General features: G+C 36.1%; 3 protein-coding genes across 10 annotated transcripts in view; all 3 read right to left on the bottom strand.

The window, feature by feature from the left end:
• The window catches only part of LOC132602497 (basic blue protein-like), an 802-nt gene extending 88 nt beyond the window's left edge, over nt 1-714 (bottom strand). Inside the window, exons 1-2 of the mRNA XM_060315334.1 lie at nt 454-714; nt 1-341 (exon numbers count right to left, since the gene is read on the bottom strand). The exon at nt 1-341 is cut by the window's left edge and continues 88 nt beyond it. Of these exons, the coding sequence (XP_060171317.1) occupies nt 139-341; nt 454-619 (369 nt within the window). The 5' untranslated portion in view covers nt 620-714 and the 3' untranslated portion in view covers nt 1-138. The remainder of the gene's footprint in view (nt 342-453) is intronic.
• Nucleotides 715-15,132: 14,418 nt separating this feature from the next.
• LOC132601823 (uncharacterized) lies at nt 15,133-39,208 on the bottom strand. The gene is made up of 8 exons (XM_060314884.1): nt 39,038-39,208; nt 34,326-34,452; nt 27,097-32,507; nt 24,355-24,369; nt 16,776-17,006; nt 16,029-16,342; nt 15,620-15,737; nt 15,133-15,360 (listed from the first exon to the last, which is right to left on the bottom strand). Exons 3-8 carry the CDS (start codon nt 28,603-28,605, stop codon nt 15,133-15,135), a joined length of 2,415 nt encoding a protein of 804 aa, XP_060170867.1. The 5' UTR covers nt 28,606-32,507; nt 34,326-34,452; nt 39,038-39,208.
• A 2,072-nt stretch (nt 39,209-41,280) lies between these two features.
• On the bottom strand, nt 41,281-46,971 carry LOC132603991 (uncharacterized). Of its 8 annotated transcripts, none has more exons than XM_060317298.1 (4): nt 43,392-46,971; nt 42,820-43,268; nt 41,934-42,066; nt 41,281-41,851 (listed from the first exon to the last, which is right to left on the bottom strand). In XM_060317298.1, exons 1-4 carry the CDS (start codon nt 43,441-43,443, stop codon nt 41,472-41,474), a joined length of 1,014 nt encoding a protein of 337 aa, XP_060173281.1. In that variant the 5' UTR covers nt 43,444-46,971; the 3' UTR covers nt 41,281-41,471. The 8 variants fall into 8 exon arrangements, 6 of the variants coding, with proteins under 6 accessions (XP_060173281.1, XP_060173283.1, XP_060173280.1 ...); XM_060317300.1 differs by having other exon boundaries at nt 46,269-46,971; XR_009568607.1 differs by having other exon boundaries at nt 41,934-42,340; nt 42,820-46,971.
• Nucleotides 46,972-72,089: the final 25,118 nt, after the last annotated feature.

Below are 72,089 nucleotides of genomic sequence, written 5' to 3'. Positions count from 1 at the left end.
TAATTATTTTCCAAACGAGACTAGCCTGCATTAAAAGCAGTTTATTCTTAACACATGCATGGTCCGTAACGATGAATGTTACAAACATTATTCATAAATCCTAATGATCATAACACATTCAGCTTCGAAGCTTGTTTCTCAAAGTACATTAATTTTGATCTTGAGACCGCTAAGGCAATCGGTGAAAAGAGAAGAAATGTAGTAGAAAACTCCAGGTTTGTCAAGAGTGATAATGGTATTCCCGCTGGTATCAATGCTCAATATATTGAGTGGAAGGCAAGTAGTAAAACCCACGAGGTCTACTCGAACCAAGTTGTGGAGTTTTGGGTCGTAGTTGAAAACTGTAAAAAAAAAAAAAAAATCATATTAGAAAAGCTGGCTAGTAATACTACTACAAATTGGATGAATCAAAATACTTTAATTCTATCTTATTTATGAGAATAGGAAACTCACCAAGAACGTCGCCAACCTTAAAGGTCTTTCCGTTAAGCCACAAACTAAGATCAACGTTTAGGTCCCAACCAGCTGGGCCGCCAATCACGTATTCAGTGGCCAGGCTAGGGGAAGCAAGGCCAAGAATGAGGAACAAGCACATCAATTTTGTTGCAAAATCTGCCATTTTCTTCTAGGGATGTATGTGAAGAAATTGAGTTGTGGAGTAGGGTTAAGACAAAATTGATGAAATGAGTTGTTTGCTGATGATTATTCTTGAACAGCAAGAGGCTTTATATAGATGTGGAAAATGCTCTGGTTGAACTAAATAATTTAATTAAGTGACTTTATGAGCAATTCATGCACGGGCTAACTCCATGTGCAGCAAGAAAATTGTCTACTATTTGCTAGTTTCAATTTTCAACTTGTAATCAATAGAAATATTTTTTATGAATAACAATTACAAAACCTTTCATTCACCGTATTTCTTGTGTTTGTCTCGCTTAACTCGATTGTAAATCTGCAATCTAGTAATCAGAAAAAAAGAAAGAATCTATTTGTGACCAATAATCTATAGTGGTGTAAAAGGGATCATTGCTTAAATCATTTCTATGGAGATCACATGATAGTTTAAATTACATGATTTGTGTAAATTGGTATATATTTCGTAGTTCTTTTTAATTTAAAAAGGAAAAAATCATATGGTTATTAACAATTGCTTCCATATACTTCTAACTTATTTTCGCCCTTCCACGTTTCTATAAAATTTAATTGAAGTATTTCAATATCATGAACCTAGACGATCCCACCACACTAAAATAATACTCCTATATAGTTCTTTGTCCTTTATATGAAGACATTGTTTGTTGTTTTCTTAGTCTCCTTAATTTTAGTACTCTACCGCAAAAAAGGAAAGTTTAAATTGCCTTTGGTATCGAGCCAAACTTCTCTTAGATTGCATCAACGTCAAAATAAGTCGGTCAAGTGAGCCGGGCCAACCCAAACCCGGCCCGGTAAACTCGGCCCACCATCGGCTCGACCCAGATCCACTAAGAGGTGTAAGGGGCTGGGCTAGGTGGGATTTATTAGGGGGCTGGGCCGGACAAGGTGGACAGCCCACCAGCCCGGCCCACCAGTAGCCCTGGTGACGGCCTACCGTGGCACCGGCCCGGCCTAGCCCACTTCAAAAATAAAAAAATAAAAAAGAGAGATAAGTACTACATTTATTACTAATAATAAGTATTTTAAAAACATTGTATCCCAATAAATTAGGAATCTCTTTTTACGGAGCACTTTAGTTTTCTTTAAAATTGTATTTTAAAGCTAGACAATCTTGCTTTCTCAACAAATATATCTTTGATACATTTTCAGTATATAGTATATATTAGATTGTGATAGTTTTATATAAAAGTAAAATTTCATTAGCATGTCATATATACTGTGAATACGTAGATTACATCAAATATAATACTCCCTCCGTTTCAATTTACGTGAACCTATTTCTTTATTAGTGTGTGATAAAAAGAATGACCATTTTCTATATTTGGAAACAATTTACCTTTATGCAATGATTTATAGCCACACAAAATATATGTGACTCATTGAATACCACAAGTTTGAAAGTCTTCTCTTCTTTCTTAAACTTCGTGTCCAGTCAAATAGACATATAAACATCTACATAAATAATTTAAAATAAAACTTAAAACTTAAAACTTAAATTGATAACATTGCAAATTCAAAACATACAAACTTGAACAGCAAAATATTACAAATCAAAAGTTCAAAACATACAAATTAAACGGCTAACATCGATGGACAAATTTAAAGAAGAGATAAACTTCAAAGTTCAATTTCGTGCCTTTTCACAAGTGTCTACGCAACACACCGATACCCCCCCTCCACCCCCACCCCCCTTAATAGGTTAATACCCGACGCTCCGGACTTGTGCAGATATATGTCACCACAATGTTGACATTTAACATGTTCCTCACTTAGTCGCTCAAAATGCATCCACACCGCACTTGAAGTTGATCTTCGAACTCGAGGAGAAGGTGGAGGTGAAGTAATGTACACTAGCTGAATAGCAAATTTAGATAAAGAGAGAATTGTGGAAGAATTGTGTGAAAATGAAGAAGAATGGAAGGGTATTTATAGTTTGAAAATATGACCAAAGTGCAGTTATTCATAAATTTAGGGGTTCAAATAAAATTAGCAACAACTAGTTTTTTAAATTTACAACGGCTAGCTTTTTGAATTTGACGACGACTAAACTTTTTTTTTTCAATTTAGCAATTTTATCATTATTTGTAAATGTTAATTTTATTATTAGTAGTAAATCTAAATGTCAATTTTTGTATTAGAACTTTAAAAAAAAAAAAAAAAAGGCCCGGCCCGGCCCGGTTAGCCCGAGGTGTAGCCCCTATCCGGGTAGGGCTGGGCCGGACACCCTTTTCCCTCTCCAAGCCCGGCCCCTTAACTTACGGCCCAGCCCGGCCCCGACCCAGCCTCTTGTGGCCCACATTTAAATGGCCCGGCCCGGCCCACTTGACAGCCTTACGTCAAAATGCTTCTAGTTTACTGTATTTAAAAAATAGCAAGAGGCCACATGTTTTGGCCTTTAATACTGAGTGCTAATTTAAAGCATGCACGGATTCTGATTGATGGGATCGAAATAATCATGGTATCATGCGGAAGCTAACAATTGCAAACTTTGAACAACGATAAATCAGACGACAAAGAAAAGATACTAAAAAAATAATAATATAATATGGTTTGACCAAGTGACCTACATATTGAAAAAGCCGTAAAACCTGTTGAGAGAATAATCTCCCCTAAACAAGACTCTTTTTAATGATTACATGCATTGTGGATGTTACTGTGTTATTTATGAGAGAAAGGATCTCCTATTTATAGAGGTTCCAAACTTCTCCTCCAAGAAAAAGGATTATTCAAATTTAGAAGAGATCTTTTCCACCAAGGAAATCTTTTTAATCAAGAAACCCCTTTTGAAATAAAACATAATTATGGTAGAATCCATATAAGGCAGGAAATTAAGAGCAAACCCTAATATTGATTGGATTCAAAATAAGGTTTAAGGATGCATTGACGGTGCAAAAAATATCATATATTACCTATTTAATAATGTTAGTGTGCGAATAAAGTCTCACATTGATAGCTGAAAAGATTGAAAAGTTACATATAACGTATATGATCTCTTAATGGTGTGAGGCCTTTGTAAGAAAACTGTGTGGGCTTGGTCTAAAGAGGACAATATCACATCATATTAGAGTTGATTTATCCTAAGCATTAGTATCAGGATCCAGGTTCAGTCGGACAAGTATGACGAAGGTTGATGATGGCGTGGGGCTCAGTTTACTTCCCCTTATGAGCTTAGAGACACACATATAAAAGAAGCTAGTTGCGGGCTTTGATTGCCTTAAAATACTCAAACCATATGTGTGACATACAGTAAATTGACCAGTGGATTGTGATAAGGAGACATATAGAACTTAGTTCAAGGGGGAAGACCCGTTGATTGTGGTGATGAGCCACGTGAAATTTACTTCGACGAGGAGATTGGTGGGTGTGCGAACAAAGTATGACATTGATAGCTGAAAAGACTGAGAAGCTAAATATAAGATGTAATCTTAATTGTAAGAGACCTTTTGAAAAAAACTGTGCGGGCTTTACTCAAAAACGGATAATATCTCAGCGTTTTTAGGGTGATTTAGCCCAAAAAATAAGTATTAAGTTTTGGTAAAAATGATACTTACCATGTATCTCAGATTAACATCCATTGATAGTATAAATTGGATCTTTACTTTATCATTGTACATATTTAATAGGTCTATAAATTATGTCAAGTCCACTTTGATTTTGATGACAATGAGAAAAGATTATGTCAAGTTGGGATCTGCTATGCCTTTTCGTGTAACCAACTCCAGCTTGAACTCTCTTATATTACTCCCACCATTTGAATCCTACTTCCAATAGGAACATCTTTTACTCGTTAATAATATATAGCCTATTTTGACTAAATAATATATCTTCAGTTTGCAGTACTTAAAGCTCTTAAATCTTCAGTTGACGCATTCTTTGAATCACCTTTATTTATTCTCTCTTCTCTCTCCTGTCACACAACGAACAAATAACGACTCTATAACGGCTATATTAGCGCGTCTGCAGCACGCACCTCCTTCACGGAGCCATCGGGAGGCCTTCTTCCGGCACGTCAAGTCAAGGAGGCTCTTCCCATGGTGGGGACGACTCCACCTATTGGATGAATTCAAGAAAAATCATCTTATGCTAGCTCAATTGCAGCTCCTATGAATACTTCCACAATACCAAATCGCAAAGGAAAAAATCAAGTTTTTGTTCGACCCTCAACTCACAATGGAGTACTAGCCTCCATCTTTGATTTGGATGCAAACTATGGTGTTATGGAAAAGGATTGTCGTTACACTTTAGTGGGCAAATTTCTGAAACCTTGTCCTCAAATTGATAAACTTAGGTCAAAATTCAAGGAGATGATTGCTCTGAAGGGCGAACTCAAAATTGGAGTCTAGGACAACTTAAATGTATTCATAGATACTTAAGAACAATGAAGATTCTGGTTAGAAGAGTGATTGAGTTTGATGGAGTGAAGTTATAGCTCAACAAATGGTCACCGGACTTTAAGCCTGAGGAAGTTTTTCCAATTGCTCTGACATGCGTCCTATTACCAGGTTTGCCATATCATATGCATAGCTGGCATTATTTAAAATAACTTATGTGCTCTGTTGGAACACCTTTAGCTCCTGATAATGCTACTATTGGTCGTACAAGACCAAGCTTGGAAAAAATTAGAGTAGAGGTAAACTTACTAAAACCTTTGCCAGATGAGATATGGGTGGGTCTTGAATCTGAAAGTTTTCCTTTAAGAGGTTTTACTCAAAAATTGGAATATGAAGGTTTGCCTAAATATTGTAAGCATTGCAAAAAAAAATTGGTCATAATACTGAGGACTGTAGAGTATTGGAAAGGAAAAAGAACAAGAAAGTTATGTCTTACTATGGACTAGACACTGAAAAGATTAACAACAATCAGAATACAAAGGGGGCTTCCGGAACTGCCATGACTCAGAAGCAAGTGGAGGTGGAAAATCAGAAGAACCAGTCTGTCACAAGGGTGGATTCAATTGCTGAGAAATAGAATGATGGGAATCAAAAGGATATTGATAAGAATGAAGGATAAAAAGAGCATTTGGAATAGACTGGTGCTGAAAATGAAAATCAAAAAGCTCAAATCGATAATGATGAGAAGGTTCAAAGAATCTCTGGGATAGACAAAAAAAAGAAAAACAGGAAAAACCATAAAAAGATGCCAAAAAGGAAAAATAAGATCCTATTTAAGACTATGGCATTATTTGAAGCTGGTAGGAGGAATAGGAAATCAAAGAACACTATCAATCTTCCTAAGGACATATGTATCTTAAGAGAATGTCCAAGGGAAGGTGCAACTAGAGATTGAGAACCAGGTGACAAGTGAAACCAATGATCAAACTAAGAAGGATCAAATGGAGTCACCACGTCATGGAGATCAGAAGGATAAAGAAAAAGAAGAACAACAAGTTGAATCTCAGGAGGATGAAACTTATGTTAGCAACACCAATGAGGTTCAGATGGTTAATGAATATCTAGTGGATCAGACAATGGATAGGAAAGAGGAAGAGGACATTGAAGAAGGCAAAATCACCTCTCCTATTCAAACTAGTTCCTCCAGTCTACCATCATTTCTCAAAATTCATAAAGATACTAAACTCTTGACAGAATTACATGATGAATCTGATGAAGTGCAAAATCTAGTACATGACCCTGGAGATGAAGAACAATATGTGACTCATGATCCTAATGATAAAGGAAATAACAATTAGCATATCTCTAAGAAACAACCAGTCTACGAGGAAAAAGGAATCTCCAACAAGAAGAGTGTTTGTGAAAGCAAGGTCAAGGAAAACCTATGACAAGGATTATCAAACTCCCCCTCAAAATAAAAGAAAGTTATTTTCTACTGATTCAAGAGGTAGAAGCAGACAAAGGACTTGTCACGACCCAATTTGGCTAAGCCGTGCGGGCACTTACCTTTCCCACCTCGGTAAGTTAACGCTTAACCAAACGATAATAAAGGCATAAATAATAAATCAATTAAGCGGAAGAAAATAAATCACATAAGTCTTACGATAATAATATAGAAGGAAATAGACCCAGGTTCTGGTTTAATCCATACAAGAGCATCTAACTAGAATGTACAAGTCTGGAATATCAGTACTACATCAAGTCTGAGTATGTCTCGAAATAGAAAATAAGACATAAATATGTCTCGGAATAGAAAATAAGAAATAAATAAAGAAGAATCTTCAAGGCAGCTGACGTCTCGGACTGACCTTGTAGATTCTAAGTCAATCTCGGAGTGACTATCAGCCACAAGAAACAGAAGTAGATCGAACCTGAAATTCTGCATTCATAAAAGAATGCAGCAAGTGTAGGTCAGTACAAAACCACAGTACTGGTAGGTATCATACACCGACTGAGTTTAGCTAACATAATCCAGACAATAAAGTAAGATAAGTAGATAAATCGAAAAGTATAAGTCAAACACAAGCCAGAATCAGGTACACGTCATCACCTAGGTTTTAGCATCTAAATCCAAAGGTGCCAAGTCTCAATATATCCAATCTGAATCCAAATAACACAAGTAAATCACCAGATCATCATAATATAAGCCATAATGCAATGCAATGCAATACTGTATGAATGCAAATGCAATGTTGTGTACACACGTACTCCGGACGAAAGTATCAACGTCTCGGTAGCACAACCCATGGTGACTTGCGAAGTCTAAGTGCTACATGTCCCGGATCTCTGCCCAATAGACGGACGAGACTCGGGATCTTTGCCCACAGAGAATTTTCATCAGCACCACCCCGAGGGACCCACAGGATCCATGGACTCACTCAATCTACGATTCCGAGACAAACATCGGATATCGGACTCTCACATCACTCTCATCCAAATCGAGTCCAGCTCATCATAATATTTCATCAAGTATCAACAATGTATCAACAGTATATCATGAAGGATAAGAATGCGTGCAATGTATGTGTCAACATCAATAATTGATCAATATCACAAGTATCAAACACAAGCACGCCAATAATATCATGGAATACTACACAAGCCATATAGAACACTATCCTCGTATCAACATCAACAAGTAAAGTAATACAATATCACAATCAAGATGTAACAACAGTCCCCAATATCTACTATTATCATGTGGCATCAAGCCAATAATAATAGAACAATCAAATCACGACACAACGGGATGGCTAGCCCTAATCACACAACAGGGCCCAACCTAAGACAATGAAGGTTTACATGTTGTCTCTAAAAATATGATCTAAATATATGCTCCGCTAGATGAAGTCTCACCAAGGGTATGCCATAACCTACCTGGATGGCCGAGCAGCAATACACCAACAATCACTCCTTAGCCTTGCCCTTCCGCTAAGCCTTAAGATCAAGAAAGTCTAGGCATATTTGAAATCTAGATTAGAAATCATAAAGATCGACACCTATATTGCTACCATTCAAATTAGGCCAAAACTCAACCCTAGAATTTAGGAAAACGGGACCCACACAGTCAAAACGGGAAATTCGGGGGTAAAATATTCAATTCAACACTAGGTGATCAAAACACATCAACTAATTGCTAAATTAATTCAAGGATTCACCCAATTTGGAAATTCAAGCAAAACCCCCAATTTTGGGTATAAACCCTAACTCTTAGATTCAAGAATTCAATACTAATAATGGAAGATATATGATTAACAAACTTATATACATCATAATCTAGCATAAACCCAATCAATTTCATCATTAAAAGCCTAGATAGAAAATCCATCAAACCCACTTTTAATCTTCCATTACTAATGAACTAAAAAGGAAAAAGGGGTTATAAGATGATTAGGAATAATGAATTAGCAAGAAGGTTAGGAGGACTTACCACCAAGATCCTCCAAGAATCCACTAGAATAGTTCTCAAGAGCTCAATTCTCGGAATGGTATTAAATGATAGACTAAGGGCTTTTAACACTTTATTTAATGAATTAACTGCCCGTCACCCGCTTCTGCAGCACTACTACCACTCCAGCGGTGTCGTTCCAGCGGTCGTATAATCGCTACAGCGGTAATGCCCAATTGGCAAAGATCGCTTCAGCAGCAGGGTGACCGCTTCAAACGTACCGCTACTGCGGTGCTGGGGTGACGCCAAAGCGGGCACCAGACATTAGAAACTTTCTCAAGTTTCTCACTTCAACTAGAATTTTTGACTAATTCCGGAGGCCATCTGCTTACAAACCACATACACAGACACACATAAAAACACGCTACCAACGCGCTCGTGGCCTCGGAATTCCCAACGGAGGTCTCGTTGACTGAGTCAACCCCTGATACCTCAATTTCAACTTCCCAACCCAAGTCCCAAAATGCATCCGAGTGCATTGGGGACCAAACCAGATATACACACAAGTTCTAAACAACCAATCGGACCTCTCGGAATTGATGGATTTCGAAAGAGGTTTGTCTACTGTCACGACCCAACCCCGTGGGCCGCGACCAGTGCCCTATCTGGGCACCTATACGTACCCGATACCCAAATTAGAATATTATCAGAATAATAATATAATAATAACATTAGTGGATGCTACAGAATTTAGCCGAAGAGCAGACTTGGCACACAGAAGCCGATAAGGCTATCATAAAACAAAACATCCCAAACATATGTACAGAACCCACACAGATGTATCCACAGACCTCTACAGAACATATCATAATCATAAGACGGGACAGGGCCCCGTCATACCCTGAACAAAGTACATATCCAGATAGCAGTGACAGACTGTACCAAAAGATGGGCTCTGTAGAAGAGAGCGCCCCAAAATAGCAGAAATGGGATCCTAAACGTGCGGATCAGCAAACCTGTCGTCTGTACCTGCGCGGCATGAAAACGCAGCCCCCGAAGAAAGGGGGTCAGTACGAAATATGTACTGAATATGTAAAGCGGAATCACAGAAGTCAAATCATAATGATTACAGAAAATGGGTACAAAATCCAGAGTGTCAAATGCATATTTCCAAATCAGACAGAATGTGTACAGAAACATATGTCATATCATATCCGATCCCTGCCACGGGACTCGGCAGACAGAACGTGGTCACCCTCCCGACACTGGTGCCACAATACAGAGGAATCAGAAAAGGGGCGTGGCCCCGTATCATATAATATCATATCAAAATGGCCATAACAGATCAGATCAGAATAGGCGGACATGGCACATCATACTCCACAGACCCATGTACGCGTATACCTGCCCCCTCACATCGGGACGCGGCGAACAATGCAGAGAATTACGCTTGACAACATATCCTGGCCCGGGCTCAGTGGGGGAAGCATTGAGGCATCCACGAACGGAGTAGTGAGAAACTAAATGCACTAAAAATACCATATATATATTTCCAGAGACTCAATGAGGCATATCGAATGTCAAATCAAATCAATGAAATCGGATGGAAACATAGTAAGTAAATTTAGATGTCATAACGGGTTACGGAGGCATAATCTATCCGAGATCGTTTTCAAGATTCAAAACAATTTATAAGACTTAATGAAATATTTAAAATAGTTTTTATTTAGTAGATAAAGGAGTAGTTAGAGTATCTCTAACGAAACGCTCGAAGACAAGTCATAGACACATAAAGGGTAAAATTGGAAATAGTGGGCCCACCTCGGGACAAACGAAGCGGTGGGCTCAAATTACGTATTTTAAGCTTATAAAGTCACCTACGGAGGTTCTAGGGACATTCCAAAATTTTCTAGACAATTTGCGGAAGTTTGCACAATTCTTTCAATAAAGCATACTTATAGGGTTCAATTCAATTGAATGAAAAAAGGGTATTTTCAAATGCAGATTCCGATGAGCAGAATACTTTCCGAGGCTCAAATCCGATCCTAGTACACCTAGGACATGCCAAAAGAAGAATCGGGATAGCCTTACATACCTTATATGCTCTTTACGCCTTTCCAAATTCAATTCCCGTTTCGCCCAAAATCTGCAATTGGTCACATTTACCAATTCTCAATTTCCAATCTTTAAGTATTCAATCTTTATTCATAATTGCCTACAGAAATTTGGGCAGCATCTCCCCTATACATATAGCATCCCCGAGAATTTAACTCGGCTAAAACAATCAACAACAACCCAACAACAACATCAACAACAACAACAATCACTATAAACACAATATAACTTAACTAGCTATCTTTCCAACATAATGTCATAACCTTCATTTCAACTTCAATTTCCAAACTAATCTCAATGGTTTCACATTCATCATTAATCTAGATCATCACAATATAATTTGGAAATATTTCATATCATTTCTACGAAATATTCACAAGATATACAAAATATACAAACTTTCCACCAAAACATAATTCACCCAAAACTTCAAATCTTCAACCTACATATTCATAACATATTTCCATCTTCCAATTTCATCAACCATAATCATAATTCACATCTTAACAACTTCATTTCCATAATATCACAAAATCATTCTAAAGTGACATAATCTTCTACATTCCAACTTCAACCAAAATTCATTCAACTTTCATTCCCAATATAATTTTCACCATAACCACAACTAGAATACAACATAAAATTCAACTCATATATGTATACAACATATATACACTCATGGCTACATATATATATACATACCCACTTTGCAAACTTCCTTATTTCCATAATTTCTACTCATTTCCACATACCACAACATAAACAAACCTTCATAACATAAGAAAAAGGAATTGATTCTTACCTTTTTCTACAACTCCTTCACTTGAACAAGTTGTCAACTTGAAGAAATAAGTGCTCCTTCTTCCAAAACAATTACACCAAGTTGTAAAGGACCCTTAAATTAGTAGGAATACCACAAGAAAATAATTTTTGGAGGAAGATTTGGAGGGGTGAATTTTCTATGGCCAAACCCGAAATGGCCCTTTTTTTTGCTCTTGTTTTGTTTGTTCTTTCTCCTTCTAAGTTTCTTGAATCATCTAAGGGATAATGATCCCTTTATAATTAATTTGCCACATGGAAATTAATTAATTTGGTGGGCTTGGACCAGGTATGGCCGGCCACCCTCTCACCTTGGGCCTAAATTTTTCTTTTCATTTTTTTGGGCCAACTCGGTTGGTCCCGAGTTGGGCCTAGCCCACTGACCTTTCGACCTTAAAACGTCCATATCTCCTTGTACCGACGTCACCTGGGAACCCACGACCTATGGTTGGAAAGATAATTCAATTATCTACAACTTCTAATTCTTGGTATTTTTCCAAATTCCAAACATATAATACCGTTTTTGCCCCCCAAAGTCAGGTCACCCGAAAACGTTTTCTTAAAAATATTCGTTTGGAGGACTTCCACTTTGATTTGGCCCAAAGGTCCTTCTTGAGTTGTGTTTAACTTCACATATGTGATTCATATAATTTGTCACATGTCCCAAAAAAAAAAAAAAAATCTTGACGTGTGGGCCCCACCTCAGCTTACAAATAATCCGACGTTCAAAAATACGGGATGTAACATCTACCCAAAAGTCAACTTACTTTAAGTCAACTCTTTTTCACTTTAAGCCTAAATTTCACAAAAGGTCGCCTGAATCAAATCTTGACACCTCAGGAAGCGTGTCTACAGTCCTCTTTGGTTAAAAGTGAGCTAACCAAGCTCGAAACGGCGCGAAAGTGCCCGAAAGACTATAACAACCAAATGGGTCGTTATATCAGATACCAATTAAACCATCCCTCGACCTCGAGCGAAAAAGGGAAAGAAACGGGAAAGTACTCGATTAGTGAACAACTGGGGATATCAGCTACGCATGTCAGAATTAGTCTCCCAAGTAGCCTCCTCAACAGGACAGTGCTTCCATTGCACCTTCACAGAAGCAATATCCTTCGACCTCAACTTTCGAACCTATCGATCCAAGATCGCAATAGGCCTCTCCTCATAGGTCAAATTCTCATCAAGTTATATTGAATCCCAAGGAACAATTTAAGTACCGTCGGTGTGGTGCTTCTTCAGTATAGAAACATGAAAAATCGCATGAACTCCAGCCAAGCCTGGCGGCAAGGCTAACTCATAAGCAACATCGCCCACGCGGTCAGGAATCTCAAACGGTCCAATATACCTGGGGCTCAACTTGACCCTCTTCCCAAACCTCATAACACCCTTCATGGGTGAAACCTTTAATAGAACTAGGTCACAAACCGCAAACTCCAAATCTCGAAACTTTTGGTCCGTATACATCTTTTGTCGACTCTGAACTACCAAAAGCTTGGCCTGAATAATGCTCACTCTATCAAGGAACTCTCTCAACAGATCTGTAACCCAAGGTCAAACCTAGAACCCATCAAACCAGCCAACCATAGATCTACACCTCCTACCATATAAAGCCTCAAAAGGCGTCATGCCAATACTCGAATGATAACTGTTATTGTACGCAAACTCTGACAATGGTAAGTGTTGATCCCGATGACCACCAAAAATCAATAACACACATTCTCAACATGTCCTCGAGCACCTAAATGGTCCGCTCAACTGGACATCGGTCTGGGGATGAAAAGTTGTACTGAGATCCAATCGGGTACCTAACTCCTAATGAAAAGCCCTTCAGAATCGGAAAGTGAAGATAGTACCCCCGATCCGATACGATAGAAATAGAAACCCCATGCAACCTCATAATATCCCGAATGTATAACTTGGCTAACTTGTCCGCGGTATAAGAAAACTGAATCAGAACAAAGTGAGCGGACTTAGTCAACCGATCAACTATCACCCATATAGAGTCAAACTTGCCCAGGGTCTTCGGAAGACCCACAACAAAGTCCATGGAAATCCTCTTCCACTCGTGAATGGGCATCCTATGAAGTACACCTCTCGGTCGCTGGTGCTCATATTTTACCTGCTGACAATTCTCACACTTAGCCACAAAATCAACTATGTCCCTCTTCATCCGACGCCACCAATAGTGATGTCTCTAATCACGGTACATCTTAGTCACCCCCAGATAAATGGAATAGTGAGAGCTATGAGCCTCAGATAAGATCAACTGAATCAAATCTCTAGCACGACGAATGCACACACGTCCCTTAATCCTCAAAATGCACTCAGGATCAATCATAGCCTCCTTGGCCTCACCCCTTAAAACTCTAGCTGGAATCTTGCTCAACTGAGCATCCTCAAACTGATGAGTCCTGATCTGGTCCAATAAAGATGACCTCGCCTCTACACAAGCCACAACCCTGCCTGGGGCTGAAATATCAAGGAGAATAAACCTGTTCGCCAGTGTCTAAACCTCCATGGCCAACGAATGCTCGAAAACAATCAAACGAGTTAAACTCCCCATACTCACTCATTTACGACTCAAGGCATCAACCACAACATTGGCTTTTTCGGGATGTTAAAGAATAGAGATGTTATAGTACTTTAGGAGCTCTATCCATCGGCGCTGCCTAGAATTAAATGTCTCTTGGTAAATACATGCTAAATACCGGTGATCGGTGAAAACCTTACAATGGACACCGTACAAATAATGCCTCCAAATCTTCAAATCGAAGACCACGGTCAACGACTCCAAATCATGAGTAGGGTAATTCTTCTCATGAATCTTCAATTGACGGGAAGCATAAGCTATCACTCTACCCTCCTGCATATACACAGCACCCAAACCCATAGGAGAGGCATCACAATAGACCGCAAAAACCTTACCTTCACGGGTAATACTAAGATCGAGGCTGAGGTCAAAAGAAGCATGAGCTTTTGAAAGCTCTCCTTACAGTCATCTGATCACTGGAAAGGAATAACCTTCTAAGTCAATCTGGTTAAAGATGAAGCAATAGCAGCAAAACCCTTCACAAAGCGATGGCAGTAGCTGGCCAAACACACTAAACTACGAACCTCAGTAACAGTAGTGGGCCTCGCCCAACCCCTCATAACCTCAATCTTCTGTGGGTCAATCTTAATCCCATCCTTAGACATAACATGGCCCAAGAATTCCACAGACTCCAACCAAAATTCACACTTCGAAAACTTAGCAAACAAGCTATGCTTCTTTAACAATCCAAGAATAGTATGAAGATGGCTCTCATATTCCCCTCTACTCTTGGAATACACCAAGATATCATCAATAAACACAATCACGAATGAGTCAAGGAATGGCCTAAAGATGCCATTCATCAAAGTCATAAATGCAGTCGGGGCATTAGTAAGCCCAAAAGACATCACTAAAAACTCATAGTGGTCATATCTCGTTCAGAAGGCTGTTTTTAGAATATCCTCAGCCCTAATTCTCAACTGGTGGTAGCTTGAACGCAAGTCAATCTTCCAAAATACTAAAACACCCTGAAGCTAGTCAAATAGATCATCAATACGAGGTATAGGGCACTTGTTCCGAATAGTAACCTTGTTCAGTTGACGATAATCAATGCACATTCTCATGGTTCTATCTTTCTTCTTCACAGATAATACAGAAGCACCCTAAGGGGAGACACTCGGTCTAATGAACCCCTTGCTCAACAAATCGTACAATTACTCATTAAGCTCTCTCAACTAGACAGGTGCCATCCCATATGGTGGAATAAAAATAGGGTTAGTGCCCGGATCCAAGTCAATACAGAAATCAATGTCGGGATCGGGTGGCATACTCAGCAGATCAGACTGGAATACCTCTGTAAACTCGCTCATGATAGGAATAGACTCAAGGGGTGGAGATGCAACAGTTGTGTCTCGCACATGAGCCAAATAAGCTAAACACACCTTATTGACTAACGTCTTTGCCTGAAGGAAGGAAATGATCTTCTTCGGAGAGGGACTAGGAGTAGCGCTCCACTCAAGCCTAGGAATGCCTGGCATAGCTAAGGTGACTGTCATGACGTGACAGTCCAAGATCGCGTGATAAGGAGAAATCCAGGATATACCCAAGATAATATCAAAGTCCACCATATCAAGAATCATCAAATCTACCCAAATATCATACCCTATAAAAAGTAACCAAACAGGACCAGTAAACTCGATCAATAATTAAAAAATCTCCAACCAGAGTAGACACATGAACAGGTATAGCTATGCTATCACAAAGCAAATCCCAATCAACGGCATGATATGCAAACACATACGAATAAATGTATCCAGGATCAAATAACACAGATGTTGCTCTATGACAGACAAAAATAGTACCTGAGATAATAGCATCTGAGGCCTCTACCTCAGTTCTATCCGAAAATGAGTAACAATAGGCCCCAACATTTCCAGTACGAGATCCCTCTCTCGCACTCTGAGACCTACCCCTAATGCCTAGGATCCACCTCTAGAACCCTGAGAACCGTTGTGGCCTGACTGAGCACCTCCCCTCTGAGAAGCACCACTCGACCACCAGATGATGTCGGAGTCTTCTGTGGCTGATAATCCCGTCTGGGCCAGGAACATCTCCTAGAAATATGCCCAACCTCTCCACACGAAAACAGATCAGGGAGGATGAAGGCTGATAACCTGAAGCTAAGGACCCGGATGAAACAACCCTGTCTACCGGTCGAGAAAACAAACTCTCGGGAGCTCTCTGTTTGGGTGGCTCACTGGGGGAAGCCTGCAAAACTGAATGCACAAGGCGGCAAGAATATGGCTGATACGGCCTAGAAGACTGACCGGCGCCCCTCGAACTAGAACCACCAGAACTCCCAATCTGATGCGGTTTCTTGTCACCACCACCTCTAAATGAACAAGTCTTAGCGCCCCCAACCAAAGAAGTATGCTCGAGGATGGACTAGAAGGAAGCTCCCATAGTCTTCATCTGAAGGCAAGGAATTTGAAGTGCACCGACTAGCCCACCAACAAAACGCATAATCCTAATAGGCTCGGTAGGGATCAAAGGAGTGGAATAACGGGCCAGATACAGATAGCGGGTCACATAGGCCTCCACAGACATACCCCTCTGTTGAATATGTAGAAACTCCTCCTTACACGCTTCTCTCAAAGACCGGGGCACATACTTCTCAAAGAAGGCCCGGTAGAACTGAGTCCAAGTTAGGGGAGGAGAACCCTCAGGTCTACAAGCCATAAAATACCTCCACCAAGTCTTCGCATCGCAGCGAAATTGGTAAGATACGTAGTCAACTCCATGGGTCTCCACGATCCCATCCTATGTAGCAACTCAAGCATATCCAGGATGAATTCATAAGCGTCCTCAGAAGAAGTACCTGAAAACCTCGCAGCTCTAACTTCCTGAACTTCCCAACAAGATCCTGATCAGACACGGTTATAACAGTGCCCTCCATGGGCCTAAGATCATCACCCGAGGCTGGTACAACATCAATACAGGGAGCCATAGCTGCAGCGGGGTATGCTACCCGAGTAAGTCTCTGCTCAGGGGTCTGTGCCCCAACTTTGGTCTGTGAACCTCCACCAGGAGCAGTATCACCAGTGGCAGTCTGCTAGGCATCTAGATTACGTAAGACTCTAGCTATAGTATCCTGCATAGCCTGATCAAAAGTAATCCCGGGCTGTGTCCGTGCTGGGGCCACATCCTCTGCGGTCTGGTCTCGATCCTGCTGACGGAGATCTCTCGCGCCACTATCCTATCGCATGAGCCCTGCCCCTGGCTGGGGCAGCCCCGTGCCCTCTAGCTATGTCGCGTCCTCAGGCTGTCGCTCGCCCTCTGGTGCTAGCCGCAGCTACAGGCTCTGGCACCTACCTCGAGCTATAATAGCTCGAGTCCTCACTATCTATGAGAGAAAAGATAAAAGTCAGATACCAATTTGATTTTTCCAGATACCAATTAGAATAAAGTAGCACAAAAGTATGATAGAAAGTGAGATTTCCTAAATATCCGGTAGCCTCTACCAGATAAGTACAGAACTTATCGTACAGATCCACAAGACTCTACTAGACGCGCTCGTGCGGGCACTTACCTTTCCCACCTCGGCAAGCGAACCCTCAACCCAATGATAATAAAGGCATAAATAATAAATCAATTAAGCGGAAGAAAATAAATCACGTAAGTCTTACGATAATAATATAGAACAAGTGCGGAATTAAGGAAATACACCGAGGGTCTGGTCTAATCTATACAAGAGCATCTAACTAGAATCTACAAGTCTGGAATATCAATAATACATCAAGTCTGAGTATGTCTCGGAATAGAAAATAAGACATAAATAAAGAAGAATCTTCAAGGTAGCAGACGTCTCGTGCTCACCGGGTAGATTCTAAGCAAATCTCGGAGCCACTATCAGCCACAAAAAATAGAAGTAGATCCAACCTGGAATTCTGCATTCATAAAAGAATGCAGAAATTGCAGATCAGTACAAAACCACAGTACTAGTAGGTATCATATACCGACTGATTTTAGCTAGCATAATCCAGACAACAAAGTAAGATAAGCAGATAAATCGACAAGTATAAGTCAAACACAAGCCAGAATGCAATGCATGCAATAAGGTATGACTGCAAATGCAATGCAATGTTGTGTACACATGTACCCTGGACGGAAGTATCGACGTCTCGATAGCACAACCTAAGGTGACTCGGTAAGTCTAAGTGCTACTCGTTCCGGATCCCTGCCCAACAGACAGATGAGACTCCGGATCTCCCATGGAGGATTTTCATCAGCACTACCCCGGGGGACTCATGGAGTCCATGCACACACTCAATCCACGATTCAGGGACAAACATCGGATATCAGACTCTTACATCACTCTCATCCAAACCGAGCCCAGCTCATCACAGTATTTCATTAAGTATCAACAATGTATCAACAGTATATCATGAAGGATAAGAATGTGTGCAATGTATGTGTCAACATCAATAATTGATCAATATCACAAGTATCAAACACGGGCACACCAACAATATCATAGAATACTACACAAGCCATATAGAACACTATCCTCGTATCAACATCAACAAGTAAAGTACTACAATATCACAATCAAGATGTAACAACAGTCCCCAATATCTACTATTATCACTTGGCATCAAGCCAACAACAATAGAATAATCAAGTCACGACACAACGGGGTGGCTAGCCCCAATCACACAACAGGGTCCAACCTAAGACAATATCCAACCCAAATTCATACCCAAAGGTTTACATGTTGTCTCCAACAATATCATCTAAATATATGCTTCGCTACACGAAATCTCACCAAAGGTAAGCCATAACCTACCTGGATCGCCGAATAGCAATACACTAATAATTACTCCTTATCCTTGCCCTTCCGCTGAGCCTCAAGATCAAAAAAGTCTAGGCATATTTGAAATCTAGATTAGTAATCATGAAGATCGACACCTATATTACTATCATTCAAATTAGGTCAAAACCCAACCCTAGAATTTAGGGAAACGGGACCCACACGATCAAAACAGAAAATTCGGGAGTATAATATTCAATTCAACACTAGATGATCAAAACTCATCAACTAATGCTAAATTATCTCAAGGATTCACCCAATTTCGAAATTCAAGCAAAACCCTCAATTTTGGGTATAAACCCTAACTCTTAGATTCAAGAATTCAACACTAATAATGGAAGATATATTATTAACAACCCTACATACATCATAATCTAGCATAAACCCAATCAATTGAATCATTAAAAGCCTAGATAGAAAAATCTATTAAACCCACCTTTAATCTTCCATTACGAATGAACTAACAAGGAAAAAGGGATGGAGGCTTTCGAGATAGGCATAGTGCATCTTTCGAACATTGCGACAATCCATCACTTAAAACACTCTACACCCCAAAAGGGATGTAGCAAGAGTAGTATCAGTACAATTAACATGCACTAAGTAAGCATCATAGGCTGACAATGATTAGAAGCACATATCAGTAAAAGAGTTCACAAATAAGCATGATAAGTAAACTAGATCAACAACGTACATTACCTACCGCTCGTCATAACATCAAGACTCTTAAATTAATTAACTCTTCCTTAGTGATCTGTGATGTGGCGTGAATTTACGCCAAAATCGATGCTTTTTGGCTATAAGTTTTACTTGTTTTAAGCAAGTCTATGTGATTTTACGTGATTTTTAGTGTTTTTCAGGAAACAGAACAGATTCCGAATGAAAACAGTTGAAAGTGCAAAAGTGGTCGTAAACTCAGTTTACGGTCCGTATTCTTAAACACGGGTCGTATTCCATGGGCGTATTAAAGAATAAGAAGAACCAGAAAGGCAGGCTGAGGAATTGGTGATTTACGAACAACTTTTACGGACCGTATTCCACTTTACGGTCCGTATTTCAAAGCGTATTTAACCATTCGAGCATTTGGCAGAAAGTCGGAGTTTTGGAAGTTGAAAGACGACTGGGCAGTTTACGGGCCGTAAACCACTTTACAGTCCGTATTTCAAAAGATTGAAGTTACTCACAACTGGAAGGACGACTTGGTCGTAAACCACTTTACGGTCCGTATTTCACTTTACGGACCGTACTTCGTATCGACGGGACCAAAGTACAAATCTGCAACTTTCACGTTTTCAGAACCTATAAATAGTCATTGTAGGGTTTTAATAGTTATCAGTTATTATATTTTTGTCTCTTGACTTAGAACATTAAATACTCTCTAGTTTTTTAAGGTTCAAACATCAATTCAAGTATTATCAATTCCTCTTTTCTTCCAAAGTAAGCAATTATGAATTCTTCAATTTCTTATTTCTTGTTCTTTGTCATGAGTAGCTAAATTCCCTTACTAGGGTTGTGAACCCAATGATGGGTGTTTTGTGATTGGGTTTGTGATTGATATATACATAATGGATTATTAGGGTTTATTTATTCTTCATTCTTCATTCATAATTAATGGTTGCAAACATTGATTAAAGCCATAAACCTTGATTTATTTGGAAAAATAATTAGGGTTGGTAAGAATAAATAACGAGGACTCAAAGATTTAAACTTTGTTTAATAAATTCACTTAGGAATAAGAATAATTTACTTGGCATGATTAATCGTTCTTCATAGTTACTTTCTGATATTTGAAAAAATCATAGAAAGACATAATCTTTATTTATTGGGAAATAGTAGAGATTCATATAGAGATTAAGTGCATTCATATAATGATCCATTAGAAGTATACCAAGAGCAATACCCATGATCATACACTCTATCTAACGGGGACACAACCTTAGTTTCTTTTACCATAAATTTCCACCAAAGCAAGTAGATAGCAATTAGTTATAGAAAAACCAACTTTTACCAAAATCATCGGATTAAGACATTGGACCTAGAACTTAGCATCCTACGACTGTAGTAACCTTTTCACACCATATTCCCTGTGGGATTCGACCCCAGCCTTGTTGGGTTACTATATTTGACAACGTCCGCGTTATACCATTAATAGGTGTAATTTGAGCGTATCAATATGATTCCCCAACTTACCTTATACATTCTTTTATCTCACCTACTATACACTAGGCAATTTCTCGCAAGTATCACAAGTCACAAGTATCATTACGCTATTCGATCTTAGTATCGAAGTTTACTCATCATTTCGATATTCGGTACTTATCTAATTTAGGGTACCAACACATACAACTAGATGAACAAAAGTCAACAAAGGTAATCTAAGATCACACAGCCTATGTTTATAGCACTAAGCCCACTTATGTCAAGTCTCAATATACTCAATTCGAGTCCATATAACACAAGTACATCACAAGGATATCACAACATAAATCAAATACAATGCAAGGCAATATTGTATGAAATGTATATGCAATGCTGTATACACATGTACTCTGGATGGAAGTATCAACGTCTCAATAGCACAATCCATGGGGACTTGCAAAGTCCATGTACCACTCATTCTGGATCTTTTCCTAACGGATGAATGAGACTCTGAATATTTGCCCACGGAGGATTTTCATCAGCACAACTCATGGGGGACCCGCGGAGTCTATGTACCTCACGGCTCCGGCACAAACCTCGGCAATCGCTACCACACAACCACGATTCCGGGACAACCATCGGATATCGGACCCCACTTCACTCTCATCCAACTGAGCCCGGCTCATCACAGTGTTCCCTCAAGTATCATCAATGTATCAACAGTATATCATGAAGGATAAGAATGCGTGCAATGTATGAGTCAACACCAATAATCAGATCAATATCATAAGTACCACGTATGGGTACGCCAACAATATCATGGAAAGGATACATAAGCCATATAGAATATTATCCTCGTATCAAGCATCAACAAGTAAGTTACCACAATATCATGAACAAAATATATCGATAGTCTCTGATAATCAACACAGACAAGTCACATAACAATATTTCCTCGCTTCTTTTACTACCTATCAACATTAATACATGATAATTTCACCTTATATTGACAAGACATCACTAATACCCAGTCTAGAATCAATTCACGATCTTTGTTACATGTTATCCGTTTCAATATTAATTAAGATTCACTATTAATAGTATAGACCAATTTATGTGCATCATGTGGAAACTCCTCATCAAAGGGACATGGTAAACTAAGTTTGCACAGGTAATCACCTAAGTCACATAAAGTCCACCAATACTCAAGGAAAAACCAACACAATAAACCTGAGAAGTCTACAGGCCACAAGCCCTAACACACAAATCGCACAACAACACCATCCTAAGAATCCATCCTAACTCTAAAATCCTATACATGCGTTATCCGTTCCATCTAATACACGAATAAGTAAATCTAATCAAAGTCTACCGAAAAGGAAGCCGTAACCTACCTCGAGGCCTAGCGGGTGCCACGAACATCCGTAGATCTTCAATTTGTTCATCATGTTGTAATCCGCACGAAAGAACTTGAGACAATCATGAGACCCTAAAAATAGGAACCACCATTAGAGCATTTATAAGAGATTCAGATTGATAACGAAAATTGGTAATAGAATATTACTAGATTCTTTAAGCTTCCATTACTAAAGAACTTTTTTCCCATCATAATAAATCTAGGTGATTCATTAACCTCCATTCATGATTAAACTCAACCACTTAAGCTACTAGCTAGGTAAAGTCACCACTATTAACTCTATTCTTTAGAAAGCCATTTTCAAGATTCATGGAAGATATCCATTTACAATTTAGGAAGAAGATGAGAATTTAAGTTAGTAACCATTCTAGAGTGATGAACATGAGAGATTAAGCCAATATAATCCATATTAAGAACATGCTAACCATTTGACCTTCTAAGTCTAGGAATTGGTGATACCCATTTTCATTTGCTTCTAGGTGAAGACCTTAGGAACAATTAGCTATGTGAAAGAAGAGATTAGAAAGATTGTCGTTCCCAAGAAGATCTGAATTTGAACTCCCAAAAAGGCTTAAGGGGCGGCTAAGCGTTAGGGTTTTGAGAAAATGGGGTCAAATCCCGAAATGAACTCTCAAATAGGAAAAAATACTATGCAACACCGCTATAGCGGTCGACCAATCGCTTCATCGATGCCGATTCGGCGTCCCCAATGTTGCTTCAGCGGTCTAATACAACTACCCCACCAACGCTTTAGCGGAGTTGTGGTCGCTGGGGCGTGACCGCTATGGTGGTCATCCCAGTGCTAGGGCGGCCTAATTGGGTCCCCGATTTGGATTTTGATATTTTAATTTCTACCCATACAACAAGTCCCGCTAGGCTAGATGTCCACCAAAAATACTTAGCAAACTGAAAAGGTCCAGGATGTCAAAGTTGCGAATATTTTAGAATTTACAGTAACGACTAAACGGGTCGTTACATCTGGAATATAAGAGGGGTAAGGTCAAAGACATCAATTCATAGATTGAAACTACTCAACAAAATCGACAAAGTAGCCTTTGTGGCTATTTCTGAACCTTTCATAAACTAGATCAAGATTGATGGTTACAAGAAATTCTTAAGATTTTGGTGAATTGGTTTAAATAATAGCTTATTTTGGTCAAAAATTCTACATTTCTTCTCTCTCCACTGATTGCCTCAAAGGTCTCAAGATGTGTGTCACTGTCACTATACTTGGTTGAGAACAATCAAGGGAACATTAATGATTTCCTATTGTTATATATTAATGGAAGTGATCATATTTCTTCTTTTGATCATTAAGGTTGTATGAATAAAATTTGTAAGAATGCATCGTTACAAACCATGCATGTGTTCAGAATAAAACTGTTGTTCGTGCAGGGTAGTTGGCTATTTTAGAAAATAAATGTCGTCTCTCAATGAGAGGATCGGTATGTTAGTGCCTTTTTTTTTTTGGTAATTAAAATTTTCCATTACCAATTGCAAAGATGCACATTTTCTGGTTTAGCCTATGAAGTTGACATTCCCCACCTTCAGGCCAAGTGCATAATTGTATTCTAGATACTACTCAAACTCAAAACAAACTAGCTACATTAAGGATAGAAATTCAGGGACTGCATCAGTGTATTTAGTCTTGGGTACATAGCTCCACGACAGTGTATATCTTGTATAATCTTCCTTATCAACAATTCTGTGCTCCTCTGTTTTTGCTGGAAAATCCGCATGTTCCTTTCCAACCAAATATGATATAGAGCTCCTGCCATAGTCATTCTATATAGGACTGCTTTGCTACTTCTGCCCTTTGCATACTTTACCACCCAGGGGCGGATGTACCAAGAGCCCAGGGTGTTCACCCGAACACCCTGGACAAAAAATTACAGTGTATATTTAGGGTAAATTTTATGTGTTTATGTACATATATTAACTTTTGAACACCCTGAACATATATTACAGTGTATATTTAGGTTCAATTATTTTTTCGAATACCCTGAGTGAAAATCCTGAATCCGCCACTGTTACCACCCACTCGATTTCCTCATGTCACACCCCAATCCTGATAGGGCATGATGGGCACCGGACCCTTACTTAGGGTCGAGCGAACCCGCTGGTTCTCGTTATACTCATAATCTCACAAGACTCTTAAGTCATGAAATGGAACGCATAATGGAAGCTTTTCGAACACATTCTTTTCGTCTTTCTCGAATCAAATAAAATTTGTAATCATATGAATCTGTAAAGTAATGCATAATGATACATCGGCTTAAATAGCCGCTTACAAGACTGGCATACTGTATACATGACTCTGTCTGCAAAGTCTCTAACATAAATCAATATACCGTAACATAGATACTCTGACTCGGCAACACTCCGGAAAGAAATGGAGCTCGCCAATCCAGCTGGAACATCTTCTAGCAATATCCTCTACTCATTTGTATACACCTGCGCGGCATGAAACGCAGCGCCCACAAAAAGGGGCGTCAGTACGAATAATGTACTGAGTATGTAAGGCATGAGTAACAACATAACATAGATATGAAAAGTAACAAGGAATAAGAGAGATAACCTGTACATCTGAATGCCTCGTAAGGCGGATGTCATGCATGCTTAGCCTTAAGGCTCGGTGTCATATATATAGTATCATGCCCGGTCATTAAGGCTCGGTGTCATATATATAGTATCATGCCCGGCCATTAAGGCTCGGTGTTATCATCATTAGCCTGCGTCCAGGCCTCCCGCGACCGGGGCAATATCATAACATGCCCACTGCAGTGGTGTGCACATCTACGTGTCATGCCCGGCCGACTATAGCACGACGCGGTGTGAGAAAATACATACATATATATAAAGCATGCATGAGAGCCAAGTAAAAGCCATAAGTACATCGGAGTGACGTAAGGTCGGTAACCTCCGATTATATTATGGAATAATCATCGTCGCTTTGTCTCACCTTGAAGGAACAATTATTGTAAGGTGAGACTATCAATGAAGAATAGCATTAAGAGAAAACATAGAATAAGATCATAAATCTCATAGGGCATCAATTCATATACTTTTGGAATCTTAAAAAGAATAGTCGTCATCCATGAATAAAATTGAGACATCAAGAAATAGTTCAACATTCTTATATCGTCATTGAAATCATAAACTTGGAACCTTTAAACACAGAATCATCATCATCATAATCATCGTATGAAAAATATTGTCATCTTTGACATCATCATTATCTTTATGAAAACAGGTTCATCGTTGTTATCACAAGAGCTCACGGAGCCATAAATCTCTTATTTAGAACATACGAACATTTTGGAAAACGTTTATTAGGAAAGGAATTATGCCTTGGAGTCATAAACATCTAACTTTTGAAAATAAGGAAGATATGGAAACATTTATGAAGCCATAACCTCGGAATCATGCCTATGAAAGAAAGGGACGAGCCTTAACATACCTGGAAGATAATTTCTCGGCTTCCAACTTACTTCCTGTCTTGCAATTTACTTAAGATTATTCGTCGCCTCGTAATCTACATATATAACCATTCATACCATTGTTAGGCTCGTCATCATGCTCGTCTCAAAACTTTAATTAAAATCCTTTTAAATTCTGTCGAATTTCGGGCAGCATCTCTCCTGTTTATATGCCTAGCCCGAAATCAGAATATCAACAACAACAATACCAACATCATCAATACCATTATCCATGACAATATATCTCCTAAAACATCCCACACGATGTTTTTCTAAATTTCTCAACTAACCAACTTGTGATACGACTATTTAATAACTTTATTTCCGTAAAGAAGCCGAAATTAATACCAATAATAACAACAATAATACCCTCAGCATTCTACAAGACAATTATATATATTTTCATCCAAAATTCTCTTCAAACCTCAGTCCATAAGCCAACAACACAACACAACAACTACAACTTTTATTTATTGCAAATATTCCTTAATCAAGGTTGATATAGAGAAAGATTCAATGATTCATACCTTATTTTTATGAAGGTAGCAAAATCTTCATCGTTTTCTTGTCCCCAAGCTAACTCCAACACCAAATGAAATTATAATCGCGTCTACGCGTTGCCCGGACTTCGATTGATATTCCGTAGCTTGAAATTTTGCTCAAAATCCTCACTTTTATGTGAGATTTGAGAACCCTTTTGCTGCTGAAGTTTCTGGAAATTTTTGGACATTTTGGATGATGAAAATGGGGGTTTTTAGACCTTTTATAGTGGGTTGGGCCGGCGGTAATGTAACAGTACTGTAGTAGTACTGTAGCGCCCTGTTTCTGCGTTGACAGCTCAGTTTGTAACGTCTATAATTCTCTGCTCCGATGTCCTACCGATGAGCGGTCTGTTGCATTAGAAACTAGACTCGACAAAATTCATTTTAGGCTTTTGTAACACCTTAAAACTCCAAATATACATGGAGATATACCCCTCCAAAGTTGACTAAAAATCTGCCCAACATTTCTCAAATTTTCGTCGAACTTATTTTCTTCAATTTGCTTGACCTCGAAACCTTCTGAAACTCTTCATACATGATATTTATCATTTATTATACATGATAATGGTCATATTCTTGTGTTTCAAAATAGTCTTTCCCGATTACGACTTACGAGATCATAATCATCCTTTATTTAAAAAATATACTTAATAATGTCTCGTTCCTCATACTCCAAAGTTGTTTTACCTAGTCATAACCCGGCATACTTACATTCAAATTTAACTAGTGCTTCTCCGAGGTACGGGGTGTAACACCTCATCCCATCCTCTTGCTATTCTTGGACAACCTTGCCATGCTAACAACTTTTGCCATACCTGAGTTGAATAGTTACACTGGAAGAATAGATGCTGGTGTCTCTCAACTTCCACCTCACATAAAGGGCATAGTAGACAAGTGTGGATCCCCCAATAGTCCAGCCAGTCTCTGGTGTACAGTCTCTTTTTGAGAGCTAAGTATGTGATGAAAACCCATTTTGGACAACTTTGATTATTGCACACAACTCTGCTCCATTCTACCTTGGGGTAATCACCTCTGATCTGCTTATAAATGTCTCTAATGGAGAAACTGTCGGCTGTGAGAATCCCCTCTACACTCACCTGTGTATTTGTGATGCATTTAGAAGCCTGCGGGATTTTTTGTATAATCCATGATGCTTGTTTGGCAGTAGCATTCCATGGATTTTGCCCTCTCAAATAATAAGCATGAACCCATTGCATCCACAAGGTATCTTTTTTCTTGCTTAGATTCCAGAGCTGCTTCAGGATTGCCACTCTATTCCACACATATATATCACTGAGATTCATTTCTCCTGCTATTTTGGGCCAACACAGAGTTTCCCATGATACTAGTGCCTTCTTTTTTGCTTCTACCCCTAATGTCCAGAGGAATATTTTGAACAGTGTTTCAATTTGTTGAATGATCTTCTTTGGGATTGGAAACATTTGGGACCAAAATGATTTTATTGCTATCAATACACTCTTGATTAATTGAAGTCTTCCTACATATGATAGGAACTTGGTGGTCCAAGAAGTCACTCTGCCTGGTATTTTCTCCAGAAGTGGCTGGCATTGTGCTATAGATATTCTCTTGGGGCTTAAAGGTACTCCAAGATACCTAAAAGGCAGCTGGCCCACTGCGAATCCAAGCACATGCAAGATTTCAGTTTGAACTCTTTCCTGTACTCCACCAAAATACACACAGCTTTTGCTTTGATCTGCTATTAACCCAGAGGCATTAGAGAATTGTTGAAAGGCATGGTATAATAATTCAGCTGATCTTACTTCTCCTTTGCAGAATAGTAAAAGATCATCTGCAAAGCTGAGCTGAACAATATTCAGCTTCTTACATCTAGGATGGTACTGAAATTTCGGGTTGCTTTTCAGTTGCTTTAGTATTCTAGTAAGGAATTCCATTACTAAAACAAACACATAAGGAGAGAGTGGGTCTCCTTGTCTTACTCCTCTTTTTTCAGTAAAAGGTATAGTGGGGGATCCATTGACTAGTATAGAATATGAAACTGTCCTTGCACAAGTCATTATCCAGGTGACAAATTTAGCAGGAAAGTTTAGCCCTTGTAGCACTTGCTCCAAAAAAACCCACTCTATGGAGTCGTATGCTTTCTGCATGTCTATTTTTATCATACACCTGGGAGATGTACCCTTCCTATTGTATCCTTTTACCAATTCATGACTCATGATCACATTATCATTCAGCATCTTACCAGGTACAAATGCTATTTGCCCAATGTCTATCAAGGTCTCCATTACAGGTTGAGCCTAAAAGTGAGCATTTTGGATATAATCTTATATAGTATGGTACAGCATGATATAGGTCTAAACTCTTTTATCGTGGCAGGGTGCTTTACTTTAGGGATCAAAGTTACCAGGGTTGTATTAATAGGGGCATACATATTACTATCCTCAAAAAAGTGAAGTATTGCATTACTAACTTGTTCCCTAATATGTGACCATGTCTTCTTGAAAAAATGGGAGTTAAACCCATCATTTCCTGGAGCCTTTTGATCATCTATACTTTTGAGTGCCTGGTAAACATCTTCTTTAGTGAAGGGTTGAATAAGCTAAAGTTGTTGCTGCCTATTTAGTCTGGGCCCATTTCTTATGACTCCTGGGTCAATAGCTGGTGTTGTGCTGTTTGCAGTGCCTAGTAGTTGTTTATAGTACTCCATCACTTCTGTTTTTATGCCTTCATTGGATCTTATGATACCCTCATTGATGGAATTGAGACTTGTAATCTGATTATGGGCTTTCCTTCCTTTCATGCTTGCAAAGAAATACCTGGTATTTGAATCTCCTAGTTTTAGCCAGTGTATCCTTGATTTCTATTTGTAAATGCTCTCTTCTATGTTGCTTCATTTCTCCAGTTTCTCTCTAATATGCTTTTCTGCCTCAAACATATTTCTAGGGGTCGCATGAGTCCTCATGTGGCTCTGTATTTCTTGCAGTTCCTGTCTAAGGGCCTATACCTTCGTTGTAGCTCCCATAAATTCGTCTTTGTTTAGCTCCTTCATGGATTGTTTGACTTGTTTGAGGTTTTTCCATACAGCTCTCATCACCCCTGTATGTGTTGACCAACTCTCTTGTACCCTCCTCTGAAAATATGGATACTCTGCTAAGCAATTATAATACCTGAATATCTTATGTCCACTCTCCATTTGTGCTTCAACTGTGATGGCCAAAAGAGAATGGTCTGACAAAGCATTATCTAAAATTTGCACTTGCATAGGAGGCATATTCAGGATCCATTGTGGATTGACTATTGCCCTGTTTATTCTACTATACACATGGTTGTTAGTCCATGTGCATGTTCTTCCCACAGTTAGCAGTTCTATCATATTACACTCTTCCATGAAATTCCTGAAATCCCTTGTTTTATATTCTTGTACTTCACTTCCATTCATTCTATCTTCCTGCTCAAGTATTGTGTTAAAATCCCCCATGATCAGCCATTCTTCCCTCATGATTCCTTTTATTTCCTTCAGTCTCTCCCATAGTGCACCTCTATCTGGTACTGTGTGCAGTCCATATACAGTTGTAAGCTTGAAGTCTCTATCACTTCTATGACTTTTTATGTTTCCATGGATGAGTTGGGGGTGACTTTCTAGCATGTCAAACTGTACAGCATTAGGGTCCCATTCTACCCATACTCTCCCTCTTGTTGTCTGATTAGCATTAGTACACCAAGACCACCCCGGAGCAGCTTTATTTAGTATCCTTGCAGCATTCCTATCTTTCACTCTATGTTCTACAATAGCTATAAGACTAACTTTATTTCTCCTAATGAACTCTTTCATCTCCTTGTGTTTAACCACATTATTAAACCCCCTTACATTCCAGGTCACTATCATCATATATTTGGATATTTTTGGGCCCCTTCTTGCCTATATTGTTGTCCTTCTTTGGTTCTACCATCTTGGTCCAAAACTACCTAATTGTTTGGTGAATTGTTACCTGCACCTTGAGTAGTTTTTGCACTTATCTGCACTGTTTTTTTATTCTGTGTCCCCTGTTCCCCTATTGCTTGTTCACTTGTTTTGTCTATATTATTTTGGCTCTGCCTCCTCCTCTGAGTTGTTTTCCCCTCTACCCTTTGTCAGCTATTCTCTGGTACTGGCTGAGGTATGCTTGAGGAAGGACCTGCATCTCCCTTGTCCCCTTCCTTCCTATATGGTTCTTTTGGTATGTCATAATTGTCTCCATTTGGCTTCCATTCTTGTCTTTGTTTGTAGTATCTGGTCTTTGGTTTTTCTTTTGGGTCTAGTGGGGGGTCATTTTTTGGTTCAGCTAGTTTTTTATGGGTTTGTTTCATTGCACAGTCATGCCTAACTTGCAGGCATGTTGAGCAATAGCTTGGTCTCCAGTCATACCATACCCTCTGCTCATACACCCTCCCTTTAGGGTCCTGGACTTTAATTTTATCAGGTAAGGGTCCTGTTATGTCCATCTCCACTAGTATTCTCACAAAAGTGATTCGATTGTTCAAAGTAGTACAAGCATCTGCATATAGAGGCCTTCCCAGGGTACTACCAATTTTACTTAGAGCAGTGTATCCCCAGCAGTTTAAAGGTAAATTTGGCAATTTAACCCATAGAGGGATTACTGTGAGAATCTCATGATGAAAGTTAAAATCTTCATTCCATGGTTTCATGATCATTGGTCTGTTATTTAGCATATGAGGCCCAACACACATTACCATATCCTTCTCATCTTCCTTAGCAAACCTGACCACAAGTAACCCTTATTATGGTAGTATACTTTTGGCTTGCTCTCAAATTCTCCCTGAGCCATAATGAATCTCTCCATTGCCCCAGTTGCTGGGGAGCTACCTACCACGTACACTACAGCTGCTGCCTTCCATTTCAATGTCTCACACACTATATCCTCTTGTACTAATTCTACTATCTTTTCCCTTTCAGTGATTTTCGGAGCAATGAAAGTAAGTGACATACCTCTCCCTGCTAACTTATTAGTTTCGAAGAGGTTTGTCCATGGTTTGTCTCCTGCCTTCCCTGTCTCCATCTGTAGTTTTGTCTGGGCACCCATCGCCCCCGCTGTGTTCGTACTGATTGGGCTTGCCATTTGTGTGCTCATCTCAGGTGCTACTTGATGTGCACTACTGATATTCATAGTCCCGCCTGTGTTTCCCTTTCCACTGCTGCTTACTGTGCTTGTTGGTAGTGCAGGCCAATTTTCCGGTGTGTCCATCTTTTCCTTACCCCTATTTGGCACAGCTCCCTCTCCCATTGGTGTTTTAGGGTTTGTAGCGGTGAGTCTGATCTGCAAATCCTTCGGTGTCATCCCTAACACTTAAGCCATTGCTTGTTGTACTTGTTCCTGTATTGTCGTTTTATCCTTATTTCTTTTTTGTATGTCTTTCATTGAAGATTTCTCCTCTCTACATTTTTTTAGTTTTAACTACTTTGGATTAACGCCCCAGGTTATCAATCAGCTTAAACTAGTCCAATTATAACTCATAGGCTTCATGAATTGACTAGTGAATTGGTCGCGCTTCGGCGATTATAAAATTCTTATAGAATTTATGAAATATATTTTTTCATATCATAATATTTAAATCTTTTTTAGTCTTCAAATTCAAATGGATTAGATTATTGTCACTTAGTTTTATTCTTTTTCTTTAATTTTTTAACAACTACGATTTTTATTCTCCCAGAATTACTTGAGTTTTATATAATAATATATAATTTATATAGGTGGAACATCGTTTAAACGTAGTTTTACTTTGTTAATTTTATTTTATGGGTTTTAATCTCTTTATGTCGATATGCTTAAAATGTAGTTTTACTTTGTTCATCTAATATATTAAATAACTATTGATCTAACTTCTCTTCTATATCTTTCAAGAGTTACATTTTAATGCTTTCTTCTTTTTAATAATCTTTAAAAAGGAAAATGCATCAACAACAACGTCTACAACTAAAATAATAAGGAAATGGAAGAAAAGCACGCAAACAAAATCTCTTCGATTGCCTCATCTCTTTCCTTCCATTTACCTTTTCCCCCTTTTTCTTGGTTCTTTTTTTTCTTGCTTCCTCGCCGATTCAATACCTGCCTTTTCTTTTTCTTCCTTCACCCGAAACATGACATTCTTTATAGTCAACAACTCTACTCTAAAGGTGCTCTTTTCCTTCCTGAAAATCATCGAAACTATACTAAAATTTCATAAAAACTAAAAAAAATGTTCATTTCCTTTAAAACATTTTCCTATGAAACACACGACATCGTCGAAAAGGAGAGAGAATTCAAAATAGAACAGAATTTTCAAGCTTCAGTTTCATTGAGAATCCTTTTGACAATAGAGAGATTCATCATATTTACTAATTTCTTTTCATTGAAAAGATGTAAAATTATTTATTAAAGCTAATTGTAAAATAACATCTTCACTTACTATTGTTGATATATTTTCCAATCTTAGCCGTTAAAAGCTAAGCAACAAAAGCATTGTTGCACTATCTATAAAAATAATTGGTATCAAAACTTTAGTACCTGGAATAACTTCCTTTCGGTTCAAGATAGTTCATAGGCTTCAGAGATCAAAAAAGAAAGAAGAAGAGAATAACACAAATAGAAATCATATAATCCGCCAAAAACAATATTATCATAAAATCACCAAACAGACAAAATAGGGGAAAATATCACAATCATGTATAAAATATAACAATATAATGTTCTAAAAATTAAAAAAAAAAAAAACAAAGAGTCTAAAAGAACTCACCTGGCGTAAAAGAGAAGACAAAATCAGTTTGGTTAGAGAAGTAGTGATTAAATTTGTGTTGCTTATCATATTGTTTGTAAGGATTTTTGAAAGAGAAATAATCATGATATCTAATCAAAGCTATATATATATATATAAGTACCCATTTATGGGATTTAATACAGTAATTAATAAATTTTGATCGTGGTCTACTCCAGACAAAAGGTTTGTTTGGGCTGCTTCATACGTGGACTTGAATGCCTCATAAAAGGCTTTTATTAACCTATAGGTTAATAGCAGAAATAACTCAAAAAATGCAACAAAATATTAGAAAAATGCCAAAAAAAAAAAAAAAAAAAAAGATAAATGCAAATGCTGGCTATAGAGAGGTGCCACATCACCTTGTCTATGCCCAACTTTATATTTATATATAGATATAGATTTAAGTTGAATTGCATTAAACAGAAACAAAAGGATGGAAAAACAAAAAAGAATGGCTAAAAAGGAGAAAAAGAAGAACAAACAGAAAACCGACACGCAGAACTGAATTTGTTAGCATATTATTAGTGAAATAATGAAAAGATTGTTAGTTTCTAATATTAAATTTAGATACTATCTTTTTGTTTACCAACATCCCTTGGTGTTAGTTCATTAGCTAATTCATGTATTTATGCTATTCATATACTTTTATGACATATACTATCAAATGTACGTACCCAATAAAACTTATTTAACTTTTTGTATAAGAATGTTGTAAGGATTACTAAAATTAAAAGGTGAAATTAAAAATAAAATTTTGTAGATTTCACCTTTTATATAACTATAAATAACCATACAAAATTTAATTTTTAATTGTATATCGAGAAATAGAATTAAATTTTAGTGACATAATCTGTTAAAACTAAAATCAAAACCTTGTAGCATGCAAAATAATAGCGACGAAATAACTAATCAACTAATTTTTGTAGATAATTTTTTCAACGTTCCTATTTTTTGACAGTTTATCACATCTCCAGTAATCGTCTATCAAAACAAATAAACAAAGAGGAGCTCCATCCAAAGAAAAAAAAAAGAGTAAATAAACAATTAATATAAATAAAATTAAGCCATTTAAATACCCCCGATTACAAGAAAATTAGATACATTGCATGTGGGGAAAAAGATATCATCAAATCATTTTTATTTTTATTTTGCAAAGTCAAATTAAAAAATACTAAATCTAAACTATTTAAATGAAACAAAGAAAAAGCATTACCAAAACGGACATTCATGTCAAGTGGCTAGTGATGTTAATCCCTTTGTCCTTCTTCTCAAATCTCCCCATAGTCATCTTCTAGTCTTCCTTAATTTCATTTGTCCACCATTTGATACTCTACTTATCCCTACAATAAATAATACAATACATCGCACAAATTGATGTACTACAAATAAGAATTGTAAAAACATAAATTACAAGCCTACATGTTACGTTCTTGCTTAGAATCAAATATAGAATACTAAAAACTAATTTACTGAATGAAAATCTTAGAAAGTAAGATCATACACAATATTTTTGTTACTAAATACTTTGACTAAGTAAAAAATGCACAATAGGACACATTACATGATGGATAGCATACCCAAAAAGAAAGAATGAGAAGCTGTATATATATAGGGCACAAAATAGGATATCAATTAGTAGATGAACAAATTGGGTAATTATTGGTGTTTAAATACACGGGAAAATGGTTTTTGGGCAATGTATCATCAAATAAGATTCTGGGTGGGCTGAATTCAAGGGTTTAATTGAGATTCATTGTATAGGTGTAGTGCTGTACGTGGGCAAAGGAATATTTAATGTATAAGGATGAGGCCTTTTAAATTATGTAGAAAAATGCCAAAAAACAAAAGGAGAAAAATGATAAATAGGGATGGAAGTCATAGAGAGATGTCACATCATCTTATTTATGCCTAGCTTTATATTATATATAGATTATAGCAAATAAATAGTATTAAATAGGGTAAAATCACGAGAGAAATTAGGAGGGAATGGGGGTAAAATAAAAGATCTTGGTTAGCATATTTTTAGTGGGTCGGGTCAATAAAATGGTTAAAATTGGTACTTTTTTATTTCTTAAAATTTTAGCTTTAAATAAAAATTCCATGTCAATAAAATTTAATTAAAAAATTACTTAACTAGGTTGGGTGACTTTGTAGGTGAAACACCAATAGCTGAGTGATTTTCTCGTTAGAAAACAAAGTTGAGTGGCTTTTTGAGTGAACAAACCATAGTTGAGCGATTTTCTTGGTTAAAAAATAAAATTGAGTGACTTTCTAATTGAACTAACCATAAGATATTATCTCAATATCAGACCCATTGTGATTTTCATTAAAGAAGAGAGCCAAATGCAGACACTTGCCGATGGACCATATTGGTAAATTCTTGAAAACAATGCCTTTTAGTGAAAATGAGCTGGATAAAAGCACGGAAGGAGTACTAATCAAAGACCACAAATGCTGGACAGACTAGAAACTCTAGCCAAGCAGACATAAGAGAAGTCCATCAAATAGGTGATAACAAGAAGAATTGTCCAAGGCAGTCACTCAAAATATGAAGATGGGAGAAACAACCCAACGCGATGGGATAGGAACCTGCAAAATGTAGAGAGAAGGAAAGGAAGAGGAGTAGTAATCAACAATGAAACACAAGGTACTGTTACAGAGAAAGTTTCAATGTACTAACTGAGGAACAAACATTTGTTGATAACAACCAACAGGAACAATTTGAAGAACGGAATGGAAGGGGTCCACTACATAGATAAGACTCATCAAGAACAACGACAACCTGAAGACCAGCAAACGGAGCAGCAAATAGAACCACAAACTGTTCAACCTAGAAGAAGTACTAGATGGGGAAAAGCCCAAGCCAAAAATCAAGTGATCAAAGCGGTAGAGAAGAGCAAGAAACAACTAGCCAACTTAACTGTCAAGAGGACCATATATTAACCAAAATTCCCTCTCTGGAAAATTTAGAAATCAAACCGAAAGGTGACATAGTTAATATGGTTACTATGAATCAAGAAGCCACAGATAACCTCTCAAAGGAGAAAAAGAAGTATAGGAAGAAAATAACCATCCAGAAAATGTAATTCTGGAAGGTGAAAAACTCCAAGGCAAAAGTGTAGTCAAGACAAGTGATAACATGGGATTCTTTCAACCTTGGCATATTATCAATATCAGAGGAAAATCAACTGTCAGCTCTACAGATATGGTGGATAAAAGAGCTGAAATCCTGGACCCTAGTATAGCAATGAAGGATAAGCATGGAGATGCATTTTCAACAGATAAGGAACCGGATCCACCTGACCCAAATACATCCATCAAAGAAAATCCTGAAGCACAGAAATTGGTTTGATAGTGTATATCCATATGGAAACTACTCAGTTTCACAGAGAACCATCCAGATCAGATATTGCTGAACTCTTGAGAAACGGTTACCACAAGGATATGTATACAGAATTTGATGAAAACTCAAATCAGGACCAACATCCTATCATACTCCACAACAACCTGTCACGAAGAAGCTTGTAGAATATTGGTGGCCCTTTTAACACTCCTATGATCAGGTCAGCGGATAGGACAATTCACTACTAAAAAAACAAGGATTTTCGATCAGAAATTTCCACCACACGAGGTCGAAAAAGCCTTTATTTCGACTAATTTTTCGACCACACGCGTAGGTAGCTAACAAGTTGGTCGATATCACATTCTACCGAAATTAAGGGAAAAATTATTTTCGACCACATGTGGTCGAAAAAAGTATTTTTATATTAAATTATATTTAACTTTTTCGACTATGTGTGGTCGAAAACATTATTTATATTTAAATATAAAAAGAAATTTATTTTCACAATTTCGACCACGTGTGGTCGAAATTGTAAATTGGGTCCAGATTTTTTACTACATGTGGTCGAAATCTGGCAACAATATTGCTAAATTTCGACCACACGTGGTTGAAATTGTATTTTTCTGGGTACAATTTCACCTTATGTGGTCGAAAATCTGGAATATTTTTTCCAGCATTCGCCTGCTTTTGGCAACCCACCTGCCAATTTCCAAATAATCAAATTCATCAACCAAAACGGCCATCCAATTCATCAATAATGCAACACAACAACCATAAACAATGTTCAAACACTTGAACACTTAAACATTGTCCATTCAAACACTTATAAACAATCAAATTCAAACACTTAAACATCATAAACTACATTCACACACTTAAACATCATAAACTACATTCAAACACTTAAACATCTTAAAATTAAAAGTACTTCTAGTTCAAATTAAAACTACATTCAAACCCTTAAACATAATATACACATCCATTTAAACATAGCAGCATGAGAATCCAAAAGCACACTAATAAAAAAGGTCAACGTTCGGTGTTAGAGACATGATCCGTATCCTCCCCACTAGACTCAGAGCATGATTTATGTCAGCTTGTGACCTACGTCGTCTACCTTGAGAAGGTCGGGGTTGGCTAGGGGGCTGTGACCTGCTAGCATCCCAGGACACGGGGGAATCGAAAACAGCCGCGAATTAAGTAAGCTATTAATCTGGGCTTGCATACCCAACATCCTGGCCTCCGAGGAATTAAGTGTTCTTGTTAGCAGGTTAACTTGATGCTTCATAGCTTCATACTCCTTAGGATCAATTGTCCTATCATCAGTAACACCTACGGCTTCAAGGGCCGAAGGGTATCGACAAAAGGCTCGATTAGGCATCCCATAAACTGTCCCATGTCTTGTTGGGGGAGCAACCTTCTCAATCCACTGTTGTTGTATTAACTCGTCGGCCATCGGCATGCTACTTGGCTGAGTGGCTCGAAACTCCCCAAAGCACTTGACTTGTGGTGCCACTAGTGTGCAGCGATCCACCCTTCACTGAGGCTCTAGCGGCCTTTCCATTTTCACTAAATGCGATAGGGAGTAAAGTTTTCATGAAAACGTGACAGTCATGACTTTTCATCCCATGTATCCTGCCTTGCTCCATATCAACACGTGATCCAAAATTTGATGCATGGCCATTGGGCATCCTCAAGTTCTGGAGCCACTCACAAATCTTTCGCTTCTGCTCCATTGTGAAAGAATAGCTAGCCTTAGGCTTGAAGAACCTATTCTGTTTCGGTTGCAACCATAACTCTTTTCGTCTACACTCAATCAAGTCCATTCTAGCCTTAACATTATCTTTCGTCTTGTCCTTCACATCCATCACTGTGTTACTCAAATGTGAATTTACTATTACTCAAACTAAGACTCCATGAAAACTAAGCATAAACATGAATAAAAAACTAGTCCCGAAAAAACTTAAACAAAATCTGAACCAAAACAGTCCAAAAAATGAACCAAAACAATCCCAAAAAAATGAACCAAAACAGTCCCAAAATTGAACCAAAATTGAACCAAAACAGTCCCAAAAATCTTAATCAAAACAGTCCAAAAAAATGAACCAAAACTGTCCCAAACAATGTGAACCAAAACAGTCCCAAAATTGAACCAAAACAGTCCCAAAAAAATGAACTAAAACTGCCCTAAAAAATGCACCAAAACAGCCCCAAAAATACACCAAAACAGTCCAAAAATTAGACCAAAACATAAGAAAGAATTTCGAGTATAATCTGAACTATGGAAGTAGTGTTCGGAATCCTTGCATTTTGGAGGAAATAAATTCTGATTTTTCTCATGCCCAATTCAAACAACTGCTTAGATTTCATTCAATATCAATATTTCAACACAACATTCAATATCAATATTTCATTCAATTTCAATTCAAAATCCAAAAAAAAAAAAAAAACATAATATAAACCCTAAAACAAATATTGAACACTAAATAAAGTTATCAAATCTACTAAATATAGAAGGTAATGCAACTAATAACATGAGATTGAAATGCCTTGTGTTCGTGACATTGGAAAAAAAAATGCACCTGAAAAACGGGGCTGCGCCGCCGACAGTGAACTGGCGGTGGTCGGAAAGGCGGTGGGGTTGAGCGTCTGGGCTGGTGGTGTGGGTAGAGAGGAGAGGGAGAGAGGTCGTGTGGGTAGAGAGAGGAGAGGGAGAGAGGAAAGAGAGAGAAAGAGAAAGGGTGAAATGAAAATTAAAGACCATATTTGGTCTAAATGTGGTCCAATTTTCGACCGTGTGCGGTTCAAATTAGCTTCTTCTTTTTTTAATTAAATGTTTCATATTTATTATTTGTATAAAATTTAATTTCGACCACATATGGTTGAAATTATATTTTCATTTTAAAAAATCGATCCCGTGTAGTCAATTTTTTTTCGATCAAAAATGTGATCGAAATTTCTAGGTCGAAAATGTCCTTTTTTTTCAGTAGTGATTGAATAAAAAAACTCCCCTAATTAATGATTAACACACTTTGATGGAACATTAGAGGAATAGGGTCAAAAGAATTCTTAGAAAGGCTTCAAAGACTTAAACTTCATTTCCATATCCCCTTGATTTGTCTTCAAGAACCTATGGTTGATGACAATAAATCGTACAAGTTCAAATACAAGTTACTTCTGCAACATGGTTTTCACAACTATTCTAATAAAATATGGATACTATGGAATAGTAAAGTAACTGTTGACATCATTAATGACAATGAGAAGTTTGTTTTACTCAAAATTTTCCACTCCTATGAGTCGGCGGTATTCATCACAATTGTGTATGCTAAGTGTACTGAAGATCAAATGAGAACCTTGGAGGAAATCTGTCTGATCAATAACATAACTGAAAATAGAAATGAGCTCTTAAGGTGTAGGGTTGAATTCACAAGATACATGAAAATTCAGGACTCCATCAGGCAAAAAGCTAGAGCTAAATGGTTAGAAAAGGGGCATGTCAATTTTGCTTATTGACATGCCATGATCAAGGACAAGAGAAGGAGACGGACTACAAGAAAAATCCAAGGACTAGGATCAATGGATAGAGGGCAAATGGGCAATGATCTAATTTCTGAAGCAGCTATTAACTACTATTAGTAACTTTTCACTAGAGAAAGTACTTTTGCCAATCAGGATGTGCTTAACTACTTATCTAGATGCATTACTGAGGAGGACAATAACAACCTTACGGAGACTCCAACTCTCAATGAGGTCAAACACTTTGTCTTTTTTATATGAGATAGTGCTCCTGGGCCAGATGGCATCAGTTGGTGTTTTTATCAAAAATCTAGGGATATAATAGCCAGTGGCCTCTACAGAGCTGTAGTCTCTTTCATCGATAAGGCTAACCTCCCTAAGTTCTACACACACACTTATTTCTTATGATCCCTAAAGGGGCTAATCCTCAAAGATTCAGTGACTTGAGGCCTACGAGCCTTTGTAATGTCTCTAGTAAATTGATTTCCAAGATTCTGAATAACAGATTAGCCTCCATTCCCCCAAAGAGTATTTTGCAAAAAACAGAGTAAGTTTGTGAAAGGGAGATTCATCACTGAAAACATCATGCAAGACCAAGAGATTATTAATGACACAAAAAACCTCAACATAGACAGAAATGTGGTGATCAAACTTGACATGACCAAGGCCTATGACACGGTCTCTTGGTCTTTCCTGGGTTTGGTGCTGACGAAGTCGGGTTCTGCTGAAGAATGGGTTAACATTATTAAGAGGTACATTTCTAACAATTGATATTTTGCTCTTGTGAATGGGCAGAGACGTGATTTTTAAGTCAGGTTGAGGATTGAGACAAAAAGATACTTTATGCCCCTCCTTCTTTGTGCTAAGTGCTGAATAACTCTCTCAACTTCTGAATTAGCTTCATAATAAGGCTGGTTATAAGGGCTTCCATATGAATGTTAATGACCCTTAAATAAATCATTTGGATTTGTTGATGATAGCATCTTCCTCTGTAATGGTGGTAAAAGGCCTATCACAATGGTTATGGATACCCTCAAAGCCTATGAATCAGTTCGGGTCAACTCATAAATAGGAGTAAAAAAAATTTTGTTGAGGCTTCTAACACAGTTTCTAGTGCTATTTGCTATCTACAAAACAACACTGGGATGAATCATTAGGAATTTCCTATCAAGTACTTGGGAGCTCTATATTCCTAGGGAGATGGAAGCCTTTTATTAGATTTTTGTTTTCCCAAAATAATAAAAAATAAAAGTAGACTGTAAAATAACGGAAAACCTTCAACTAAATGACACGTCGACACAGGATGAAATTTGAAACACAAACATACCAATATTCTTATTGAGAGATGTAAATTTATTTTTCACAAGAGATAAGCCTGCATAGTTACAGTTTACTCAGGACAATACTTAATTTAGCAGAGATAAACATGCGTCGATGATTTGTAACGATGCACGTGTACAAACATTCTTTATACTCGTTCTCAAAGTACAATAATAGTTATCTTGAGACCGTCGAGGCAATCCTTGAAGAGAGAAGAAATGTAGTAGAAAACTCCTGATTTGGAAATAGTGATAGTGGTCTTCCCCAGTGGCGGGGCCACACTATGTCGAGAGTGTTCATCCAAACCCCCTCGGTGGAAAAAAATACTGTTTTTACAAAGTTAAAATTATTTTTTATGTATATATAGTAGCTGTTGAACCCCCTTAGACTTCTTCGTATGTTTATTTTTTTATATTTTGAACCCTCGATGGAAATTCTAGCTCCGCCACTGGTCTTCCCGCTGTTATCAATGCTCAATATATTTGTTGGAAGGCAAGTGTTGTAGCCTGTGATATCCACTTGAGCCAAATTATGGAGTTTGGGGTCGTAATTGAAAACTGCACAAAAATGTTTCATTACGTACTAAAAAGTTAGTTCCAAAGCAATCAAAACTTTCTTATTATGAAAGAGAGAACATACCGAGGACATCGCCAACCTTGAAAGCCTTTCTGTTGAGCCACACCTGAAGGTTCGCTTCTACACTCCAACCAATTGAGCAGTGGCGTACGCAGGATTTTTCATAAGCAGTGTCACCATGTAAAAGAGTGAACAACTGAATAAATCACTATAATGATATCATATTATAAAAAGACAACTCAAATCGTATTAATAAAACTCATTCCAAGTACATTATTACAATTCTCCTCGACGAGATTTCATCTTTTGAAAGGTATCCATAATATCCTCATTAGAAATAGCACTAAATATTTCTTTTTCTATATAAGGCACCAAACAACCACTCAAAAGCTCATCATCCATTCGATTTCGTAAGTCAGTCTTAATCAACTTCAGCACAGAGAAAGCTCTTTCAACTGTAGCAGTAGCAACTGGCAAAAGTAAAGCAAATTTCACTAGTCGGAACACGAGAGGCTAAGTTTCATGCTTCTTTGTCTCTACTAGTTTCTTGGAAAAATCACAAAGTCCCTTAAAATCGGAAAACCTTTTATCATGATCACGTACATCAACAATATAATTCTCAAAGTTGAAAACGAAGGTCAATCCTAGCATGTTTATCAAAATCATTAGGATACAACTCAGCTAATCTCAATATTTTTTCAATGTTAAAGCTTGAAAAAGAGTCAGTTGGGTTCAAGCAAGCAATTCCAAGAAGCAAATCAATTGTCTCCTCATCAAAGCGATTATTGAGTTCTTGATGTTGCCAATTAATAATTTTATAAAATATTGCAACTTGGTAGTGATGTAAAACAGTATACTCAGCAACTCTCCGACGTGATCTTCCAAGGATAACATAAAACTCATCAAATTTAGGTATCGAAATATCATACTTGATACAAAATTTAGATACCTCATCAATAAGTGAATCCCAACCTTCTTCTCTTAGTTTTTGCAGTCGCTCCTTTGCCACTCCAACAAGTAGCATGGCATTTGCAATGTCTTGCTCTTTCTTTTGAAAAGCTGCATTAAGCTCATTTGTGATTGCTAAAATAGTGCGCATGAAGTGCAACATGAAGACAACCTCAAATGTTAAACATGCTTTAAGATATCCCTTTTCCCTACACTTTTCTTCAAAACGGGCATTAACAGCAATAGCATCAAGTACATCAATGATAGGACCAAACATAAGAATAAAATTTTTAAAAGATTTGTAGTGAGATCCCCATCTAGTATCACCGACTCTAGCAAGACCTAGTTCTTGATTCAAGCCCCTATCAGTTTCAAGTTCGCCTTTACATAATGCTTCTTCAATTTCTTTTGCTTGAGATTCACGAAGTTCATCTCTACACTTGAAAGAAGCTACAACCATATTTAATATATCAGAAACCAACGATAAAAGTTCCTGCACTTCATCACATCTTCTAGAAATCGCAACAAGAGTTAATTGGAGTTGATGAGCAAAACAATGAATAGAATGAGCACCTTTACTTTCTTTTTGTATCAAGATTTTAAGCCCGTTTAAATCTCCTTGCATATTGCTTGCTCCATCATAACATTGTCCACGTATATAAGATGGGCTTAAAGAATGTTGAGCAAGTAAACCAACAATTTCATTTCTTAGAAACAAAGCACTAGTATCACGAACATGAACAATACCAATAAACCGCTGTTATACCCTATTTTAACCGGAATCAAAATAGTTTATAACATCCGGATAATTCCGGGATTAATTAAAGTTGGGAGTCACCACCTAATTATTTATGATGAATTAGGACACCTAAAGTTTATTAAAGTTATCTTCTAAAGTTAACTTCGTTTTAAGATCTACTAACTTAAAATTCTAGGTAATGGTTCAATTAATCTAGAAGGAAGGTATTAGGCATCCTCTAAGATCCATTAATAATGGTTAACTGACCGGACTTAACTGAATTAATTAAGCTAAGTGTAAGTTGTAAAAATTATGTATTAACCTAAGGTAGTTAAACTAAGGAGTGGGAGTTAGTGTTTAAGGTGAAAGGCAGTGACTAAAATGTATTGTGATGTTTTAGTTTCTTATGGACAAACACTTCTTTCTGCATTGGATATGATAACCTTCTAATTTCTCACAAATAATAACCATACGTCCTATCCGAGGTTGAGCCTTTTTATACCCAGCTTCCCTTTTTCTTTTTTTTTTATCTCTTCTTCTTTGCCTTAGAACGTGACAGCCTAAAAGGAACCTTTATCCGATATTATAGTCCACATGGTAGAACAAGTGAATAATTTGTGAATTAAGAGTGATAAACCTATGTGACAAACGACATAACTAACAACTAAATACTTTCCTAATTGCCTAAATCGAAGAACCTGAATTCAAAATGTTCAAACTCTAAGCTGATCACAAACAAGAGCAATTAGCAAACCAGTATCTATAGTAACGGCTAAAAGGCTAGCAGGCATAATATTAAGGACAAATAATTAAAGGAAAGCACAGCCAAATGTCTATCATTTCCCTTCTCAGATCTTCAGTTCTGTTCGGACGAATTTCGAGGAACCGAAAAGGCATGAAGGAGGATGTGAATGCACATTTCAAGCCTTTGCGGGGTGACATCGAGTCTTAAAGTAAGACTCTTCGACTCCGGTGTACATGTCAACAAAGAAAAGAAAATAAGAGGAATTAGCAAATGGAAATTTAATTCTCAGCAGGTAAAATATTTAAGCATCTCTTCAGTTCTAAGTAAAATTTATCATGTGACCAAGGAAAGATGGATTTCATATATTTTTTACGATCATATACTTGCAATGAAACAGAAACCCATCAGACCAAACTAAGTACACGTCTACTTTATTTCATCATATAAGCATCTATTCATTTTGGGCGTAGGAGAAGGTAGGAGTATTAACTTTGCCATCCTATTCTTTCGGGTTTCTTTATTGTCTAAACTTAAGTCTATCACTGCACTTGGCAAAATACACACTTTATCCACTGGTTTACTTCTGTTTACTCTTCATTAATACTTTGCAATCTCAACAGTACAAGAGGTTCACCAGTTTGAAAAGTGCAGATCCAGTTTGAAAAAGTTCGGATGGCAAAGCACAGCACTCAAGTTTGGCATTCCAAGCGCAAATAACCACAACATCGATCAACCAACAATTCTTCAACCCCAAACCAGTCGGGGTTGATCAACATGAGTGATAATAGCAACTAAGTTCAAATATTGAGTAGTAATAAACAGATAGGTTCCTTTAAACAACAGATATATACAGGCACAATGACTGAAACGTTAGTCTCCGTTTTTTTTTTAAAATCTGATCCTTAGCTAAGAATAGGGAGGAACTACTAAAACGATGCTTCAAATAATGTGCTAAATATAGGCTAACTTATTCAAAGATAGTAATTCAGCCAGGCATGATAACAGCAGCATATGGAGATGTAAACCAAATATGATTACCATAAAATACTGGAGGGACATCTTTCCACATAAAGCACACAACCAGATTTTGTATCAAAATGTAAAATCCCGAAAAAACATGCTCTTTTAACGAACTGATATATCAAAAACTGACCCAATAAAAGTAACCTCAACAAACAAAGACCTGCTTAATATCTATTTTTCATGACATCTAAATCCTCAAAACACAAAAAAAAAAAAAAAAAAAAAAAAAACTGGTGATATTTTCCTAATACGCATTAAGACACGAAATATGCTTCAAGTAAAAAAATGAAAAGTGTAACCACGGACTTCTGGTAGGTTGAGAACGATACATCACATTTTACCAAACAAACAAGACACGATTCTTAATATCACATAAATGTCCAGATTCTACAACACATATTGGTATGAATATCTAAGTTGCGATTCTCAAACGTAGAATTCTCTCAAAACAACGGAGAAGAATCAAAATAGAGTCGAATATCAGGCAGTTAGACATATCAACAAGACACATTAAAGTTTAGAGAACAGATTGACAGGAAATTGGAAGCCTTAACTTAATTGATCTAAGCTCTAAAGCAAATATGTAAGAAAAGAACAGAGAAGGGAATGTGAACTAATCTCCTAATGCGCAAAGCAAAAATTCTGGAACACATAGAACACTCAGGAACACTTGTCGAAGACTCATACTTTGGACGATATGCGGCCAGAAAATACGACCTTGAATTCAAGCAAGCGAATAGGATTTTTGCAACATCCGAGAATACAAATCGAATAAAAAGAGCTTCCTCATAACAATTCAACAACATGATTCAAACGTAACAAAAAACAGAATTCCAAATTAACCAAACTAAAAATAGTCATGTTTCACTCATTTATTTCATATATTCCATTTTTTGCCACAATCTCCAACGGAAGGAAGAGCGAATAAAGGGATTGGGTTTACCTCTTGTGGGTGCAGTGAACTTAGGAGCGGGAGTCTCGGATCTTCCCTCGATTTTTTAAAGTAATAGCCAAAAAACGACTTAATCTTGCAAGTGGGTGTGTTCCCAAATACAGTGATTGTGAAAATATAAATATTTAGGAAGGGTTTAGGTGGCTGACCAGAACTGAAACAGAACGGAATTCGAACAACTCCCGGATTTAGAGTAGTAATGAAAAAATGTTGAGTGTCGTCCAAAATCCGTCCCCTTTCAAAACGAACTTAGAGATGTATTTATAGTATGATTTGTAGGGTTTTTTGGGCGGGATGTTGAAACCTAAAATTCGAAATTGAGTCAAAACCCTACTGATCCGAACGTTGAAGCCATTCACGTGATTTGATTCGGGGTTACCGAAAATGGTTCGATCATTTCTGGTCTGTGAGGATTCGTCGTGTTTTGGAACGAAAAAATGGAAAGCTTTCCCTGTCAACGACAGGAGGTTCAGATTCAGCAGAAGGAAGGGACAATTTCTTTGTATGGAAATGGTGTGGACAAGAGCTTTCATGGTTAAAGGCAACTGTGGTTTTGCCTGAAATGGAAGGGAGAGAGAAGAGAAGGGGAAGAGGAGCCGTGCGTATTGCACGAAAATGGGGGTGGCAGGATCTGCCACGGTTGAAAGGGCCTGAGCTTTGGCTAAAAATGGATGAGGGAGAGAGACGATGTGCGGCTGCTGTGATTTTTGTTTAGGGTTCATTTAGAGATGAAAAAGGAATGTTGGGCCGGGTCGTTGGCTTTTGGGCTGGAGCGGGTAGGAGAAGCTAATGGGCTGGATGACGGACTGGTGAGTTGGAAGATATGGGCTGGTCGTGTAGTTGGGCTGGTAGGATCCGAAAAAATATTTGTTTGATTGGGCTTGGATTTGGCTGAATTTCAGGCCCTTTTCTCCTTCAATTTTAATTCCTTTTGGGCTTCTTGGTGATTAACTTACATATATATAATGATGATAGTTAGTGATTAATATGTAGAAAATAAAGGACCTAATAAAGTATTAACTTATAATTAATTTAGCGAGTACGAATCTGAAAATGAGATGATGACGAACTAGAAAAAATTGTGATAAAGTAATGCTAGTAATAGTAAAAAATAAAAATAACGATATTAATAGTGAAAAATATTTAGCTCGCCAATAAATTTAGAAGCCCGCAGAAATAAAAAAAAATAGAATAAAGGAGGGACGAAATTGGGTGTCAACAACCGCTCCATTACACTCCCCCTTCTATCAACATACCTCAAAACAATAGCCATTTGCTCCTTACATGACACATCACGAGATTCATCAACTAATATGGAAAAGTAATCATCATTTAAATCCTTAATGATATACTTAACTGTTTCCATCTTACATGCAGTGATAATATCCCTTTGAATGTATGGAGAAGTCAACTGATTATTCTTTGGAGCTTTTTTAAATGCATCAGCAATATTATCACATCGTTTAGTATACCATCTAAGAAGTTCAATATAGTTACCTTTATTAAAAGATGATTCGTCTTCACGATGCCCCCGAAATGATAATCCTTGGTTCAAAAGATATCTTATCACATCAATTGCAGCTTCTAAACGAGTTCGGTATTCTAACTTTTGTTGATCAGACTGTTTAGCAAGTACACTTTGAATGGATTGGTTTTGTCTCATCAAATCTTCGGTATTTCTTCTTGACTGATTATGAACACTGTTTGGTCCGCCAATATGCTTATTGAAACTTTTCTTCTTGTTCCAACTTGTAAAACCTATACTTGAAAATACCTCTCCTCCCCCTTGATTGATGTTTTCATCTTGAAACAAATAGCAGTAGAAGCAAAAAGCTGCATCTTTTGTTACACTATATTCCAACCAATCATACTCATCAAGCCATTTAGAATTAAAACGACGCCACTTACCATACATATATCTCTTAGGAAACAAGTGCTTTCGAGGTTGGAAGGGACCTTGATGAATATACGATCCCTTATTGCATCATGGTCATTTGGATGATATTTTCAAATAGCTAATCTTTCCCCAGGATCGATTGGTAAGGAACTTAAATCAATTCCTTCATTTTGTCGATGTTGTTCCGACTCATTAATTTTTTCTCCCAAGTCAATTGAATCTGGAGTTTTTGAACTTGGCTTTGGACTCTTGGAAGATACTTTAGGATAAAATCGCTCCATTGAAATTTAGGCTAATGCGATGTAATCTGCACAATTAATAATTAAGGATCAAATATTGATTAGTTCAGTAACTACAATATATAATTGCATTAAATATGTGTTATGGATGCCTTTAGAAGATAAAATCGAACTCTGTTCTCAAATTGAAATTTTAACCATCTCGATATTAGCAAGATGTAAAATAAAAAGTTCATGTCGATAACTCTTACAAAGATTAAAAAATGTCAAGAAACAATAAAAAATAGGTAAATTTAAATATTAATATAATGAACACTAAATAATTTCATTGTAGAAATTAGAAAGAAAATGAATTATTGTCATGAAAAAATTGCAAGCACTTAATAAAATATTATGATGAAGAAAGTGCTAACCTGATGTGGCAATCAAGATAAAGAACGAGAAGAACTTATATTCTAATTTGAAAGGTGGGCAGCCATCAATTATATTCTAATTGAGAAAAGAATTTTTAAGGTTATGACTTATGAGTTCTTTTTAGGATTTTAGCTTTTAAGTTACTTGACCAATTTGGTATAGAATTAGAGTAGGAAAATGCTAAGTTATTTTACTAGTTTTAGGACTATATTTACTGGTTTTAGAACCCACTGTCGTGTTGTTCCATTTATATTTTAGCGGGTTTGAACCCGCGACCTTGCTTTCAAAATGGAGCTCTTTACCATCAGACCAACGTGCGCGTTTCTTTTGAAGTAGTGTCACATTTTGTTTTTACCTTTTACTTTCATTCCATTTATTTTTAATATATGTATATTTAGTAAAAAATTTCGACGAAGCAGTGTCACGTGACACCCCTCGGACCAATATAAATCCGCCCCTGCAGCTGAGGCACCAACCACGTATTCGGTAGCCAAGCAAGGGGCAGCAAGGCCCAGAATGAGGAATAAGCACATCAACTTTGAAGCAATACCTGCCATTTTCTTTGAGGGAAATTGAAGAATTAATTGGATTAACTTTAAGCCAAAACTAAGAAAATGTGGTGAGTGATGATTGTTTCGAAGGAGGAGGAGACCTTTAAATAGATGTGGGAAGAGCTTAGGTTATATTACATTATTTTACCAAAAATTGATTCCACTTGATCAATATTAAAATTCATACACGTGCTCCATTGACCACGGATATCAACTAAAAGAAACTTATATAAGACTCTACGAACTTAAACTTTCTTTGGATGGTTGTTATTTATTGTTTCATAATGTATCGTATTGTATAGTATAACTGTATTATTTTGATGAATATAATATTTGGATAGATTATATCATTTTCTGTCGTTACATAATGTTAGACATTAACAACTTGAAGGGTAAGCCTACAAGAAAAGTAAGATACAGTGTATTGGGATCGAAATAATCAGGGCGTCATGCGGAAGCTTATCATTGCAAACCTTGAACAACGATAAATCAGACGACTAAGAAAAATATACTAAAAGAGACATAATATTCAAGTTATATGGTTTGATCAATTGATCTACATATGAAAACTAATCTAAAAGCATAAAAACTATTTGAGAGAAAAATCCCCCCCCTAAACAAAACTCTTTAAACAACTACTTCGTGGATGTTATGGTGTTCTCTAATTGTGAGAAGGAGGTCTTCAATTTATAGATGTCCAAAATTTTTCCCCCAAAAAAAGGGTTACTCAAATATGGAAGATTTATATTTTCCTTTTGGAAAAAGTAAAACTAATTATGGTAAACTCTTTACCCTTCCTTCAAGAAAAGATAAAATCCAAAAATGATAAGAAAATCAGGACAAAACCCTAACACGGTATAGAGCTATCATAAAAAGGTAGGATAAAGGATAAAATATGATTATTAGATTTAAAGTAAAGACAAAATGAGAAAAAATAAATAAGATAACGGCACAATAACATCAAATTGGTCATTACATAAAATGGGACCTTTTGTCGTTACGATACAATAAAATTAAAGTAACAATCAAAACAAACATTATATTGTATTTAAACTAACAACACAATATAATACAATACAACATAATAGGTAACAACCATCCAAACAAGCTGTTAATAATTTCCTTCTTTTATAAAAAGAAGGGGGGGAAAAAATGTTAAAGGAACAGTCTCAATTCTCAAATGAATAAGGATGTAGTGGTAACAACTAAACACTATACCAAATCATAACCAAATGTCATGAAATTTCATAACCAAATCCTTATATAGCGGGAAGCCGTGAATCACCTTCTTCATAATTTCCGATCGCCTTTTTTGAACATGAGATATTGACTTGATTAATATACTAGCTCATCATGAAGGAAAAATAAAAATAAAAGTGTGTAAACAAGGACTCTAATTAGTATAATAATTAAGTTGATAACTTGAAATCACGTTCTGCTCTGCCCGTTCTTGTGGCTTTGTTTAAAATACAGCAGAATAGGAAATCATTGTGCATAAAGTATATTACCAAAAAAAAAAATGTCTAAAGCACCGGCGGCTAGGGTTCACATATGGAATAGCAAATGGAGAATTATGGTGTGTTCGGTGTGGAGTTTTTTCATGTTCGGTTGGTCAAAATTTTGTAAAATATTTTCTCTAGAAATAAATAAGTTTCTTAAAAATGAGAAAAATGACTTTCCGAGTGGATGTAGGGAAAACAAATTCCACTTGCATTCCACCTTGATTGTGTTTTCCCCGCCCTCCAACAAAATAGACATTTTTCCTGTGGTTCCTACTATCAAAATAAAGGAAATAACAAGTTCATATTTTTAATTAAATATATATTAAAAATGAGCCTACAGGCTCCTAATCACACAACTAAAACAACTCGCGTCTTCCCCTCGATCAAAATGAATTATTTGTGATACTGTAATAAATCTATGCATGCGTATATATGTCTTTAAGTACTAATTATACCCTATGGTTAGAGAATTTTAATTATACAGACAAATGATTATAAACAACGTACACCTAAAATGATTCAATGAGTGTTCACAAATATTAAAAAGATAAATTACAATTACATGTCTTGAATCTTATGACTACTTACCATACAAAGAATATGATTTGTACCAAAACAACTTAATCATGATTCAATATAATTATCGCTATCATATTTCTGAAATCGCAAAATGAGCTCCCTTTCGTTTTTGGTAAAGGTTTTTAGACGCTGAGAAATTAACATCAAGTTCAGGGGGGGGGGGGGGGGGGGGGGAGAAGAAGTTAAAATCAAGAAAATGAAAATAAGAAAACAACAAGCTGCCAAAAAATAATACTCCCTCCATCTCAATTTATGTGATATAATTTGATTAGGCATGGAATTTTGAAAGGAAAACTTTTGAAACTTGTGGTTTAAAACAAGCCATAGATATTTGTGTGACTCTAAATCATTTCATTAAGGGTTAAATGAGAAGTTTAAGTTAAATTATCTCTAAACATGTTATAATGTGTGAATATACACAGAATATACACTGGATATACAGTGTATCAATGATCACAAACTGAGAAAACTAGAAACTGTAAAAATGGAAGTAATCGTGTGAAGGTTAAGAGATGATGAAGAAGAAGTAATTATCATTAGAATGTGATAAAAGAAATCATGAATACAATGGATCATATTTATAACTACTCACAAGCTTAGAGTTAGTTATAACTAACTATGTGAACTCTATCTTCTAGAAGCTTTGAAGTCTTTAACTACCTCTAACTACCTTGATATTCATACAAAGACTAATCTGTCCTTCTATCTTTAATTATCATTCACTAAGTATCATCTACACTCCCCCTCAAGCTAGGTGGTGTAAAAATGTTGAGAACCCCTAGCTTGAGTTTCAAGTACTCATGTTGCACTCTAGTTAGCCCCTTTGTAAAGATGTCAGCTGGTTGTTCCTTAGTGTTGATATACTGAGTTGTGATGAATCCTTTCTGAATTTTCTCCCTAATAAAATGACAGTCTATTTCTATATGTTTTGTTCTCTCATGGAACACTGGATTGTGTGCAATTTGTATAGCTGCCTTGTTGTCTGTGTGTATAGCAATAGGTTGATCAATGCTCAGATTTAATTCCTTTAGTAATCCCAGTAGCCAGATCAACTCAGCTGTTGTAGTGGCCAAACTCCTATATTCTGCTTCTGTAGAACTCCTTGACACTACTGTTTGCTTTTTTGATTTCCATGACACAAGTGAATCTCCAAGCTTAATCATGAATCCTGTCATTGATATTCTAGTTATAGGGCATGAAGCCCAGTCTGCATCACAGTATGCAGTTACTGTATGATTGCAACTGCTTGAGAGCAACAGGCTTTGTCCAGGCTGATGTTTAACATATCCCACTATCCTTAGTGCAGCTTCCATGTGTGACTCCTTAGGATGTTGTAGAAATTGACTTAAACTCTGAACAGCAAATGATATATCAGGTCTTGTTACAGTCAAATAAAGTAACTTTCCTATGAGTCTTTGATAGGCAGCTTGATCAGCTAGAGTATCTTCCTCAGATGCGGCCTTGATCTGTACCTCTTCACCTCTAGCTTTGGCCTGTATTCCTTCATCATATTCTTTTGAAGTGAGCTTGACATTAGTGTCAATGGGTGTGCCGGCAGGTTTGGCACCTGCAAGTCCTACCTCTGATATGAGCTCCAATGCATACTTACTTTGATGCATTGTGATGCCCTTACTTGATCTTGCAAATTCAATCCCAAGAAAATATTTCAACTCTCCAAGGTCTTTCATTTTGAAAGTTTGTTGTAATGCTGTCTTTGTTTCTTCAATTACTGTCAAGCTATCTCCTGTGATCAGCATGTCATCTACATAGACCAGTATGATTACAGTGCCTTGATCATTCTTCCTGATAAATAATGAGTGATCAAACTGGCTTTGCTGAAATTTGAAGTTGAGTAAAGCTTCAGATAGTTTTGCATTCCACTGTCTTGGTGCCTGTTTTAGGCCATACAAAGATTTGACCAATCTACATACTGAATTCTCCCCCTGATTGGCAAATCCCTTAGGCAATTCCATATATATCTCATCATATAAGTCTTCTTGTAGAAAAGCATTATACACATCCATTTGATGAATGTGCCATTTCTATGTTGCTGCTAAGGCCAAAACAGTTCTGACTGTTACCATTTTCACCACAGGTGAGAATGTCTCTTGATAGTCAATCCCCTCCTTTTGGCTATACCCTTTAGCTACTAACCTTGCTTTGAACCTCTCAACTTCACCATTTGTTTTATACTTAATCTTGTATATCCACCTGCAACCAATTGTTGTTTTCCCTGGAGGCAGTTTAACTATGTCCCAAGTGTGATTGCTCTCCAATGCTGATATCTCCTCCTTCATAGCTTGAATCCACTTTGGGTCTTTAACAACTTCATTATATGTAGCTGGTTCTGTCAGAGTTGAGAATGCAGCAATATATGCTTGGTGTTTAGGACTTAACTTGTCATAGTTAATGTATCTATTTAGTCCATATACAGCATCTGCATGTATATTCAAACTGATAAAACCCTTCATCCATACTGGTGGTTTGGCACCCCTTGATGACTTTCTTGTTTCCTGAACTACAGTTGTTGACTCTTGTACTGGTTGTTCAATCTGCAACTCTGTGCTTTGCTGATTATGTAGCTCAGCTATGGACTCTTGTGCATTATCTTCATGTGACATACTTTCTGTGTCTGCATTTAGCATTTGATCCTGTATCTGTCCCTCATCTTGTCTATATTCAGGCTGAGTAAGATTAGTGAGCTGAATATACTTAGGCCATTGTGGCATATCTTCAACTGCAGTGTCTTTGAAAACATAAGTGGATGTTGTATCCTTCTTTTGAAATGGAAAGATTCCCTCTTTGAATATAACATCCCTGTTAACAAAGAAACTATTATTAGCTAAGTCATACAACACATGCCCTTTTTGCACATCAGAATAGCCCATGTGTATAGCTGGTTTTGACCTTGACTGCATTTTATCATGTTGAGTCATATCTTTGGCAAAACATAAGCAACCTAGTACCCTTAAGTGACTTATATTTGATTGTTTAGCATGAAATCTTTCATATGGTGAAACACCATTAAGCACTGCAGTGGGCAACCTATTAATCACATACACTGCTGCCAGAATGCAATGTCCCCAAAACTCAATAGGAATATGAGCCTGAATCCTCATAGCTCTAGTTACTTCTAAAATGTGCCTGTGTTTACGTTCAAGTACACCATTTTGCTGTGGTGTATAGACACAGGTCCTTTGATGAATTATGCCTAATTCTTGAAACATAGTAATGCAAGTATTATTTAGAAATTCTGAGCCATTATCAGTTCTGATGACTTTGATAGTTTTGTCATACTGATATTTAACCAACCTGAAGAACTGTTTTAAGCAAGTGCATACATCAGATTTATTTTTCAGTAGTATTACCCATGTAAATCTTGAGTAATAATCAACAATAGTCAGAAAGAACTTATGGCCATCAAAAGTTGGAATTTTATAGGCACCCCAAAGATCTACATGAACCATTTCAAGTCTGTCACTAGTTTTTATATGGCTAGGCTGAAATGGCAATCTAGTCTATTTGGCACAGGGGCATATAGTACAATTATCTATACTACTCTTCACATCACTAGAATTACAAGAAAACAGTCTATTTAAAACTGAGTAAGAACTGTGGCCAAGTCTTTTATGCCACAAGCTAATATCTTGATTGCACATTGTATCCTCAGGATTCTGCACTGTTAGACTGATATGTTTTCCATTATATGTATGTTGATTCAGCAACAAGTATAGACCAGCTTCTTCTCTACCAATCTCCTTCACCCTTCCAGTGAAGAGATCCTGAAACACACAAAAGTCAGGAAATTTTTTTGCAGAACATTGCAATTCTCTGGTTAGTTTTGAGACTGAAAGTAAGTTGTACTTGAATTTAGGAACCAAAAACACATTAGATATTGTGTTGTTCTTAGATATAGAACTAGTTCCAATATGAGACACTTGAGTAATGTCACCATTAGGCAAATGTACTCTTTTTGGAATTACAGGTTCACTTATTGTGTCTTGGTTCAATAACTTTGCATCAGAGGCCATGTGATTAGTGGCTCCTGTATCAATAATCCATTCAGGACTATTGTTATCAGTAGCTACTAGTGCCATGTCCTCTACCATACCTGCTATATCACCTGCTGCATTTGCTGAAGATACAGTTGAATTGGCATTATGACTTTTGTTTAGCAACTGAACAATCTGATCATACTGCTCTCTAGAAAATGCATTTCCTATCTGTAGTTGTGCATCAGCACCTTGTCCATTTTGAGAACCATATCCTCCCATGTTATTGCCATGTCCAAAACTAGAACTTGCCCCATTCATATTATATGGCACAGATGTTTGTTGGACATTATAGTTTTGAGTGTTGACAGGTCCAAGATCCATATTTGAACTCTCTCCTACCACATTATAAGCAACGCCATACCTTTGACTCTGACCAGTTTTCCTGTCTACCATACCTTTCTTGGACTTGAAATCAGAAGGATATCCTACTAGCTTGAAACATGTGTCTTTGGTGTGACCCTTACACTTACAAAAGTCACAGATCAAGCTGTTATAAGGTTTCTTAAATTTCTGATGCCCATACTGATTTGAACCACCTTGACTCACATTGTTTTGACTTACATTATTCCTTGAATACATTGCCAGATCAATGTTTCCAACTGTGGCACTTGGATTAGTCCCTAGAATTCCAGAGTTAACTGCTACAGCTTTTTGAGACTCATCACCGATCACTAGAGAATAAGCTTAATTTACATTGGGCATAGGATTCATCATAAGTATTTGGCTTCTAGCCTGAGAGTAAGCATCATTTAAACCCATCAAGAATTGAAACAACTTCATTTTCTATAAGTGTTCTACAAATGCTTTTGACTTAGAACAATTACAACCAGGAGCTGGTACCATTGACTCAAATTCTACCCACAGACTTTTTAACTTTGAGAAGTACATAGACCCAGAAGTTGTGCCTTGATTCAGAGTGGCTATTTCTTTATGTAGGTTATAGGTTCTTGATCCATTAATCTTATTAAACCTTTCACACAAATCTTGCCATACCACCTGAGCACTAGTAGCATACATAATTCCTTCTAGTAAATTCTTTGAAACAGCATTCATTACCCAAGAAAGAACTATGGCATTTACTCTTTCCCAATGATCCCACATAGTCTCAGGGTAATTCTCCTTGCTACAAGTACCAGTAACTAACCCCAACTTATTTCTTCCTAATAGAGCAAGTTTCATGGAGTTAAACCAGATAGAGTAATTTTCAATACCTGTAAGTTGGAAAGAAATGATCTGTATTCCACTTACATCTGCAGGAGACAAGAATAGTGGATGATTACAGTCAATTCCATATCCTTGTTGTGCTCCATTTACACCAGATGAATTTCCTAGTAATGCACTACCATTTAAAGATCCAGGTTGTGCACCAGAACCATCTCCAGTTGAGACACCAGAGACACCATTTGCAGGATTCAAGTTTTTCATTTATTCTTGAAAGAAATTGAAACACTAATGATTTGCGAAAGCAAGACTTAGAATCTTGAATTGTTCATAAGAAAAATAGAGATGAAGATGAATATACTGACAAGCTAAACAGTCTGCTCTGATACCATGTTATAATGTGTGAATATACAATGTATCAATGATCACAAACTGAGAAAACTAGAAACTGTAAAAATGGAAGTAATCGTGTGAAGGTTAAGAGATGATGAAGAAGAAGTAATTATCATTAGAATGTGATAAAAGAAATCATGAATACAATGCATCATATTTATAACTACTCACAAGCTTAGAGTTAGTTATAACTAACTATGTGAACTCTATCTTCTAGAAGCTTTGAAGTCTTTAACTACCTCTAACTACCTTGATATTCATACAAAGACTAATCTGTCTTTCTATCTTTAATTATCATTCACTAAGTATCATCTACACTCCCCCTCAAGCTAGGTGGTGTAAAAATGTTGAGAACCCTTAGCTTGAGTTTCAAGTACTCATGTTGCACACATAAAAGTGACTCATTTATTTTGGAACAGACTAAAACAAAAGTGTATCACATGATAAAGAGGGAGTGTCAAATAACAATACATTAGCTTTTGGTATACGTAAAGTTTTCACCTAATTGTTTCTCATGAACGGTACAAAAAGGGAAACTTGACATTAATCAAAAGAGAAAATTTAACAATCCTAAGAAGATCCATGGTTTCTCCTCGTATAATCGAACTTCACATGCTTCATAGCTGTAAAGGCGTCTCCTGTGTACTCAATCCTGTCTAAATGAAATTCTCCTGTTAATTTTTCTATAACATCAGATGTTTAATTCAATTTATCAAAACGATTAAAAGTATATTAGATTCAATAAAGGCGTGAATGTTGCTTAATTTTTTAATGGACGTGATTTTTGCTAAGGTAACACTTTCGTGACGGAGGGAGTAATTGGTAGGTCTCTGATTTCTTGGAACTTTAATTTACTTATCTTCAAACTTCAAAGTAGTAAAGGCTCTCCGATTCAGGGTGCATGTGGCTGTTGTTTTAATTTGTTCAAACTAGAATCACTATATGTAGGAAAAAAAGTTTAATTTGATTAAAAAAAAAACTAATTTTCCCTTTATCTAATCTGAGAGTTCTAAAATAAGGACTTAAGAAAAGCACCACCGAGGTAAAAGGGAAGTGAAATTCCTACAAAAAAAAAAAAATATTCACATCTAGTTAAGTACTTATTATCCAAAATAACTTGAAGTGATGAAACTGTAGAAAAGCAAACCAAAACAAAAAAAAGAGAGAGAGAGAAGTTCCTATGTATTATTAGTACTATTCTTTTTAAAAAAAAAAAAGCATGAATAGCTGACATGTTCAATTAAATGCAAGAAATTGTTGTTAAATTAATATATTTTTCACAAATAATTTGTAATATGCTGCTAAATGACTCCTAAAATACTTTTAAGAGGCACTTAGACTTCGTTTATTTTTACTTAGGGCCTGTTTGGAAAGCTACCTGGTAATTGGATTTGGTATAATTACTAGGGTAGTAATTACATAGCCTAGTAATTACACAGTAGTGTAATTACAATGACTTATTTGTTTGTGATAATGTAATTACAAACATGTTGTTTGGTTGCACAAGTATAATTACACAGTTAGTTTAAATTAAAAATAAAATTTAATTATAAAAAATTTAAAACTAATATCTAAAAAGTGTTTGCCTTTATAAATGATATTAAATTAGTTATTTAATAACACATTGTTTCTTGAAAATATATTAATTAACAATCATACATTTGTAACTAATATTGTAAAAAAATATTTGATATATATTTTTCAAATTAATAATGTTTAATTTGACTTAATTATAAAACTTAAAAGAAAACTTTTTTTGTGAGAACGTCATAGATTGAATGTTTGACAAAAAATAAATTATAACTATAATGATATAACATTATTCAAATGTTTGACACAAAAAATCCATCAAATGTAAGTGAAAAATAAACAACATGCAATATGAAAGCAAATAACTTAAAATTGAAAATATAACCTAAATTCAAAATCCAAAAGAAAAAGTTTAATATAATACTCTTATGTCAAACTCCAACAGTACATAACAAAATTCCAACATAACTTAAGTAAATAATTTAAAAGAAAGGGAAAATATAAGTCTATAACCTCATTCACAACGAAATTCTACTTTAATAACATCGCTCGTTATATGCCAAGTTTGTTAATGACTCATTCTTTCTAATATTAAGAGGTGTAGTTTCAAAAATTAGAATAATAACACGATTATGCACGCTAAATGAAAAAAATAAAAAAAATACGAGCAATTACATGAAACCACAAGAAGTAAAGGTTAAGAATGAGAAGAAAGGAAAGGAAAAATAAATAATATAAAAAGAAAAATACATTTTAAAAAATAAAAATAATTAGAAAGTAAAAATAAAAAATAAATTAAAATAATAGAATTAAAAAATAAATTTTAAATCAAAAGAAATTAAAATAATAGAAATAAAAAATAAATTAAAAATAAAAAGAAATTAAAATAAACTAAAAAGAAATAAACTAAAAAGTAACCCTATAATTACAGGGTGTAATTTAAATTCCAATTTAAAACTGCTAACATAAATATTTACAAGACGATATTATATGGCGTTACCACTTGCTAACCAAGTCTCAAACAGTGTATTCAAAGGCGTTTTTGGGGCTAGTCTTGAGGTGGGGCGTACCAAAAATGCTTCGGGACGCAAATGAGAGCGTATGTTCTAAAGTTTTGGGTGTAAGTTCTGGGCGCAAAAGTGTAAGCTCCGAGTGTAAAAGTATACCCCCTAACATTAAATTTAATGTTTGTTGTTTAAAGTATTTTTGCTATAGATCTTGTTTTTTTATTATTGGTGTAATGATATTTATACCTAGCATTGCTCGAGACCACGGACCGGCCCAACCCAGCGTTGCTCAAACCCACGGGCCAGCGAGCTTTTTTGAGCCGGGCTAAAAAGTGTCGTTCTTAAGTGGATTCCAAAAGGTAAAATTTCTCAAATACCTTATTGTAGCTTCCTACCATTTGTAGCTACCCTTTTTCATATTACCATTCGTAGCTAAAAATCAGCTGATTTGTGTATGTTTTCGGATGTATTTGTTGTCAGCAAATACATGAGCATACGGTAAAAAAAAGGAACAGGTTCCTTTATTTTAGCCTGTAACGGTGGTGGTATTAAATGAGAAATTAATATATTTTTTACCTTCTTTTCCACAAAATCAGCTGTAATATTCCCTTTCCTTACACGTATCTCCTCTTCCATGCATTCTTCAACATTCAAAACGTAAAAATTCAAATTTCAAATTAAATCTTCAACACATCTGAAAATACATTAACAAACACAAACACGTCAATCATCAGGTAATTCGTGCAAAAACACCGTTTTTGATTTCACAAATTTCGTCTATTCAATTTGTATTTATGTGATTTCAATTTTTTTCTTAGATCATAATGTCAAAGTTGTTTTATTCTTCTGATTTTTCTTTTTTATTTCTATCTTCATAACTGATATTCAAAAATAATGATGTAATCTCATTGTAACCGTGTCAATGAATGAATAATGCTCTTGAAAATTTCGGTTGAAAGTATGTTAATGTACATGAATGGTTAGGAATAAAAAAAAAAGATCCAGTTCATATATTTTATTTATCTGAAGCTAAACTATGTAATTCTGAACTATTTTTCATATCAGTTGCAATTTATGCTAAAACTATGTATTTCTGAATTGTAATTCAATATGTGTATGTTATATTTCAATTGTTTTCTCTTTTACATGTTCCAAAAACTTATCGAAAGCTTTCATCAATAACTTTGCGAAGATCCAGTTCATATTTTTTTTTCTGAATCTAAACTATGTATTTCTGAAGTGTAATTCAATATCTAAACGATGTATTTCTGAACAATGTAAACTGAACTGTCTAAACTATGTATTTCTAAAATATCTAAACTATGTATTTCTGAACTATCTAAACTATGTATTTCTAAACTAGCTAAACTGTGTATTTCTAGACTATTTTTCATATCAGTTGCAATTTATACTAAACTATGTATTTCTGAAGTGTAATTCAATATGTGTATGTTGTATTTGAATTATTAGTGAGTAATTCTAATTTGTATAAATTGTTCAAATTTGAACGTGAATCTTATGTAGGGCATACATATTACAGGTTTTATGTTGACACAGTGATTCAAGGATTTTTTTTTTTATATATAAAATGGAAAATATTTCATCGTTGATTAGACACTCTGGTATTTGGAACGACGAGAATAAATACGTCAATTACAAAATCGATGCTGTGACTTTCAAGGAGTATTCGATGTATGAGGAATTGTTACAAACAGTTGCAACCCAATTGAATTTGGACAAGAAAATGAAAAACATAAGCATAAAATACATGGTTGAAGGTGATTATATTCCAATGGAAATTCACAATGACAAGGGTGTTAGGGTGTATGTGGAACTGAAGAAAGAGAACAAAACATTACCAATGTACCCATTATGTATCATTACAACTGATAGAAGCATGGAGATATGTATATCGGATGAGAGTTGTGTTGAAGGTGATTATTTGCAAATCGGATACACGAATCAAACAGTTGGTTCCCGTGATTTTGCATCATCAAGTTGTGGAAAGGCTGATTTGTTATTCGAAAACAACAAAGGTATGGTTATTGATGACAAGAACCAAAAAGTAGCTGCCGTCGACCAAGTCTACAAGGATAAAGATACATTAAAAGCTGTGATGGTGAATTATGCAATTACAAACAGGTTCAACTATCAGACAGAAAGGAGCAATGCAATAAGGTACTAAATGTGCATTTGCTTATGTATTTGCAACTGTGTGTTGTTATGTATTTGAACCGTGACAGTGTATGTTTGTTAATTTGTACGAGTGAAAGTATTTCTCCGCATGTGTATGTTTATTATAAAGTAGAATCAAAACTGATTTGTGTGTATTTGTACTCATAAATAATGTATTTGGTTTGGGTTGCATTTGATTAACTAATTTACATATGGTAGAATTACTCATCTGTCCTTTGTATTAATAATACAAGAATAAATACATTACTGATGTATTTTACATTAATGTGTTTTTTTTTATTTCTTTTATTTTTTTGTTGTAGCTACACTCTTGTGTGCGTATCAGGAGAGTGTGATTGGAAATTCAGGGCGTCAAGTGTCGGTAAGTCAGGAATGTTCAGAGTTAGAGAGTTTCAAGACAAACATACATGTCCATTAAAGAAAAAGGTTTATTCCCAATGCCAAGCTACAAGTCGGTTGATAAGTGGGATTGTCAAACCAAAAATATCAAATCATAAGAGGAAATATACACCTAAAGACATTGCGGAGGACGTCAAAAATGATTTTGGAATGGATGTGTCGTACATGGTTGCTTGGCGGGCCAAAGAAAGGGCGATGAACGATTTAATGGGTGAACCGGCTGAATCTTATAAAATACTACCTAGATATCTATACATATTGGATAAGACTTACCCGGGTTCACATATTAGAATGCGTAAAACCAACAAAAATGGATTTATATATGTTTTTATAGCACTATATGCATTTATCAAAGGCTTAGATTATTGTCGGCCAATTGTGGTGGTTGATGGAAGCCACTTAAGAACACCATACAATGGAACATTTGTCTCGGCAAGCACATTAGACGATGCAGATATGTCAAAAAAATACATATTAATTTATTACCTCATTATATATTTTATATGTTTTGGACAAATACAAAATGTATTTTATTATTTTTTTTTCTTCTTAACTGTATCTCCAGGCAACATACTTCCCTTAGCATATGGTGTGATTGATTCTGAGAATGACAGATCATGGACGTGGTTTTTTGAGCGTTTCAGAGAATCATATGGAATTAGAGAGAATATGTGTATCGTATCAGATAGGCATGAAAGTATAAACAAGGTTGTTTGTCGAATTTATCCAGAAGTTGCACATTATGCATGTATTTGACATCTGTGGGATAATGTATGTAAAAAATACAAGAAGAGCCATGATGTGCTGAGTCCTGTTTTTTATTCCATGGCAAAGGCATACACGCAGGATGATTTCGATGAGTTAATGGGAAAGGTTCAAAAGGTAGATATGCGCGTGGCAGAGTATTTGGAATCGGCTGGTAGAGACAAGTGGGCTAGATTGTATGCATCTGTTAACCGAGGGTGGACAATGACTTCTAACATAGCAGAGTGCATTAACCGACATCTTCTAGCAGCTAGAGAACTGCCTATATATGACTTTCTCGAAGAAGTTAGAAGGATGTTTGGGAGATGGAATTACAATAACCGGAGAAATGGAACATACACGTTCACTACACTCGGTAAAAAGTTTCAGGAGATGTTATCAATCTACGAGTATCTATGTCTACGAATGACGGTATGTTTCAGTTTAATGCGTGTTATAATTTATTTGACAAACTTGTACTTGTACTAATCTGGTGTTTCTACACATTATACAGTTGTGTATTTGGTATCCATGAACAGTTAATGTAAATTATATGAATCTTTGAAAATTGATATGTATTTGTTTAATGGTTTGTTCATTTATTTTAAAATTCTGATTGGTTCAATAACAAATACATGTAATATTTATTTTTTCAGGTAGAACCGTCAACCGAATTCGTGTACACAGTACATGATGGAGGACGGCGATTCATTCTTAATTTGAATAGAAAAACTTGCAGTTGTCGTATGTTTCAACTAGATGAAATCCCCTGCCCGCATGCATGGGCTGTCATTAAAAAGAAAAATCTGGTTGCTGAGGGTTATTGCTCTGATTTGTTCAAACTGGAGACCGTGTTGAAGACATATGATGTAACTGTGGATCCTCTACCTGACGAGCGTGAATGGAACATTCCCAAAAACATTTTGGAGGATGTGGTTTTGCCACCAAGATACAAGAGACCGCCTGGTAGGCCAAAGAAGAGGCGTGATAAGCCTTTAAGTGAATTGTTGTTTGGAAATAGTAGACATGCTTGCAGTACTTGTGGACAACTTGGGCACAACAGACGTTCATGTAGTTTTGAGCCTCTGAGGAAGTGAATTTTTCTTGTGTTCCTATCCATTTAACTTTATTACCGAAGATAGATTGGTTATTTAAGTATTTGAACACTTGTGTCAAAAACTTCTATTGACACATGTTGTAGTATTATAGAATTTTTTGCAATGAAATGAATGTCCCATTCAAAATGATCTTAATTGAATTTTATTTCCCGATACGTATGGTGTTTTTTTCAACTTCAAAGAATAATGCGTACTTGGTAAAATAACATACATATTATATCTGTAAAAATGATAAAGTTGTTTTTATTTTGGAATTTTTTTGGATTGGAGGCTCGTAGTTGTGCGGGTAATGTCAACTAAACATTATGTATTTGTTGGCCTTCTGAAAATTGTATAAACTGTAATAGAACATACATGATTTTTGTGATCCCGGTGTCTGAAATTACACAGCAATGTTCATGTATTTTTAACACAAAAAAAAGCAACCCATGTTCCGGTATGAAAATGGTGTTATCTATTCAACCTCATAACACAACATATGTGGTATAAAAACGTACGTATTGTTTCCGAAACTGATGAAGATGGTTTATTTGAAGTAATTTTTTTTTTTTGAAATCATATAGTTGTGCTGGTCATGTCAAATACGCAAGATGTGTTTATTAAACTAAAACATACATATTTTGTGAACCTGGTGAATTAAACATACATATTTTGTGAACCTGGTGAATAAATGTATTTGTGGATTCATGATGTCACATTTTACTATATTTTTTCCAAACTTCAGATTAATTTGACAATATATGGAACTAAGTACATCAAACATATGGAACATAAAACCACTGAGATTTCTTTGTTTAAATGATAATTATCCAACATAAGTCAAAATACATCTAAAAACATCAGATTGTTTGCTGTAATGAAAAAAAGGACAAAAAACATCGAATGCACGAATAGTATTTATCAAACATCAATTGCATCTACAGTGTCGTAATCGATTGCTGGCCTAATCGGTCTTGGTGGAACTTCATTATCACTCTCTGCTTTGTCAGCAACCTTGCCTTCAGCGTAGTCCCATAAGAGTGCACCGTATCTCATACGCTACATGTGTGCATCAATGACATCTGGAATCCTTTCACCCGATGTCAAATACTCAGCATACGCTGCCACAAAGACACCACAGTCCCTAAAAAAAAAAAAAAAAAAAAAAAAAACAGATAAGAACTTGTATTAGAAAATATATGTTTCAAGTTCTAAATAAGGTATTTCAAGTTCAAACAACTCATGTATTTTAGAAGAATAATAAATTGATATGATATATCATGTATTTGATACACTATGATATTTTTAAAAATATATGTCTACAACTTACGTGCTACCAGCAGTTTGATGCGGCAGATTATCAACATAGACAACTTGAAGGATATCGATCTGTCCCTTATCCGCATATGCTGGGTCTTTCACAAAATCTATGCTTTTTTTATTTACATAGAATCCGGCCAGATGTAGGAAATGTGGCAGAAGTGTAGCAAGCTTTTTTATTTCATTCCTAACAACTGTGTTGTGCCCGGCTGATTGATACGAGTTGTAAACATACAGATGCCTGTACATTTAAAAAAAAAAGAATTCAGCGGTAAAATAATGAACGAAACACTAATGATAAAATATTTAATTCATCATTAAAAATACATGTCCTTGAATGAAAGGAGTACCAATAACCAATGATTTTCTTCTTGTATATTCACCGGTATTAGCACGTTGTCAACCGTATGCCACGGACATTGACAATAAGCCTGTGGCCCTTAACATACTCAATCAATACTTTCTCTTCATTTGCCTTTCAACATTGCGATATGCGTGGTGGACCACATCAATTCTCTGCTTGAATAGGCAGTCAACAGTGGTGAAGCTGAAATTGTTCCTTTTATCATACTTTCCTTTCTTCCGAAAGTAATAGAAAATGACGTCAATGTGCTGGAATTGTCAAAAATACATCAATTAGATCACATTCAAATACATAAAAATATTTTAGTAACAAAATGTGGATTTCAGAACCTCTCTGTATTTTACAAATACACAGCAGACCGAATGTCCTGAAAAATAGCTCTCTGTATTTTACAAATACACAGCTGCTAAAATACACAAAATGCACGTGTAAAAAACTAGTTGATAGGCATATCATTGCTGATAAAAATCACCTCGTCATTCCAAAGCTGACCATCCATCGATAACAGGTAAAACCAGTTCTTATCATTCACAATTGTAATGCCAAAATTGAATTTGACTCCATTGTCAAAAACTGTCATTTTTTTTGTAATGGTCTTCGTAGTTCTTTCTGTGGCAACAAAACAACCAAATACATCAACTTATTCACAAAAATCATGCGGAATCACTATATGTAATATTGGGAGAAAAACACATACTTGCTATCGTGCCTCACAAGCAGACTGTTTCGAAGCCAAGTACAGTATTCATCCACCATCTGTACATCAAGTGGACCAGTAATGAGATCTATCTGGAATGGATATTTTTTATCAAACACATGAACATGATCCTTGCCCGAACTACTACCTGTGTATTTGGTCTTTAAACATTAACAGTTGCGTATTAAAAAAAACAAACAAGTAAATTAAAAATTAGATATAAACCAAAATCTGTCACAAACGGTGAAGACTTATATTTACTGGGGCGTGTAGCTCGTGTGACTGATGGATGTAACATGATTTCTGGGGTTTGGCTTGGTAAATACTCATCAGGCAACAACCACTGAGACAACGGCTGCGCGTTACAAACTGCTGCTTGGGATTCCTCTAAGACAGTTGAGCTGGTGTTTTCCTCAGTTCTTTCCGCATGAACTTGTTCGTTAGTCATTTCTGATTCTGCTATATTTGCTAGCACCTGTGCGATCATCTACTAAAAAAAAATACAAAAAGAAACATTATTCAATCACTTGTATGATACATTTTAAAACCGAAAAAATGGCTGAATCAGAATTCGTTATTATCGAACCTCGAAATTATTTGAATCATCAGAACATTTTTGCTCTTCCACAGTATGTTTCCCCGAACGTTCAACCGAAGTCTTCGGTTCTCCTGAAAGATCACCTCCTTCTGCAATCTCTTCGGTTGAAGCTTCCATCGTATCGCCGCTCTCATTGCCAATATCAACTTGAATATCCGGTGCAAGACCATTTTCCTTAAAAAAAAAACACAGGCCAAAAGTCTATAAAATACATGAATCTAATAGATAAAAAACTATATAAAATACATAAATACATGAGAAACTATTTGTTGATGATGTCCAAAAGCAGTAAACAAATACATATGGAAAACAGTGAACAGTCATGCTGTCAAACAAACAGTACACAAAAAAATACATGACACTATTGTTTTTCATATTAATATCAAATACATAATATTTTAAATGTTAGTAGATCCCAAATTTTCATCATACCTGAATTATATTTTTAAAAAAATAACATCTAAAAATGAGTAAAAATATACCTATGTTGGATCAGCCGGACGTTCAACCGAAGTCTTCGGTTCTCCTGAAAGATCACCTCCTTCCGCAATCCCTTCGGTTGAAGCTTTCAGCGTATCGCCGCTATCATTGCCAATACCGACTTGAATATCTGGTGCAAGACCCTTCTCCTTATAAAAAACACAGGCCAAAGTATATAAAATACATGAATCTAATAGATAAAAAATAATATTAAATACATAAAAACATAGAAACTATTTGTTGATGATGTCCAAAAGCAGTAAACAAATACATAAGGAAAACAGTGAACAGTCATGCTGTCAAACAAACAGTACACAAAAAAAATACATGACACTACTGTTTTTCATATCAATATCAAATACATAATATTTTAAAGTCCGGTAGATCCCAAATTTTCATCATGCCTGCATTATCTTTTATTAAAAATAACATATAAAAATGAGGAAAAAATGATAAATACATAAAAAAAAAAAAAATACCTCTGTAGGATGCACATCACCCGTATCAGTCTCCATGTGAATATCGTCACCATGGTCCATGTAATCATCAGCTTGTTGATGTATGTTGCCATCATGTAAAGGAACATGAGTTTCACTGTCATCATCCTAAAAAAAATGATGTATTTGTTAGATACATATGCTTCCTACTTCACACTGAAGTCAATCGTTTGAATATGTATTTATTGATTTTTTTACCTTTTCTGAGTTTTGTTTCCCTTTGACATGTTCCAAAACCTTTTCGAAATTTTTATCAATAATTTTGCGAAGATCCTTGAGCTCAGTAAAAACAACCTTGAATTCAGCAAGCACCTAAATGGTAAAAAAAACAAATTCAATGTAAAAATCCTCATTTGTTGTAGTTTGATGAATATCAAAATAAAATTAAAAAACTTACTTCCTGCTTAAATTGATTAAGTTCCTACCTCAAACTTGTGAGGTCAACTGATTTGCTGGTGGATACGTCGTCAACAGGAATGCGGTGGACACTTGGAGCAACTTTTTCTTTTTCCTTTGATTGAACCGGCTTATCTACCACCGAAGCAGATTTTTTAGATGATTGTCCAACTGTAGATTTTTTTGGGGTTGTGGTTGGTGACTTCTGAACAAGCAATGCTGCCGTCGACATCTTCCTAGGCTTCTTGTGCGGTGGAGATTTTGAAGCATCGTTCTTTTGAGTTTTCTTGGCAGCAGCAACATGGGGAGGTGTTGTGGAAAAATCTGCATATTCATTTTCCTCCTCTTGGTGTGTTTAGGGTGGTGGTGCAAGTCTGTTGACCAGGTATGCACGCAGACCAAGCTTCTCAACCTCTAACATGGTCAGAACAATGTTGTTGAATTTATAACAAATGTCCTGCACATAATATATTGTGAATTGTCAGTTTAGAACCTCTCTGTATTTTACAAATACAGAGCAGACCGATTGTCCTGAAAAATACCTCTCTGTATTTTACAAATACACAACAGCTAAAATACACAAAATGCACGTGTAAAAAACTAGTTGATAGTCATATATTTAATGTAAGTATTTTACCTCACCGTCCTTAAACATGCCCAACATCAAGTAGTTAACAGATGGCTTTTGGTTCACTGTTCTCCAATTAAACATTCTTGGGATTCGGCTTCTAGTTTTAACCATTAAATTAGGGTCAACATTAGAGCAACACTCATATATTCACACTTGCATAGCAAAAGGGAAACCCCGTAGACAATAAAACTGCTTCGACTTGTCCATCTTGTGGTGAATACTCTTAATCAAATCATCAAATGCTTCCTTACCCCATGTATATTCATTGTACTGTTCACTCTCCACCAAGTCAAAATGATGTCTTGGGACTATGACGTTCCTCTTTTCACTTGAAAGTATGTAATTATGAATGAAATACAGGATCACAATCTTTACAGCATCTTCATCTGCGTTATCACCAACACCCCAATCCTTGTCTTCAAAACACTTATTTAAAGTCATCTTTAAAACACTATTATCAGAACCACCGAAATATTCATCCAACAATCTGTTAGGACCCTCGTCAAAAACAACTTCATCCCCGTAACACTTCAAACCAGTAATTAAAGCAAATTCAAAAAGACCAAATGTCAATTCCGTCCCATTAATATCGATAACAAACGCATTGCTATTACTACGCTTCAACTCCCTAACCATAAATCACCTAAATAACTGCCCCTGCACCTCGGTGTCAACTTGCATCTGCATATATTGTCCAAAAACAGTTTTGAAAAATAGCTTGAATTGTCTATCGGTCAGTTTGTCCTTCAACTCATCTTTAATGTTATGGTTCATATATGAAGCATAACGTATCGGTTGAGTGGGGGGACGTTTAACCAGGAATTTGGAGGCCTGAAAGTTTGAATATAATGGCAACACATGAGATACAAAAATACATACGAATGCTATCCCATATGAATTTTTCAGATCAATAAATACATGCAAACAAAAAATAGTTATTAAGATGTTTAGCTGACAAAAGTTGAACAAATACACCTTTTATCGGACACATACACATGCCTGCTTTTTAAACACATACATAACCTGTTATTAATTTGAAAAAATACACAAATGTGAGGAATTACAAATACATGATACATAGTTTGATATTTTGATAACAAAAATGGTTAGTGGAATACATGACACAGTTGTATGTATGTTTCATATACATAACTAATTCAAACAATACAAAAATACATACGAATGCTATCCCATATGAATTGTTCAGATCAATAAATACATGCAAACAAAAACACAGTTATTAAGATGTTTAGCTGACAAAAGTTGAACAAATACACCTTTTATCTGACACTTACACATGCCTGCTTTTTAAAACATACATAACCTGTTATTAAATTGAAAAAATACACAAATGTGATGAATTACAAATACATGATACATAGTTTAATATTTTGATAACAAAAATGGTTAGTGAAATACATGACACAATTGTATGTATGTTTCATATACAAAACTAATTCAAACAATACAAAAATACATACGAATGCTATTCCCTCTATTAATGAATTGTTCAGATTAATAAATACATGCAACTATACTTACGGATGCGGTAAAAAATACATGAATCATTAACCGAATTTGGGCAACATGTAAAATACAATTTTATTCACAAAAAAAATAAATTAAAATATATATATATATATATATATATAATGAAAAAAATACCTGCTTGTTCATAGTTAATTGTTGTTCTCCGGTATCTGTCTCTACAACATTCTTCCCTTTGCTACTATAAGCAACATCGGATGTTTTTCTCCTCTTTGTGGCAGTATCAAAATCATTTTTTTTCAAATTAACAGTTGAAGGATTTCTGATTCTGGCAGGATCATGGATTTTCTTAGATCTTCTTTCAGCAACCAATTTCTCAGCAGAAGCTGCATCAACATCATGTTGTTGCTGAGAAATACCCAAATCAAAAGAAGGAGAATCTAAATTTTGAAGAGCATGTGGGATACCTCTTGTAACTCTACCAGATATGCTTTCATCTGCCATTAATTGATATTTTTCACTACTCAAAATGAAAAACCCTAAGCATTGAAAGTTAAATTTTTTGAAAAAAGTCAAAAATATTGAATTAAATTGACCAAAATACACAAAATAATGAAAACTTACACAAATACATAGCCACCCACGAATCTCGGCACAATAAATTGTAGTGGAATCGTGCTTGAAGGTAATGGATAGATTCTGAGAAGAAAAAAATGGCTAAAATTAATGGAAAGGGAGAGAGAAACTAATGTATATTACGTGAGTTTCAAAAATGGGAAGTTGGGATAGTGTTTACCTTTTTTTACGGTATATTTGAGAACTAATAAGTGCAAGTTACTGTTGTATCTAGAATGGATAATTTAGAAAATTAATTAGCTATTATTATTAATTTTAATAAAAGGTAGTTATTAACATTAAATCGGTAGTAAAAGTAGCTATAACAAGTAAATTTTCCATTCCAAAAATCTTAAATCGTTCTTAAGTGGGTTCCAAAAATCTGGGTCCGGAACCAAAATGCCCCAAAAAAAAAAAATTTTGAACCAAAATACCCCAACAAAAAAAAAGTTACCAAAATACCCATAGCGCAGTAAAATACTGCGCTATAGCACTAACGGAGACGGAGCCGTTAAGTGCTATAGCGCAGTATTTTACTGCGTTATAGAAGTACCAATTTTATTTTATTTTGTATAACGCAGTAAAATGCTGCGCTATATAAACAGTACCAAAAAAAAAAAAAATTGGCCAACTTTATTTTTTGCAACACTTAGTGTTATTTTCCATACTTTGACCAATAATTAGTCGTGTGTCAAGATTCCGAAACGTCAATATTTTATATAGAACCTGATATTTTTTTTCTGCGTACAATAATGTAGGCTCAATACATCAAGGATACGTAAACGTTCGGATCGTCATTTTAGGGGTTGAAAAGGTGCCCGAAGTAAGTTTTGTTTGAAAAAACTTAGTGTTTTTTTCCATACTTTGACCAATGATTAGTCGTGTGTCAAGACTCCGAAACGTCAATATTTTATATAGAACCTGATATTTTTTTCTGCGTACAATAATGTAGGTCCAATACA

The sequence above is a fragment of the Lycium barbarum genome, chromosome 7 (assembly GCF_019175385.1).
Source record: "Lycium barbarum isolate Lr01 chromosome 7, ASM1917538v2, whole genome shotgun sequence".
NCBI lineage: Eukaryota > Viridiplantae > Streptophyta > Magnoliopsida > Solanales > Solanaceae > Lycium > Lycium barbarum.
The sequence above is the reverse complement of the archived record's forward strand: the minus strand, read 5'-3'. Positions and strand labels throughout refer to the sequence as shown.

What these genes read in the sequence shown, in the direction of transcription:
- LOC132603991 (XM_060317297.1), bottom strand. Translation starts at nt 43,443, where the DNA reads ATGCAAGGAGATTTAAACGGGCTTAAAATCTTGATACAAAAAGAAAGT. An exon ending in GGGATTCACTTATTGATGAG is followed by an intron (nt 42,067 to 42,819) that starts GTATCTAAATTT and finishes TGATTTATTCAG; the next exon opens with TTGTTCACTCTTTTACATGG. An exon ending in CAAGGTTGGCGATGTCCTCG is followed by an intron (nt 41,852 to 41,933) that starts GTATGTTCTCTC and finishes ATTTTTGTGCAG; the next exon opens with TTTTCAATTACGACCCCAAA.
- LOC132601823 (XM_060314884.1), bottom strand. Translation starts at nt 28,605, where the DNA reads ATGGAGACCTTGATAGACATTGGGCAAATAGCATTTGTACCTGGTAAG. An exon ending in TAGAGCTGCGAGGTTTTCAG is followed by an intron (nt 16,343 to 16,775) that starts GTACTTCTTCTG and finishes GCTTCCTTCTAG; the next exon opens with TCCATCCTCGAGCATACTTC. An exon ending in ATCTGTTTTCGTGTGGAGAG is followed by an intron (nt 15,738 to 16,028) that starts GTTGGGCATATT and finishes TGTCTGTCATAG; the next exon opens with AGCAACATCTGTGTTATTTG.